Source organism: Malaya genurostris, chromosome 1 (assembly GCF_030247185.1).
Source record: "Malaya genurostris strain Urasoe2022 chromosome 1, Malgen_1.1, whole genome shotgun sequence".
NCBI classification, from domain to species: domain Eukaryota; kingdom Metazoa; phylum Arthropoda; class Insecta; order Diptera; family Culicidae; genus Malaya; species Malaya genurostris.
The window spans coordinates 36,697,666-36,768,144 of NC_080570.1; the positions used below are offsets into that span (position 1 = coordinate 36,697,666).

The 70,479-nt window shown below is 36.2% G+C and overlaps 3 protein-coding genes across 6 annotated transcripts; all 3 read right to left on the reverse strand.

Moving 5' to 3' along the window:
* Positions 1-31,636: 31,636 nt before the first annotated feature.
* On the reverse strand, positions 31,637-32,713 carry LOC131425704 (uncharacterized; the record flags this gene model as incomplete). Its single annotated transcript, XM_058587788.1, has 2 exons — positions 31,637-31,929; positions 31,995-32,713. Coding segments are annotated over 2 exons (837 nt in total), but the record flags the coding sequence as incomplete, so codon positions are not given.
* Positions 32,698-53,540, reverse strand: LOC131437196 (PDZ and LIM domain protein 4-like). Of its 2 annotated transcripts, XM_058606387.1 has the most exons (4): positions 53,145-53,540; positions 47,343-47,494; positions 33,572-33,711; positions 32,698-33,470 (listed from the first exon to the last, which is right to left on the reverse strand). In XM_058606387.1, exons 1-4 carry the CDS (start codon positions 53,307-53,309, stop codon positions 33,097-33,099), a joined length of 831 nt encoding a protein of 276 aa, XP_058462370.1. In that variant the 5' UTR covers positions 53,310-53,540; the 3' UTR covers positions 32,698-33,096. The 2 variants fall into 2 exon arrangements, with proteins under 2 accessions (XP_058462370.1, XP_058462361.1); XM_058606378.1 differs by lacking the exon at positions 53,145-53,540 and having other exon boundaries at positions 47,343-47,822.
* A 172-nt stretch (positions 53,541-53,712) lies between these two features.
* On the reverse strand, positions 53,713-55,757 carry LOC131437177 (uncharacterized). 3 transcript variants are annotated; one of them, XM_058606359.1, is made up of 7 exons: positions 55,599-55,757; positions 55,359-55,502; positions 54,835-55,268; positions 54,718-54,773; positions 54,391-54,467; positions 54,272-54,327; positions 53,713-54,208 (listed from the first exon to the last, which is right to left on the reverse strand). In XM_058606359.1, exons 3-7 carry the CDS (start codon positions 55,173-55,175, stop codon positions 53,836-53,838), a joined length of 903 nt encoding a protein of 300 aa, XP_058462342.1. In that variant the 5' UTR covers positions 55,176-55,268; positions 55,359-55,502; positions 55,599-55,757; the 3' UTR covers positions 53,713-53,835. The 3 variants fall into 3 exon arrangements, with proteins under 3 accessions (XP_058462342.1, XP_058462350.1, XP_058462335.1); XM_058606367.1 differs by having other exon boundaries at positions 54,391-54,449; positions 54,835-55,301; XM_058606352.1 differs by having other exon boundaries at positions 54,835-55,301; positions 55,599-55,756.
* Between the last annotated feature and the right edge of the window lie 14,722 nt (positions 55,758-70,479).

Genomic DNA, 70,479 nt, shown 5'->3' on the forward strand with positions numbered 1-70,479 from the left:
TTTTGGGTGCCTTCATACAAAAATTTTTAAAATGTAAAAATATCTCTCATATGAGAAACAAATTTACGTTTTCGACTATAACTTTTGAACGACCCGATAAATTTCGTTCAAAATTTCGTCAGAGTTAGCTAATAATATAACAAATCGAATGATCGCACATCTAGAAGTGCCTTTTTGGGTGCCTTCATACAAAAATTTTTAAAATGTAAAAATATCTCTCATATGAGAACAACATTTACGTTTTCGACTATAACTTTTGAACGACCCGATAAATTTCGTTCAAAATTTCGTCAGAGTTAGCTAATAATATAACAAATCGAATGATCAATCATCTAGAAGTGCCTTTTTGGGTGCCTTCATACAAAAATTTTTAAAATGTGAAAATATCTCTCATATGAGAACAACATTTACGTTTTCGACTATAACTTTTGAACGACCCGATAAATTTCGTTCAAAATTTCGTCAGAGTTAGCTAATAATATTACAAATCGAATGATCAATCATCTAGAAGTGCCTTTTTGGGTGCCTTCATACAAAAATTTTTAAAATGTAAAAATATCTCTCATATGAGAAACAAATTTACGTTTTCGACTATAACTTTTGAACGACCCGATAAATTTCGTTCAAAATTTCGTCGGAGTTAGCTAATAATATAACAAATCGAATGATCGCACATCTAGAAGTGCCTTTTTGGGTGCCTTCATACAAAAATTTTTAAAATGTAAAAATATCTCATATGAGAACAACATTTACGTTTTCGACTATAACTTTTGAACGACCCGATAAATTTCGTTCAAAATTTCGTCAGAGTTAGCTAATAATATAACAAATCGAATGATCGTACATCTAGAAGTGCCTTTTTGGGTGCCTTCATACAAAAATTTTTAAAATGTAAAAATATCTCTCATATGAGAACAACATTTACGTTTTCGACTATAACTTTTGAACGACCCGATAAATTTCGTTCAAAATTTCGTCAGAGTTAGCTAATAATATAACAAATCGAATGATCGCACATCTAGAAGTGCCTTTTTGGGTGCCTTCATACAAAAATTTTTAAAATGTAAAAATATCTCTCATATGAGAACAAAATTTACGTTTTCGACTATAACTTGTGAACGACCCGATAAATTTCGTTCAAAATTTCGTCAGAGTTAGCTAATAATATAACAAATCGAATGATCGCTGATCTAGAAGTGCCTTTTTGGGTGCCTTCATACAAAAATTTTTAAAATGTAAAAATATCTCTCATATGAGAACAAAATTTACGTTTTCGACTATAACTTGTGAACGACCCGATAAATTTCGTTCAAAATTTCGTCAGAGTTAGCTAATAATATAACAAATCGAATGATCGCTGATCTAGAAGTGCCTTTTTGGGTGCCTTCATCCAAAAATTTTTAAAATGTAAAAATATCTCTCATATGAGAACAACATTTACGTTTTCGACTATAACTTTTGAACGACCCGATAAATTTCGTTCAAAATTTCGTCAGAGTTAGCTAATAATATAACAAATCGAATGATCGCACATCTAGAAGTGCCTTTTTGGGTGCCTTCATACAAAAATTTTTAAAATGTAAAAATATCTCTCATATGAGAACAAAATTTACGTTTTCGACTATAACTTGTGAACGACCCGATAAATTTCGTTCAAAATTTCGTCAGAGTTAGCTAATAATATAACAAATCGAATGATCGCTGATCTAGAAGTGCCTTTTTGGGTGCCTTCATATAGAAATTTTTAAAATGTAAAAATATCTCTCATATGAGAACAAAATTTACGTTTTCGACTATAACTTTTGAACGACCCGATAAATTTCGTTCAAAATTTCGTCGGAGTTAGCTAATAATATAACAAATCGAATGATCGCACATCTAGAAGTGCCTTTTTGGGTGCCTTCATACAAAAATTTTTAAAATGTAAAAATATCTCATATGAGAACAACATTTACGTTTTCGACTATAACTTTTGAACGACCCGATAAATTTCGTTCAAAATTTCGTCAGAGTTAGCTAATAATATAACAAATCGAATGATCGTACATCTAGAAGTGCCTTTTTGGGTGCCTTCATACAAAAATTTTTAAAATGTAAAAATATCTCTCATATGAGAACAAAATTTACGTTTTCGACTATAACTTGTGAACGACCCGATAAATTTCGTTCAAAATTTCGTCAGAGTTAGCTAATAATATAACAAATCGAATGATCGCTGATCTAGAAGTGCCTTTTTGGGTGCCTTCATACAAAAATTTTTAAAATGTAAAAATATCTCTCATATGAGAACAAAATTTACGTTTTCGACTATAACTTGTGAACGACCCGATAAATTTCGTTCAAAATTTCGTCAGAGTTAGCTAATAATATAACAAATCGAATGATCGCTGATCTAGAAGTGCCTTTTTGGGTGCCTTCATACAAAAATTTTTAAAATGTAAAAATATCTCTCATATGAGAACAACATTTACGTTTTCGACTATAACTTTTGAACGACCCGATAAATTTCGTTCAAAATTTCGTCAGAGTTAGCTAATAATATAACAAATCGAATGATCGCACATCTAGAAGTGCCTTTTTGGGTGCCTTCATACAAAAATTTTTAAAATGTAAAAATATCTCTCATATGAGAACAAAATTTACGTTTTCGACTATAACTTGTGAACGACCCGATAAATTTCGTTCAAAATTTCGTCAGAGTTAGCTAATAATATAACAAATCGAATGATCGCTGATCTAGAAGTGCCTTTTTGGGTGCCTTCATACAAAAATTTTTAAAATGTAAAAATATCTCTCATATGAGAACAAAATTTACGTTTTCGACTATAACTTGTGAACGACCCAATAAATTTCGTTCAAAATTTCGTCAGAGTTAGCTAATAATATAACAAATCGAATGATCGCTGATCTAGAAGTGCCTTTTTGGGTGCCTTCATATAGAAATTTTTAAAATGTAAAAATATCTCTCATATGAGAACAAAATTTACGTTTTCGACTATAACTTGTGAACGACCCGATAAATTTCGTTCAAAATTTCGTCAGAGTTAGCTAATAATATAACAAATCGAATGATCGCTGATCTAGAAGTGCCTTTTTGGGTGCCTTCATACAAAAATTTTTAAAATGTAAAAATATCTCTCATATGAGAACAAAATTTACGTTTTCGACTATAACTTGTGAACGACCCGATAAATTTCGTTCAAAATTTCGTCAGAGTTAGCTAATAATATAACAAATCGAATGATCAATCATCTAGAAGTGCCTTTTTGGGTGCCTTCATACAAAAATTTTTAAAATATAAAACTATCTCTCATATGAGAACAAAATTTACGTTTTCGACTATAACTTGTGAACGACCCGATAAATTTCGTTCAAAATTTCGTCAGAGTTAGCTAATAATATAACAAATCGAATGATCAATCATCTAGAAGTGCCTTTTTGGGTGCCTTCATACAAAAATTTTTAAAATATAAAAATATCTCTCATATGAGAACAAAATTTACGTTTTCGACTATAACTTGTGAACGACTCGATAAATTTCGTTCAAAATTTCGTCAGAGTTAGCTAATAATATAACAAATCGAATGATCGCTGATCTAGAAGTGCCTTTTTGGGTGCCTTCATACAAAAATTTTTAAAATGTAAAAATATCTCATATGAGAACAACATTTACGTTTTCGACTATAACTTGTGAACGACCCGATAAATTTCGTTCAAAATTTCGTCGGAGTTAGCTAATAATATAACAAATCGAATGATCGCTGATCTAGAAGTGCCTTTTTGGGTGCCTTCATACAAAAATTTTTAAAATGTAAAAATATCTCATATGAGAACAACATTTACGTTTTCGACTATAACTTGTGAACGACCCGATAAATTTCGTTCAAAATTTCGTCAGAGTTAGCTAATAATATAACAAATCGAATGATCGCTGATCTAGAAGTGCCTTTTTAGGTGCCTTCATATAAAAATTTTTAAAATATAAAAATATCTCTCATATGAGAACAAAATTTACGTTTTCGACTATAACTTGTGAACGACCCGATAAATTTCGTTCAAAATTTCGTCAGAGTTAGCTAATAATATAACAAATCGAATGATCAATCATCTAGAAGTGCCTTTTTGGGTGCCTTCATACAAAAATTTTTAAAATATAAAAATATCTCTCATATGAGAACAAAATTTACGTTTTCGACTATAACTTGTGAACGACTCGATAAATTTCGTTCAAAATTTCGTCAGAGTTAGCTAATAATATAACAAATCGAATGATCGCTGATCTAGAAGTGCCTTTTTGGGTGCCTTCATACAAAAATTTTTAAAATGTAAAAATATCTCATATGAGAACAACATTTACGTTTTCGACTATAACTTGTGAACGACCCGATAAATTTCGTTCAAAATTTCGTCAGAGTTAGCTAATAATATAACAAATCGAATGATCGCTGATCTAGAAGTGCCTTTTTGGGTGCCTTCATATAAAAATTTTTAAAATGTAAAAATATCTCTCATATGAGAAACAAATTTACGTTTTCGACTATAACTTATGAACGACCCGATAAATTTCGTTCAAAATTTCGTCAGAGTTAGCTAATAATATAACAAATCGAATGATCGCACATCTAGAAGTGCCTTTTTGAGTGCCTTCATACAAAAATTTTGTCGTGAATACGACTTACTTTACTATGGGGCGCCTTTTCGAAATTAGCCATATGGAAGAATGGGCAGAACTTAATCGTGAATATCTCGACTTGTATTAATGGTAGCAACATAATTCTTTCACCATTTCATCAAAAATATGATCAGGAATTCAGGATAATATTTTGATCAGTGTGCGATAACCACAAACAACTCAAAAATTAAGTTTTCTTAAAATTTGAAAACAACGCGGAAAACACCTTACTTTCGCTTGGGTTTTTCGCGCAAGGACGACGATTTTGAGGTAGTCAGGCACATATCTTCAACTGAATGCGTATAAAAGGGGAACCGTGGTCAAAAATCGATCATTTCTTTTCGTGCGTTCGATGGAAGCAGACGTCGTGGGAGTGGAATCATCAACCAGCAGCGACGGACCAAATTGAGTTCCTCAATTTGGTCCTTGTGAATGCTAGAACAGAATCCCTACAGCATATTGATAATTTCTTTCAATAAATTATGCAAATCCGAAATGAAATAATCGACAATAAAATTCTGTATGCGGCTAATTTTATAGCCGTTAGGACCGCCCATTAGTGAAAAAGCTACAAACGAAATCACATAAAAGGAAATCTCTTAACAAAAATTCAATCAGTTTGGATTCAATCGCCACTGCGAGCAGAGGTGTTTTGTGTAGAGGCGTGCAAAACAGCTCATTTTAGTGAACAGCTCCGAACCGATCAGCTCACCAAAGTGAATCGATTCGATGTATCAGCTCATCAGCTCTTTTAGTTTGAACCTCAATTTCATTTTGTGCGCCGTTTTTCTTATGCACCGGTTTTCTTTCATATGCATGATCGAAATTGACTCTTTGATTCGCAATGATGCAATGAATGCAATGCGATATAATTTATCTTTAATTGATGTCGACTAAATTGAATCTCTTAAAGAGCCGAAGATCCGATCAGCTCGTAGCGTGTTCCTTTCGTCATAATGCAGTGAACTGGGTAGCAAATGAGTGAGCTGATGAGCTGCGGTTCTTTTGAAAAGAGCTGTGAGCTGTCAGCTCACTTCAATGATTCGATTCACTGGAACAGCTCAGGAGCGAATTGCCCATCTCTAGTTTTGTGTCGTCTGCACGCTTTCGACAAGAGCGATTACGTCACAGCTGCCAGTCATTAGCATTGGAAAAAAAAACAACGGTGGAGAGCATTGCACAATATCAGCCGTTCTAATGGCTCTAAAAGTTTTCTAAAGAACTATTAGGATTTGTTGTTCGCAAATCGTAGGGAAATATCCTCAGTTTACTGCAAATCAAGAACATTTTGCTTAGATTTGTGCACTTTCCGCTGTGTGAAATTCATAGTAATCGAGATCAAGTGAAGCCTTTTTTTGCGAAAAATGTTCCAGAGTTTAATGTCGTAGAGAATTACGCAATTTGACTCTTCTGAATGCTGGAAACGAATCCCTACAGCATATTGATAGTTTCTTTCAATAAAATATGCAAATCCGAAATGAAATAATCGACATTAAAATTCTGTATGCGGCTATTTTTATAGCCGTTAGGACCGCCCATTAATGAAAAAGCTACAAACGAAATCAGGTAGAAACAAGCCTCTCAACAAAACTTAAATCAGTTTGGATTGTATCGCCACTGCGAGCAGATGTGTTTTGTGTCGTCTGCACGCTTTCGACAAGAGCGATTACGTCACAGCTGCCAGTCATTAGCATTGGGAAAAAAACATCGGTGGAGAGCATTGCACAATATCAGCCGTTCTAATGGCTCTAAAAGTTTTCTAAAGAACTATTAGGATTTGTTGTTTGCAAATCGTAGGGAAATATCCTCAGTTTACTGCAAATCAAGAATAGTTTGCTTAGATTTGTGCACTTTTCGCTGTGTGAAATTCACAGTAATCGAGATCAAGTGAAGCTTTCTTTGTTTTTGCGAAAAATGTGAAAAAGGGGAATGCGTGCATAATTCATACAATTGATATTCGGAAGTGTTAAGGAGCATGTCAGTTGTTTTCGTATTCACGACATCCAGTTATGTCTCTGACATTACCCACCCGCCTTTTTAAAATGTAAAAATATCTCTCATATGAGAACAACATTTACGTTTTCGACTATAACTTTTGAACGACCCGATAAATTTCGTTCAAAATTTCGTCAGAGTTAGCTAATAATATAGCAAATCGAATGATCAATCATCTAGAAGTGCCTTTTTGGGTGCCTTCATACAAAAATTTTTAAAATGTAAAAATATCTCTCATATGAGAACAAAATGTACGTTTTCGACTATAACTTGTGAACGACCCGATAAATTTCGTTCAAAATTTCGTCAGAGTTAGCTAATAATATAACAAATCGAATGATCGCTGAACTAGAAGTGCCTTTTTGGGTGCCTTCATACAAAAATTTTTAAAATGTAAAAATATCTCTCATATGAGAACAAAATTTACGTTTTCGACTATAACTTGTGAACGACCCGATAAATTTCGTTCAAAATTTCGTCAGAGTTAGCTAATAATATAACAAATCGAATGATCGCTGATCTAGAAGTGCCTTTTTGGGTGCCTTCATACAAAAATTTTTAAAATGTAAAAATATCTCTCATATGAGAACAAAATTTACGTTTTCGACTATAACTTGTGAACGACCCGATAAATTTCGTTCAAAATTTCGTCAGAGTTAGCTAATAATATAACAAATCGAATGATCGCTGATCTAGAAGTGCCTTTTTGGGTGCCTTCATATAAAAATTTTTAAAATGTAAAAATATCTCTCATATGAGAACAAAATTTACGTTTTCGACTATAACTTGTGAACGACCCGATAAATTTCGTTCAAAATTTCGTCAGAGTTAGCTAATAATATAACAAATCGAATGATCGCTGATCTAGAAGTGCCTTTTTGGGTGCCTTCATATAAAAATTTTTAAAATGTAAAAATATCTCTCATATGAGAACAAAATTTACGTTTTCGACTATAACTTGTGAACGACCCGATAAATTTCGTTCAAAATTTCGTCAGAGTTAGCTAATAATATAACAAATCGAATGATCGCTGATATAGAAGTGCCTTTTTGGGTGCCTTCATACAAAAATTTTTAAAATGTAAAAATATCTCTCATATGAGATCAAATTTACGTTTTCGACTATAACTTTTGAACGACTCGATAAGTTTCGTTCAAAATTTCGTCAGAGTTAGCTAATAATATAACAAATCGAATGATCGCTGATCTAGAAATGCCTTTTTGGGTGCCTTCATATAAAAATTTTTAAAATGTAAAAATATCTCTCATATGAGAACAAAATTTACGTTTTCGACTATAACTTGTGAACGACCCGATAAATTTCATTCAAAAGTTCGTCAGAGTTAGCTAATAATATTACAAATCGAATGATCAATCATCTAGAAGTGCCTTTTTGGGTGCCTTCATACAAAAATTTTTAAAATGTAAAAATATCTCTCATATGGGAACAAAATTTACGTTTTCGACTATAACTTGTGAACGACCCGATAAATTTCGTTCAAAATTTCGTCATAGTTAGCTAATAATATAACAAATCGAATGATCAATCATCTAGAAGTGCCTTTTTGGGTGCCTTCATACAAAAATTTTTAAAATGTAAAAATATCTTTCATATGAGAACAAAATTTACGTTTTCGACTATAACTTGTGAACGACCCGATAAATTTCGTTCAAAATTTCGTCAGAGTTAGCTAATAATATAACAAATCGAATGATCGCTGATCTAGAAGAGCCTTTTTGGGTGCCTTCATACAAAAATTTTTAAAATGTAAAAATATCTCATATGAGAACAAAATTTACGTTTTCGACTATAACTTGTGAACGACCCGATAAATTTCGTTCAAAATTTCGTCAGAGTTAGCTAATAATATAACAAATCGAATGATCGCTGATCTAGAAGTGCCTTTTTAGGTGCCTTCATATAAAAATTTTTAAAATGTAAAAATATCTCTCATATGAGAACAAAATTTACGTTTTCGACTATAACTTGTGAACTACCCGATAAATTTCGTTCAAAATTTCGTCAGAGTTAGCTAATAATATAACAAATCGAATGATCGCTGATCTAGAAGTGCCTTTTTGGGTGCCTTCATATAAAAATTTTTAAAATGTAAAAATATCTCTCATATGAGAACAAAATTTACGTTTTCGACTATAACTTGTGAACGACCCGATAAATTTCGTTCAAAATTTCGTCAGAGTTAGCTAATAATATTACAAATCGAATGATCAATCATCTAGAAGTGCCTTTTTGGGTGCCTTCATACAAAAATTTTTAAAATGTAAAAATATCTCTCATATGAGAACAAAATTTACGTTTTCGACTATAACTTGTGAACGACCCGATAAATTTCATTCAAAAGTTCGTCAGAGTTAGCTAATAATATTACAATTCGAATGATCAATCATCTAGAAGTGCCTTTTTGGGTGCCTTCATACAAAAATTTTTAAAATGTTAAAATATCTCTCATATGAGAACAAAATTTACGTTTTCGACTATAACTTGTGAACGACCCGATAAATTTCGTTCAAAATTTCGTCATAGTTAGCTAATAATATAACAAATCGAATGATCAATCATCTAGAAGTGCCTTTTTGGGTGCCTTCATACAAAAATTTTTAAAATGTAAAAATATCTCTCATATGAGAACAAAATTTACGTTTTCGACTATAACTTGTGAACGACCCGATAAATTTCGTTCAAAATTTCGTCAGAGTTAGCTAATAATATAACAAATCGAATGATCGCTGATCTAGAAGTGCCTTTTTAGGTGCCTTCATATAAAAATTTTTAAAATGTAAAAATATCTCTCATATGAGAACAAAATTTACGTTTTCGACTATAACTTGTGAACGACCCGATAAATTTCGTTCAAAATTTCGTCAGTTAGCTAATAATATAACAAATCGAATGATCAATCATCTAGAAGTGCCTTTTTGGGTGCCTTCATACAAAAATTTTTAAAATGTAAAAATATCTCTCATATGAGAACAAAATTTACGTTTTCGACTATAACTTGTGAACGACTCGATAAATTTCGTTCAAAATTTCGTCAGAGTTAGCTAATAATATAACAAATCGAATGATCGCTGATCTAGAAGTGCCTTTTTGGGTGCCTTCATACAAAAATTTTTTAAATTTAAAAATATCTCATATGAGAACAACATTTACGTTTTCGACTATAACTTTTGAACGACCCGATAAATTTCGTTCAAAATTTCGTCAGAGTTAGCTAATAATATAACAAATCGAATGATCGTACATCTAGAAGTGCCTTTTTGGGTGCCTTCATACAAAAATTTTTAAAATGTAAAAATATCTCTCATATGAGAACAAAATTTACGTTTTCGACTATAACTTGTGAACGACGCGATAAATTTCGTTCAAAATTTCGTCAGAGTTAGCTAATAATATAACAAATCGAATGATCAATCATCTAGAAGTGCCTTTTTGGGTGCCTTCATACAAAAATTTTTAAAATGTAAAAATATCTCTCATATGAGAAACAAATTTACGTTTTCGACTATAACTTTTGAACGACCCGATAAATTTCGTTCAAAATTTCGTCAGAGTTAGCTAATAATATAACAAATCGAATGATCGCACATCTAGAAGTGCCTTTTTGGGTGCCTTCATACAAAAATTTTTAAAATGTAAAAATATCTCTCATATGAGAACAACATTTACGTTTTCGACTATAACTTTTGAACGACCCGATAAATTTCGTTCAAAATTTCGTCAGAGTTAGCTAATAATATTACAAATCGAATGATCAATCATCTAGAAATGCCTTTTTGGGTGCCTTCATACAAAAATTTTTAAAATGTAAAAATATCTCTCATATGAGAAACAAATTTACGTTTTCGACTATAACTTTTGAACGACCCGATAAATTTCGTTCAAAATTTCGTCAAAAATTTTTAAAATGTAAAAATATCTCATATGAGAACAACATTTACGTTTTCGACTATAACTTTTGAACGACCCGATAAATTTCGTTCAAAATTTCGTCAGAGTTAGCTAATAATATAACAAATCGAATGATCGTACATCTAGAAGTGCCTTTTTGGGTGCCTTCATACAAAAATTTTTAAAATGTAAAAATATCTCTCATATGAGAACAACATTTACGTTTTCGACTATAACTTTTGAACGACCCGATAAATTTCGTTCAAAATTTCGTCAGAGTTAGCTAATAATATAACAAATCGAATGATCGCACATCTAGAAGTGCCTTTTTGGGTGCCTTCATACAAAAATTTTTAAAATGTAAAAATATCTCTCATATGAGAACAAAATTTACGTTTTCGACTATAACTTGTGAACGACTCGATAAATTTCGTTCAAAATTTCGTCAGAGTTAGCTAATAATATAACAAATCGAATGATCGCTGATCTAGAAGTGCCTTTTTGGGTGCCTTCATACAAAAATTTTTAAAATGTAAAAATATCTCATATGAGAACAACATTTACGTTTTCGACTATAACTTGTGAACGACCCGATAAATTTCGTTCAAAATTTCGTCAGAGTTAGCTAATAATATAACAAATCGAATGATTTGACCCTCCGGGTTTCGGGTAAGATTTTTAACGGTGATTGAATAGCTTTTTCTAGATAAAAATGTAAAATAAAGTTACAACTTCTTACTGCGTCTCCGAAAGGTTCCATCAGTATCAGTAAATCCGAACTTCTGTTGGTACAATAAGTCAATAAATCTGATAATTTTTCATACAACAGATCTTCCTTGCTGGTACACATTTTCAGGAACACATTCAAAACACTACGTGTTTCCTTATTAATTAATCCGGAGACGACGAACAGAATGCAACTATCAGCTTCACGCGAGATCTGCGAAAAAAATGCGGTTTAAAATACCACAGTATTACAAAAAATTATATTTTACCTTTAGCGTATACAACATCCATTGCCGTAACAGATTTTCGTGTTGTTTGTTCAGGGTAAGTAACAGCATAACGAATAACATTGGGGTACTTTTAGGGATCAAAAAGTGTTATTCATTTTATCGTATTAACCTCCCCTCGACACCGGGAATTGAAGTTGTCTCTCGCCTAATTAATATTAATTAGGCGAGAGACAACTTCAATTCCCGGTGTCGAGGGGAGGTTAATACGATAAAATGAATATCTATGTAATTTATTCAACAAGTTTCTCGATGGTAATATTATCACCATTCAAAAACCTGGGAAAACTGCCTCCGATCACAATTCGTATCGACAGATTGCTATGCTTTCCTGTATTCGGAAAATGTTGGAGAAAATGATTCTCTTCCGTTTAGATAATTGGGTCAAGACAAATGGATTGCTTTCAGATACACAATTTGGGTTCCGCCTATCCGTGCGAACCCGTCGTCCCAGTTCTTGGTAGATTGGTTCCATCATTTGTAACGTAACGCGACCCGATGCGAAACGCATCAGCGGAACCGCCTTGAACGAGTTGGCTGGTTGGTACGTACGCGACCCGATGCGAAACGCATCAGCGGAACGTCTTAGACGATTTGGCTGGTCGTGCCGTAGCATGTAGGCATAAGTGCCTGCTTTACCAGCACTTCTGCTTTTTTTCTCTGTGTTCACTTTTATGTCCTTGTATTTTGACTACATGGCTCAGAATATAAATCCTTCTTCGTTTGTTCCCAATCGTGTTCATTTTGTGGATACTTCTAATCCTACTATGTTTTTCGACACATCCATGAAAGAAGAAATTCGTGGAATCTCGGATCCTGTGCCCTCAAGAGATCCCAAAAATTTCAAATAAACTTAATGAAGTCGACTCTAATAAAATGTTTTACACTGACGGATCATATCTCGACGGGTCCACTGGCTTCAGTATATTCAATGTAAAAATTTCACCACTTCCTATAAACTCAGTGATCCAGCTTCAGTTTACGTCACAGAACTAGCTGCAATTCAGTATACCCTTGAGATCATTGACACTCTGCCCACAGATCACTACTTCATTGTATCGGGCAGTCTCAGCTCCATTGAGGCTCTCCGTTCAGTGAAGCCTGGAAAGCACTCACCGTATTTCCTGGGGAAAATGCGGGAACAATTGAGTGCTTTATCTGCAATATCATACCAGATTACCTTGGCTTGGGTCCCCTCACATTGTTCCATACGGAACAATGAGAGGGCGGACTCGCTAGCCAAGGTGGGCGCACTAGAAGGTGATATCTATAAAAGACCAATCTGCTTCAATGAATTTTTCAGTTGCTGTCGTCAGAAAACTCTAGCCAGCTGGCAGAATACATGGAATAGTAGAACTCTGGGACGATGGTTACACTCAATAATTCCACAGGTATCGACGAAACCTTGGTTCCGGGGGTTAGACGTGAGCAGAGATTTTATTCGTGTAATGTCAAGGCTTATGTCTAATTTTTTTATGTTCAGCGCACATCTCCGTCGTGTGGGGCTCGCCGAGAGCGGTGTCTGCGTTTGCGGTGAAGGTTATCATGACATCGATCATGTTGTTTGGATGTGTGTCGAGTATTGTGATGCTAGGTCCCAACTTATAGGTTCCCTTCGGGCCCGAGGTATACTTAAAAGCTTCCTTATATGACTCTCATCTATAACTTCTTGAAAACTTTCAATGCCTAAATTTAGTGCTCTTCCTATCTCTCTCTCGTCTACAGCTCTATCGCACTCTTCTTTACGCTGCTGAAAGTATGACCTGTATAAACGATGCTTCGGAGCGTGCACCTGCCTTGTACTAACTGAGTTGCTGAAAACTACCCTAAAACGTCACATCAACGTCAGAGCACACCAACAAAGCATCCCAGCCAAGAATAATCTCTCTCGCTATATTTTGAAGAACGTGAAGATCCAGAAAACTAAAAAATTTGTGCCACAAACGAATGATGTATTGTAATTCAAAATCAATATTTTGTAAATCCCACCCTCCTCACATTCCTTTACTAACTCTAGGGGAGTATGCCGCTCCCTTAATACGGCGTCTCTTCTTCTCCTATAACAAAAAGACAATCGGCCACGTTAAGCTAAAGCAAATGATCCAAATAAAAATTAAATAACATTACCTGTATAGTCAAACGACTGTATGACGATTTCAATTCCTAACCTATACAAATATATATATATATATATATATATATATATATATATATATATATATATATATATATATATATATATATATATATATATATATATATATATATATATATATATATAAATGCAGAGATCATTCTTTGTAATCGCATCACGTAAGAACGGATGGACAGATTTACATGATTCTTTTTGCCTTTCTCATATAGAAAGGTTATGCAATCACTGTGCAAACCGACTTTTGAACCGAGGCCCGGAGGGCCGAGTGTCATATACCATTCGACTCAGTTCGTCGAGTACGCAAAATGTCTGTGTGTATGTATGTGTGTATGTAACGTTTTTTTGCACTAACTATTCTCGGAGATGGCTGAACCGATTTTCACAAACTTAGATTCAAATGAAAGGTCTTGTGGTCCCATACAAAATTCCTGAATATTATTTGGATCCGACTTCCGTTTCCGGAATTATGGGGTAAAATATGCAAAAAATTGAGAAAATAAGTGCACTAACTTTTCTCGGAGATGGCTGAGCCGATTTTCACAAACTTAGATTCAAATGAAAGGTCTTGAGGTCCCATAAAAAATTCCTGAATATTATTTGGATCCGAGTTCCGGTTCGGGAGTTATGGAGTAAAATGTGCAAAAAAAGAAAATATATGTTGTAACTTTTCTCATAGATGGCGTGACCGATTTTCACAAACTTAGCTTCAAATGGAAGGTCCTGTGGTCCCATACGTAATTCCTGAATTTCATGCGGATCCGACTTCCGGATCCGGAAATATTAGGTAAAGTGGGTTAAAAATTGTATACCATCACTGAAATTTTCTAAATCGACCTCAAATCTTTTCCAATTGATAGTTTTTATCAGTAGACGGTCAAACAAACCGATTTCGGTTATTCTTTTAAGAATCGGAGAAAATTATTTTGAAGAATACCACAGTATTATATATGATAGTATGATTGATATGAGAAAGGCATCATTACACCACTAGGTGGATTAAAACAGATGTGATCAGTTTTACCCCCACCGGGTTCGTACATCAAAAAAAGTACGGGTGTGTAATGTCAGAGACATAAGTGGATGTCGTGAATACGAATATGACACGCTTTATTTATGCTTCCGAATTCGAATTGGTAGTTCATCGATTGTTTGAATTGTGCAACTTTCCCCTCTTTCATTACTAGAAATTTAAACGATGCGCCAAGACTAAATTACAGATTAGTTACATTAAACATTCTGAAACGCACTTAAATACTATGAAATAAGCAGTATAGTTCTTTATAATAAAAAAAATGGTGACGATTTGAGTTAGTTCAGCACGCAGACTCTGAATTCTAAACACATATTCCAGAACTAAGCTCTAAAACATGAAGACGATTTTTCGCCATGACTACCAGAATGGGTTTTATAGAGTACAGTAAAGTAAATTTCCGCATAATTCTTTAGGAGTATTATTATGGTTCTAAAAAGAACCGAATAGAAGAAGTCTGGAATAAAGAACTGGATCCTGAGTTCAAGAACTAAATTTAGAACCAATAACAGACTCAGAATCCAGTTTCAATTCTAGTATTGCAATTTTGAAACTCAAATTAGTTCCGAAATACAGTTCCAGAATCCAGTTTCAGCACGCAGGCTCTGAATTCTAAACCTATATTGCGGAACTACAATCTGAAAATTGAACTTCTCGTTATGACTACCGAAAACCAAATGATGGCAGGTGCTCTCTCCGTCGCTGATGGTTTAACTCCCGCGATGGCAGTCTGCTTGCCTTGAAGCCCAGCAAGCGAATGAAAGTTGCTACCTGAGCGTTTGAGCTTTTAACCACGCAGAAGGCGCTCTCTCCGTCGCTGCTGGTTGATGGTTTAACTCTCGCGATGGCAGTCTGCTCGCCTTGAAGGCCAGCAAGCGAATGAAAGTTGCTACCTGAGCGTTTGAGGTTTTAACCACGCAAAAGGCGCCCTCTCCGTCGCTGCTGGTTGAAGGTTTAACTCCCACGACGTCTGCTCCCATCGAACGCACGAATAGAAATGATCGATTTTCACCACGGTTCCCCTTTTATACGCATTCAGTTGAAGATATGTGCCTGACTACCTCAAAATCGTCGTCCTTGCGCGAAAAACCCAAGCGAAACTAAAAAGTTTTCCGCATTATTTTGAAATTTTGAGAAAACTTAATTTTTGAGTTGTTTGTGGTTATCTCACACTGTTCAAAATATTATCCTAAATTCCTGATCATATTTTTGATGAAATGGTGAAAGAATTATGTTGCTACCATTAATACAAGTCGAGATATTCACGATTAAGTTCTGCCCATTCTTCCATATGGCTAATTTTGAAAAGGCACCCCATAGTAAAGTAAGTCGTATTCACGACAAAATGAGAAAAAATTGCCGGAAAAGTGGGAAAAATCCATAAAGTAGTTTTGTATGGAGAATGGAATTTTCTGTTAAAACAGTCGTCAATGATTGCTAGATCATCAATAGGTATTTGGCGCATAACGAGTTGCATAAGTGTTCGGCCGTTAAAGAAAAGAATACTAGATCGTTAATAAAATTATTTGGCGCACACGTATAACAGACATAATTGGTCAAATATGATTGAACCATTGTTACGAAAATTTTATAGTAATCTACTGTCGTGACAAATTTTCAGTTTCATCAAAATTTCTGTAAAAAATTGGGAACTTCTGAGAAAAGCAAGATGTGTATATTGCTTCGGGGTGGGTTTATTTCATCTTCCCCAACAAGAAAAGTTTGTTCTGTTGTGTCGGGTGAATATTCAAGTATGAGTATTTTTTTTAAAAACGAACTGTTCAGTATGCTTTGTATGCTGCTTAAGCATAATTTTTTTACGAACTTTCGATTAATTGGACTAAATACAAATTATAAATATATTCTACTCTACCGAACCCATTCTATAAGTGAAACTCTTCAACATTGTGTTAAGTTTATCAATGCAAAATTCTGGTTAGTGGTCGTTCAAAAGTTATAGTCGAAAACGTAAATTTTGTTCTCATATGAGAGATATTTTTCCATTTTAAAAATTTTTGTATGAAGGCACCCAAAAAGGCACTTCTAGATGATTATTTCAGGATTATTTTATGAGGAAACGCGCGGTGGTTTGATGATGCTCCTGGAAAATGTTATTCATGATGCTGTTACTTACCCTGAACAAGTAAAACGAAGATCTGTTAAGGTAATAGATGTTGTATACGCTAAAGGTAAAATCTAAATTTTTTAAAATACTGTAGTATGATTTTAAAACGCATTTTTTCGCAGATTTCGCATCAAGCTGATAGTTGCATTCTGTTCCTCGTCGTATTTCTGGATTAATTGAAAAGGAAACGCGCGATGTTTTGAAGATGATCCAGGAAAATGTTATTCGTTATGCTGTTACTTACCCTGAACAAACAACACGAAAATCTGTACGCTAAAGGTAAAATCTAAATTTTTTAAAATACTGTAGTATGATTTTAAAACGCATTTTTTTCGCAGATTTCGCGTGAAACTGATAGTTAGTTGCATTCTGTTCGTCGTCTCCGGATTAATAAATAAGAAAACGCCTGGTGTTTTGAATGTGATCCTGAAAATGTTTACCAAGAAGGAAGATCTGTTGTATAAAAATTATAACATTTATTGGCTTATTGTATCAACAGCAGTCTGGATTTACTGATATTGATGGGACCTTTCGGAGACGCAGTAAGAAGTTGTAATTTTGATTTTACATTTTTACCTTTCTCATATAGAAAGGCTATGCAATCACCGTGAAAACCTTATAACCGAGGTCCGCAGGGCCGAATGTGATCATTCGATTTCTAATATTACTTAATTTTACTAACTTAATTTTTTTAACTCTGACGAAATTTTGAACGAAATTTATCGGGTCGTTCAAAAGTTATAGTCGAAAACGTAAATTTGTTTCTCATATGAGAGATATTTTTACATTTTAAAAATTTTTGTATGAAGGCACCCAAAAAGGCACTTCTAGATGTGCGATCATTCGATTTGTTATATTATTAGCTAACTCTGACGAAATTTTGAACGAAATTTATCGGGTCGTTTAAAAGTTATAGTCGAAAACGTAAATTTGTTTCTCATATGAGAGATATTTTTACATTTTAAAAATTTTTGTATGAAGGCACCCAAAAAGGCACTTCTAGATGATTGATCATTCGATTTGTTATATTATTAGCTAACACTGACGAAATTTTGAACGAAATTTATCGGGTCGTTCAAAAGTTATAGTCGAAAAAGTAAATTTGTTTCTCATATGAGAGATATTTTTACATTTTAAAAATTTTTGTATGAAGGCACTTCTAGATGTGCGATCATTCGATTTGTTATATTATTAGCTAACTCTGACGAAATTTTGAACGAAATTTTTCGGGTCGTTCAAAAGTTATAGTCGAAAACGTAAATGTTGTTCTCATATGAGAGATATTTTTACATTTTAAAAATTTTTGTATGAAGGCACCCAAAAAGGCACTTCTAGATGTGCGATCATTCGATTTGTTATATTATTAGCTAACTCTGACGAAATTTTGAACGAAATTTATCGGGTCGTTCAAAAGTTATAGTCGAAAACGTAAATTTGTTTCTCATATGAGAGATATTTTTACATTTTAAAAATTTTTGTATGAAGGCACCCAAAAAGGCACTTCTAGATGATTGATCATTCGATTTGTTATATTATTAGCTAACACTGACGAAATTTTGAACGAAATTTATCGGGTCGTTCAAAAGTTATAGTCGAAAAAGTAAATTTGTTTCTCATATGAGAGATATTTTTACATTTTAAAAATTTTTGTATGAAGGCACCCAAAAAGGCACTTCTAGATGTGCGATCATTCGATTTGTTATATTATTAGCTAACTCTGACGAAATTTTGAACGAAATTTATCGGGTCGTTCAAAAGTTATAGTCGAAAACGTAAATGTTGTTCTCATATGAGAGATATTTTTACATTTTAAAAATTTTTGTATGAAGGCACTTCTAGATGTGCGATCATTCGATTTGTTATATTATTAGCTACTCTGACGAAATTTTGAACGAAATTTATCGGGTCGTTCAAAAGTTATAGTCGAAAACGTAAATGTTGTTCTCATATGAGAGATATTTTTACATTTTAAAAATTTTTGTATGAAGGCACCCAAAAAGGCACTTCTAGATGATTGATCATTCGATTTGTTATATTATTAGCTAACACTGACGAAATTTTGAACGAAATTTATCGGGTCGTTCAAAAGTTATAGTCGAAAACGTAAATTTGTTTCTCATATGAGAGATATTTTTACATTTTAAAAATTTTTGTATGAAGGCACCCAAAAAGGCACTTCTAGATGTGCGATCATTCGATTTGTTATATTATTAGCTAACTCTGACGAAATTTTGAACGAAATTTATCGGGTCGTTCAAAAGTTATAGTCGAAAACGTAAATGTTGTTCTCATATGAGAGATATTTTTACATTTTAAAAATTTTTGTATGAAGGCACCCAAAAAGGCACTTCTAGATGTACGATCATTCGATTTGTTATATTATTAGCTAACTCTGACGAAATTTTGAACGAAATTTATCGGGTCGTTCAAAAGTTATAGTCGAAAACGTAAATGTTGTTCTCATATGAGAGATATTTTTACATTTTAAAAATTTTTGTATGAAGGCACCCAAAAAGGCACTTCTAGATGTACGATCATTCGATTTGTTATATTATTAGCTAACTCTGACGAAATTTTGAACGAAATTTATCGGGTCGTTCAAAAGTTATAGTCGAAAACGTAAATGTTGTTCTCATATGAGAGATATTTTTACATTTTAAAAATTTTTGTATGAAGGCACTTCTAGATGTGCGATCATTCGATTTGTTATATTATTAGCTAACACTGACGAAATTTTGAACGAAATTTATCGGGTCGTTCAAAAGTTATAGTCGAAAAAGTAAATTTGTTTCTCATATGAGAGATATTTTTACATTTTAAAAATTTTTGTATGAAGGCACCCAAAAAGGCACTTCTAGATGTACGATCATTCGATTTGTTATATTATTAGCTAACTCTGACGAAATTTTGAACGAAATTTATCGGGTCGTTCAAAAGTTATAGTCGAAAACGTAAATGTTGTTCTCATATGAGAGATATTTTTACATTTTAAAAATTTTTGTATGAAGGCACCCAAAAAGGCACTTCTAGATGTACGATCATTCGATTTGTTATATTATTAGCTAACTCTGACGAAATTTTGAACGAAATTTATCGGGTCGTTCAAAAGTTATAGTCGAAAACGTAAATGTTGTTCTCATATGAGAGATATTTTTACATTTTAAAAATTTTTGTATGAAGGCACCCAAAAAGGCACTTCTAGATGATTGATCATTCGATTTGTTATATTATTAGCTAACACTGACGAAATTTTGAACGAAATTTATCGGGTCGTTCAAAAGTTATAGTCGAAAAAGTAAATTTGTTTCTCATATGAGAGATATTTTTACATTTTAAAAATTTTTGTATGAAGGCACTTCTAGATGTGCGATCATTCGATTTGTTATATTATTAGCTAACTCTGACGAAATTTTGAACGAAATTTTTCGGGTCGTTCAAAAGTTATAGTCGAAAACGTAAATGTTGTTCTCATATGAGAGATATTTTTACATTTTAAAAATTTTTGTATGAAGGCACCCAAAAAGGCACTTCTAGATGTGCGATCATTCGATTTGTTATATTATTAGCTAACTCTGACGAAATTTTGAACGAAATTTATCGGGTCGTTCAAAAGTTATAGTCGAAAACGTAAATTTGTTTCTCATATGAGAGATATTTTTACATTTTAAAAATTTTTGTATGAAGGCACCCAAAAAGGCACTTCTAGATGATTGATCATTCGATTTGTTATATTATTAGCTAACACTGACGAAATTTTGAACGAAATTTATCGGGTCGTTCAAAAGTTATAGTCGAAAAAGTAAATTTGTTTCTCATATGAGAGATATTTTTACATTTTAAAAATTTTTGTATGAAGGCACCCAAAAAGGCACTTCTAGATGTGCGATCATTCGATTTGTTATATTATTAGCTAACTCTGACGAAATTTTGAACGAAATTTATCGGGTCGTTCAAAAGTTATAGTCGAAAACGTAAATGTTGTTCTCATATGAGAGATATTTTTACATTTTAAAAATTTTTGTATGAAGGCACTTCTAGATGTGCGATCATTCGATTTGTTATATTATTAGCTACTCTGACGAAATTTTGAACGAAATTTATCGGGTCGTTCAAAAGTTATAGTCGAAAACGTAAATGTTGTTCTCATATGAGAGATATTTTTACATTTTAAAAATTTTTGTATGAAGGCACCCAAAAAGGCACTTCTAGATGATTGATCATTCGATTTGTTATATTATTAGCTAACACTGACGAAATTTTGAACGAAATTTATCGGGTCGTTCAAAAGTTATAGTCGAAAACGTAAATTTGTTTCTCATATGAGAGATATTTTTACATTTTAAAAATTTTTGTATGAAGGCACCCAAAAAGGCACTTCTAGATGTGCGATCATTCGATTTGTTATATTATTAGCTAACTCTGACGAAATTTTGAACGAAATTTATCGGGTCGTTCAAAAGTTATAGTCGAAAACGTAAATGTTGTTCTCATATGAGAGATATTTTTACATTTTAAAAATTTTTGTATGAAGGCACCCAAAAAGGCACTTCTAGATGTACGATCATTCGATTTGTTATATTATTAGCTAACTCTGACGAAATTTTGAACGAAATTTATCGGGTCGTTCAAAAGTTATAGTCGAAAACGTAAATTTGTTTCTCATATGAGAGATATTTTTACATTTTAAAAATTTTTGTATGAAGGCACCCAAAAAGGCACTTCTAGATGTGCGATCATTCGATTTGTTATATTATTAGCTAACTCTGACGAAATTTTGAACGAAATTTATCGGGTCGTTCAAAAGTTATAGTCGAAAACGTAAATGTTGTTCTCATATGAGAGATATTTTTACATTTTAAAAATTTTTGTATGAAGGCACCCAAAAGGCACTTCTAGATGTACGATCATTCGATTTGTTATATTATTAGCTAACTCTGACGAAATTTTGAACGAAATTTATCGGGTCGTTCAAAAGTTATAGTCGAAAACGTAAATTTGTTTCTCATATGAGAGATATTTTTACATTTTAAAAATTTTTGTATGAAGGCACCCAAAAAGGCACTTCTAGATGTGCGATCATTCGATTTGTTATATTATTAGCTAACTCTGACGAAATTTTGAACGAAATTTATCGGGTCGTTCAAAAGTTATAGTCGAAAACGTAAATTTGTTTCTCATATGAGAGATATTTTTACATTTTAAAAATTTTTGTATGAAGGCACCCAAAAAGGCACTTCTAGATGATTGATCATTCGATTTGTTATATTATTAGCTAACTCTGACGAAATTTTGAACGAAATTTATCGGGTCGTTCAAAAGTTATAGTCGAAAACGTAAATTTGTTCCTCATATGAGAGATATTTTCACATTTTAAAAATTTTTGTATGAAGGCAGCCAAAAAGGCACTTCTAGATGATTGATCATTCGATTTGTTATATTATTAGCTAACTCTGACGAAATTTTGAACGAAATTTATCGGGTCGTTCAAAAGTTATAGTCGAAAACGTAAATTTGTTTCTCATATGAGAAATATTTTCACATTTTAAAAATTTTTGTATGAAGGCAGCCAAAAAGGCACTTCTAGATGATTGATCATTCGATTTGTTATATTATTAGCTAACTCTGACGAAATTTTGAACGAAATTTATCGGGTCGTTCAAAAGTTATAGTCGAAAACGTAAATTTGTTTCTCATATGAGAGATATTTTTACATTTTAAAAATTTTTGTATGAAGGCACCCAAAAAGGCACTTCTAGATGTGCGATCATTCGATTTGTTATATTATTAGCTAACTCTGACGAAATTTTGAACGAAATTTATCGGGTCGTTCAAAAGTTATAGTCGAAAACGTAAATTTGTTTCTCATATGAGAGATATTTTTACATTTTAAAAATTTTTGTATGAAGGCACCCAAAAAGGCACTTCTAGATGTGCGATCATTCGATTTGTTATATTATTAGCTAACTCTGACGAAATTTTGAACGAAATTTATCGGGTCGTTCAAAAGTTATAGTCGAAAACGTAAATGTTGTTCTCATATGAGAGATATTTTTACATTTTAAAAATTTTTGTATGAAGGCACCCAAAAAGGCACTTCTAGATGATTGATCATTCGATTTGTTATATTATTAGCTAACTCTGACGAAATTTTGAACGAAATTTATCGGGTCGTTCAAAAGTTATAGTCGAAAACGTAAATTTGTTTCTCATATGAGAGATATTTTTACATTTTAAAAATTTTTGTATGAAGGCACCCAAAAAGGCACTTCTAGATGTGCGATCATTCGATTTGTTATATTATTAGCTAACTCTGACGAAATTTTGAACGAAATTTATCGGGTCGTTCAAAAGTTATAGTCGAAAACGTAAATTTGTTTCTCATATGAGAGATATTTTTACATTTTAAAAATTTTTGTATGAAGGCACCCAAAAAGGCACTTCTAGATGATTGATCATTCGATTTGTTATATTATTAGCTAACTCTGACGAAATTTTGAACGAAATTTATCGGGTCGTTCAAAAGTTATAGTCGAAAACGTAAATTTGTTTCTCATATGAGAGATATTTTCACATTTTAAAAATTTTTGTATGAAGGCAGCCAAAAAGGCACTTCTAGATGATTGATCATTCGATTTGTTATATTATTAGCTAACTCTGACGAAATTTTGAACGAAATTTATCGGGTCGTTCAAAAGTTATAGTCGAAAACGTAAATTTGTTTCTCATATGAGAGATATTTTTACATTTTAAAAATTTTTGTATGAAGGCACCCAAAAAGGCACTTCTAGATGTGCGATCATTCGATTTGTTATATTATTAGCTAACTCTGACGAAATTTTGAACGAAATTTATCGGGTCGTTCAAAAGTTATAGTCGAAAACGTAAATTTGTTTCTCATATGAGAGATATTTTTACATTTTAAAAATTTTTGTATGAAGGCACCCAAAAAGGCACTTCTAGATGTGCGATCATTCGATTTGTTATATTATTAGCTAACTCTGACGAAATTTTGAACGAAATTTATCGGGTCGTTCAAAAGTTATAGTCGAAAACGTAAATGTTGTTCTCATATGAGAGATATTTTTACATTTTAAAAATTTTTGTATGAAGGCACCCAAAAAGGCACTTCTAAATGTACGATCATTCGATTTGTTATATTATTAGCTAACTCTGACGAAATTTTGAACGAAATTTATCGGGTCGTTCAAAAGTTATAGTCGAAAACGTAAATTTGTTTCTCATATGAGAGATATTTTTACATTTTAAAAATTTTTGTATGAAGGCACCCAAAAAGGCACTTCTAGATGATTGATCATTCGATTTGTTATATTATTAGCTAACTCTGACGAAATTTTGAACGAAATTTATCGGGTCGTTCAAAAGTTATAGTCGAAAACGTAAATGTTGTTCTCATATGAGAGATATTTTTACATTTTAAAAATTTTTGTATGAAGGCACCCAAAAAGGCACTTCTAGATGTGCGATCATTCGATTTGTTATATTATTAGCTAACTCTGACGAAATTTTGAACGAAATTTATCGGGTCGTTCAAAAGTTATAGTCGAAAACGTAAATTTGTTTCTCATATGAGAGATATTTTTACATTTTAAAAATTTTTGTATGAAGGCACCCAAAAAGGCACTTCTAGATGATTGATCATTCGATTTGTTATATTATTAGCTAACTCTGACGAAATTTTGAACGAAATTTATCGGGTCGTTCAAAAGTTATAGTCGAAAACGTAAATTTGTTTCTCATATGAGAGATATTTTTACATTTTAAAAATTTTTGTATGAAGGCACCCAAAAAGGCACTTCTAGATGTGCGATCATTCGATTTGTTATATTATTAGCTAACTCTGACGAAATTTTGAACGAAATTTATCGGGTCGTTCAAAAGTTATAGTCGAAAACGTAAATGTTGTTCTCATATGAGAGATATTTTTACATTTTAAAAATTTTTGTATGAAGGCACCCAAAAAGGCACTTCTAGATGATTTATCATTCGATTTGTTATATTATTAGCTAACTCTGACGAAATTTTGAACGAAATTTATCGGGTCGTTCAAAAGTTATAGTCGAAAACGTAAATTTGTTTCTCATATGAGAGATATTTTTACATTTTAAAAATTTTTGTATGAAGGCACCCAAAAAGGCACTTCTAGATGTGCGATCATTCGATTTGTTATATTATTAGCTAACTCTGACGAAATTTTGAACGAAATTTATCGGGTCGTTCAAAAGTTATAGTCGAAAACGTAAATTTGTTTCTCATATGAGAGATATTTTTACATTTTAAAAATTTTTGTATGAAGGCACCCAAAAAGGCACTTCTAGATGTGCGATCATTCGATTTGTTATATTATTAGCTAACTCTGACGAAATTTTGAACGAAATTTATCGGGTCGTTCAAAAGTTATAGTCGAAAACGTAAATTTGTTTCTCATATGAGAGATATTTTTACATTTTAAAAATTTTTGTATGAAGGCACCCAAAAAGGCACTTCTAGATATGCGATCATTCGATTTGTTATATTATTAGCTAACTCTGACGAAATTTTGAACGAAAATTGTCGGGTCGTTCAAAAGTTATAGTCGAAAACGTAAATGTTGTTCTCATATGAGAGATATTTTTACATTTTAAAAATTTTTGTATGAAGGCACCCAAAAACGCACTTCTAGATGATTGATCATTCGATTTGTTATATTATTAGCTAACTCTGACGAAATTTTGAACGAAATTTATCGGGTCGTTCAAAAGTTATAGTCGAAAACGTAAATTTGTTTCTCATATGAGAGATATTTTTACATTTTAAAAATTTTTGTATGAAGGCACCCAAAAAGGCACTTCTAGATGTGCGATCATTCGATTTGTTATATTATTAGCTAACTCTGACGAAATTTTGAACGAAATTTATCGGGTCGTTCAAAAGTTATAGTCGAAAACGTAAATTTGTTTCTCATATGAGAGATATTTTTACATTTTAAAAATTTTTGTATGAAGGCACCCAAAAAGGCACTTCTAGATGTACGATCATTCGATTTGTTATATTATTAGCTAACTCTGACGAAATTTTGAACGAAATTTATCGGGTCGTTCAAAAGTTATAGTCGAAAACGTAAATTTGTTTCTCATATGAGAGATATTTTTACATTTTAAAAATTTTTGTATGAAGGCACCCAAAAAGGCACTTCTAGATGTGCGATCATTCGATTTGTTATATTATTAGCTAACTCTGACGAAAATTTGAACGAAATTTATCGGGTCGTTCAAAAGTTATAGTCGAAAACGTAAATGTTGTTCTCATATGAGAGATATTTTTACATTTTAAAAATTTTTGTATGAAGGCACCCAAAAAGGCACTTCTAGATGATTGATCATTCGATTTGTTATATTATTAGCTAACTCTGACGAAATTTTGAACGAAATTTATCGGGTCGTTCAAAAGTTATAGTCGAAAACGTAAATTTGTTTCTCATATGAGAGATATTTTCACATTTTAAAAATTTTTGTATGAAGGCAGCCAAAAAGGCACTTCTAGATGATTGATCATTCGATTTGTTATATTATTAGCTAACTCTGACGAAATTTTGAACGAAATTTATCGGGTCGTTCAAAAGTTATAGTCGAAAACGTAAATTTGTTTCTCATATGAGAGATATTTTTACATTTTAAAAATTTTTGTATGAAGGCACCCAAAAAGGCACTTCTAGATGTGCGATCATTCGATTTGTTATATTATTAGCTAACTCTGACGAAAATTTGAACGAAATTTATCGGGTCGTTCAAAAGTTATAGTCGAAAACGTAAATGTTGTTCTCATATGAGAGATATTTTTACATTTTAAAAATTTTTGTATGAAGGCACCCAAAAAGGCACTTCTAGATGATTGATCATTCGATTTGTTATATTATTAGCTAACTCTGACGAAATTTTGAACGAAATTTATCGGGTCGTTCAAAAGTTATAGTCGAAAACGTAAATGTTGTTCTCATATGAGAGATATTTTTACATTTTAAAAATTTTTGTATGAAGGCACCCAAAAAGGCACTTCTAGATGTGCGATCATTCGATTTGTTATATTATTAGCTAACTCTGACGAAATTTTGAACGAAATTTATCGGGTCGTTCAAAAGTTATAGTCGAAAACGTAAATTTGTTTATCATATGAGAGATATTTTTACATTTTAAAAATTTTTGTATGAAGGCACCCAAAAAGGCACTTCTAGATGATTGATCATTCGATTTGTTATATTATTAGCTAACTCTGACGAAATTTTGAACGAAATTTATCGGGTCGTTCAAAAGTTATAGTCGAAAACGTAAATTTGTTTCTCGAATGAGATATTTTTACATTTTAAAAATTTTTGTATGAAGGCACCCAAAAAGGCACTTCTAGATGTGCGATCATTCGATTTGTTATATTATTAGCTAACTCTGACGAAATTTTGGACGAAATTTATCGGGTCGTTCAAAAGTTATAGTCGAAAACGTATATGTTGTTCTCATATGAGAGATATTTTTACATTTTAAAAATTTTTGTATGAAGGCACCCAAAAAGGCACTTCTAGATGATTGATCATTCGATTTGTTATATTATTAGCTAACTCTGACGAAATTTTGAACGAAATTTATCGGGTCGTTCAAAAGTTATAGTCGAAAACGTAAATTTGTTTCTCATATGAGAGATATTTTTACATTTTAAAAATTTTTGTATGAAGGCACCCAAAAAGGCACTTCTAGATGTGCGATCATTCGATTTGTTATATTATTAGCTAACTCTGACGAAATTTTGAACGAAATTTATCGGGTCGTTCAAAAGTTATAGTCGAAAACGTAAATTTGTTTCTCATATGAGAGATATTTTTACATTTTAAAAATTTTTGTATGAAGGCACCCAAAAAGGCACTTCTAGATGTGCGATCATTCGATTTGTTATATTATTAGCTAACTCTGACGAAATTTTGAACGAAATTTATCGGGTCGTTCAAAAGTTATAGTCGAAAACGTAAATTTGTTTCTCATATGAGAGATATTTTTACATTTTAAAAATTTTTGTATGAAGGCACCCAAAAAGGCACTTCTAGATGTGCGATCATTCGATTTGTTATATTATTAGCTAACTCTGACGAAAATTTGAACGAAATTTATCGGGTCGTTCAAAAGTTATAGTCGAAAACGTAAATGTTGTTCTCATATGAGAGATATTTTTACATTTTAAAAATTTTTGTATGAAGGCACCCAAAAAGGCACTTCTAGATCAGCGATCATTCGATTTGTTATATTATTAGCTAACTCTGACGAAATTTTGAACGAAATTTATCGGGTCGTTCAAAAGTTATAGTCGAAAACGTAAATGTTGTTCTCATATGAGAGATATTTTTACATTTTAAAAATTTTTGTATGAAGGCACCCAAAAAGGCACTTCTAGATGTGCGATCATTCGATTTGTTATATTATTAGCTAACTCTGACGAAATTTTGAACGAAATTTATCGGGTCGTTCAAAAGTTATAGTCGAAAACGTAAATGTTGTTCTCATATGAGAGATATTTTTACATTTTAAAAAAGGCACTTCTAGATGTGCGATCATTCGATTTGTTATATTATTAGCTAACTCTGACGAAATTTTGAACGAAATTTATCGGGTCGTTCAAAAGTTATAGTCGAAAACGTAAATTTGTTTCTCATATGAGAGATATTTTTACATTTTAAAAATTTTTGTATGAAGGCACCCAAAAAGGCACTTCTAGATGAGTATTTCAGGATTATTTTATGAGGAAACGCGCGGTGGTTTGATGGTGCTCCTGTTACTTACCCTGAACAAGCAAGACGAAAATCTGGTACGGTAGTGGATGTTGTATACGCTAAAGGTAAAAACTAAAATTTTTCAAATACTGTGATACGATTTTAAAACCGTGTATTTTTTTTCGCAGATTTTGTGTCAAGCTGATAGTTGCGTTCTGTTCCACGTCGTATTGCCGGATTAACTTACAAGGAAACGCGCGGTATTTTGAAGGTGTTCCTGAAAATATTTGCCGACAAAGATAATCTGTAATCTAAATTTGAATAGAAATTATGTACTAATTCAAACAAACTCGAAATCGTTTATAAAATTATCAACAGAATGTACAAAAATAACAGCTCATTTTATAATTTATATCAGTTAACCATCTGGTTCAAATAACATTCTTGAATACACTTAATAGTAAACGATGAAATACAAAGAAAGGAATATGTTTTATTAAATTCAAATCGTTGTGACTGTACTAGAATTATATTAGTATAAGAGTTCTTTGTAAAAGTGATGCTACAACGAAAAAAAATCTTATGTATACTGCCTTAAGAAATAAACGTATTAATGGAAAAAGGGGGATTTGTGATATGAAAAATTATTTCATTTATTGGCTTATTGTACCAACAATCGTCCGAATGTGCTGGTACTGATGGGACCTTTCGGAGACGAAATAAGAAGCTGTAGTTTTTATTTAACATTTTTTTTTATTTTAGCATATATTTTCTGTTTGACAGTTTCAAATTTTGACACGCAGATGGCGCATCAATCGCTCAATTCCAGGCACCAAAATTTTTTTTGTGCCTGGGTTTTTGGTGCCTGACTTGATACAAACCAGAACGAGGTGTATTTTTGACATGATGCATACATTGGGAAGGTGATCACATTACTCATTATGGAGGTTGTCGGATTCAGAGTACACTGATGAAAAAAAGAGACAACGGAACTGTTTGCAATAAAACATAAATTTGGTATTATTTATCAAAAATATTCACTGATTGATTTGAATCAAAATTTTGTCCCGCGAATAAAATTTTTGCGCGTTTTTAAGTAAATTTGATTTCCATAGGGCGTTTTAAACAATCCTAGTGCATGTATTGATTATTTACAATCTTCTTGAAAATTGCATTACATTACTTAACATTTACATTAACTTCTTTACGAAACAATTATTTGATGCAGAGATCTCGACCAGACTGGTGAAACACAAAAACATTAGATACTAATTAAAATACCCAGGCTTCATTGTAGTAAGTCAATAATGTGGTTTTTAAGAATTTGAAAACGAGAATAAATAGAAATAATAGTAGTGTTCAAATTTACCTTTGAAAATTAATTTAAAAGAAATCATTTCATTCCTAAAAACAAAATTATGTGATTATAACAAACAAAAGTGTTATTTGAAATCGCCAAATTTAAGTTCACTTATTTTAACTAATCAGTTTGTAAATTTAAAACGCTACAAATAATTAACTTGAAATAATTTTTCAAATTGAACTTACTGTGAATTGTTTGTCAAGCAATTGACAGGAACGCACAAGTGAAATATATGTTATTTTTTATCAAAATATTGATTGAAACAAACTAATCCACTGAGAAAAATTAATGATCATGTTTTGTAATTTCAAGCAGCAATATTTGCAATATGAAACCAGATGTTCTTTTGTCACTATTTCAATAAAAAAGTTCGTTGTGTAAAACACCAATTTGGTTATTTTTACAATATTTTTCTCTGCGTGTTCAATTGAAGAATGACGAGGAATGTTAGACCCGATGGTTGCATCAATTAAGGGGCGGCTAGGGTCTAATGCTTTTTAAAAATCATTTATATTTTTCTTTGTATTTTTTTATGGTAAAACATTTCAAGAATATTCTGTGAAATTTTCAAGCCTATCGGAACAAAACTAAGCAAGTTATTGGCGTTTATTTTTGCTAATCTCATACTGCGAAGAAATAAGAGTTTGGCGCACAGGCCCGAGATTTCTGCTTCGATTGACTTAAACACTTGACAAAACATTCTTAAAATGTTTCTTTATAACAAAATCCAAAAGAAAAAATATGTTTTTTGAGAATGTTAGAGCCTACGGGTTCCCTAGAGTAATAAATTGTTTTCTTGGATTTTATAGACAAAAATCTTTAAACGCATTTTCTCGAAAGTAGGTTTTGAAAGTCCGTGTCCATCGTCATTCAAAACCTACTGCACCATTTTTTTTTCAAATTTTGCACATACTCTCTACATGTAAAATACCAGACCCCAACGTTTTCCTTGTTTGTTACTTTAGGGAGGGTACAACATGGCTATTTTTTTCATGAAAAATCGACTTCAAACAATCACAAAAAATTAAAAATAAATCAAACGAAAACGTTGGGGCACAAATCTCCAAATATCAAGGGGAACGTGCCCCCAATTTGTTCTGTTTCCTGACCTATACTGCTTCGTTTTGCTGACTTCTGATTAGTCTGTGCTGAGATACAGTGGATACCGCAAATCATGATTTAAGGAAGCATTCTCAAAAACACCTCTTCACTGACTTATTCCTCAATATTTTTCCACGAAAAAATTACAAAATGTTGTTTGAATGATGCTTTGTATTATGCAAAACATTAGAGTTTATTTTGTTGAATGATAATGTTTTTCTAATCATTTAGAGCCTACCTCTCTCCTGCACCGCAATTCTGCCAGCACTAGGTAGACAGCTACCGGAATTCAGCCAAATTTCTGCTAGAATTCCCCACAAGCGAGATACTGTTTGATTATGACATTTACTCTTTAATTGTAAAAATTACATCGTAACAAGATGAACGCGTTAAAATTATACTTGCGCATCGTGAAAATCCGAGCTACTCTCACGCCACGTTGGCGAAATTGCTGAATGTGACCAAACCATCTGTCATCAACGTAATAAAAGTGTTCGACGAACGTTTATCAAAATCATTACGTCATTAGCTTAAAAGCATTTTATTTCATACAAAATCAGTTATCTAGGGGCATTCTTTTTGTCATGAGTCATTGTGAAATGAAATAAAGTTCAACCCGCTGTTCGTACAGTGAATATCATGAGGTGCAACGATTCCGCCATTGAGTTGATAAGTCTCTGAGTTCCATTCCAAAATGGGACTCAGTTCCCAATTCGCTGACGGTAGCCACGATTGAAAGAATGCAAATCGCCTTCTGTTAGCTGCTTAATTTTAGATTTTTCCAATGCCACACTCGGTACCAAATGACAGTTTGATCGCCTACGAAAAAAAAACGTTAATTTAAGTTGTTGAACTTTGGAAGCATGATAATGGTATTTCAATACTTATGAATTGGTTTAGCCGACTGGCTCCAGGGCCAAGATAGTTCCATTTTGGTTACACGATCAAGTTTCTCTTGCTTCAGCCGTTCCTCTTCGGTCACGGTTTCCTCGTCCTTACTGTCATACTCGGGTTCATCATCCGAGTAATACTCGTACTCATACTCCCTAGGAGGAACTACGTCCAGTACTTGCGATTCGTCAAACAACAGCTCTAAACAGCTGGTCAAATCTTCATCTTCGTCGTGATCGAGATGTTCCTCGACTTCTTCCTGAATTGTTTCTCGCACCGAACTGCTTCGCAGCGATGATGGCAGCTCTTGTTGCAACTCCGGCGGTGCAAACTTGGCCAGTACTTTTGTGAGGTAGCTTAGCGTTGCCTGAATTTGCATCGGGATGATACTGATTTCGTTCAGCTGCTTCTGCATCTGTCGAAGCTGTTCTTCGACTACGGCTGCATTGGTGTACTCACAAGATTCACACGAAGGAGAACGTAACGGTTCCGGTGAACGCTTTGGACTTGCGGTTATCGAACGGTGGAAGAATTCTGGAAATGATCGATAGGTTATCGGATGAAGGAGAATCAGGTTGTTATGTATGTTAGAATACGTTATACCAACTGTAAGTTGTTGAGACCGCTGTCGAACTGATTTCACTTTTACTGGGATTGATAACTTTCGGATACTGACTATGAAACTAAGACTAGATATAAAAACAAACACGTTTTATTCAGTAAGGAAAATTATCAACATTTCCTAAAGAATTCCTGTTAGCCACCATGCTTTCAAACAAAGATTCACAAACAACATCTGATTAAATTTATGCTTTTTTACGAAAACTCATTGAAAGCGACATGTGTCCGCTGAAGTATCCACCAGAATCGTTGTCCGCCCAACAGAAAAAAATCGTGTCCGCACGTTTTCGTTTTCCTATACCTAGTTGTGAAAGTTTTTTTTATTGTGTACGCTCGTGTAAAATATGTCTTGTTTTCAAATGTTGTAAGTGTTAATATAACATGTATAAATAACAATTTAATGTACAAACTATCGACGGTTTCCGCATATAGTAAGCAGAGAACACTTTCGCAAATAATAAGGAAAGTCGCTGCCTAAACCGGTATTGACTCCGACAAATCATGCGACATCGTATCCTCCTCGGAAGTGGTGCTCTCGGTATGCTTTCGAACAACCGGCTTCCGGGCTTTCTTGCCCTTCTTTCGTTTCGGTTTCGGAGCTGGTACCGGCGGTGCCTCTTCCTCCTCTCCCTTCTTCGAACCTGTCGGTAGCGAAAGCATCATGTTCTCTATGTGTTTCTTGCGTTCCTCCGGTTTGTTGACTGTTTCCACCAACAGCCGGCGGATGTTGGCGATTAATCTTTGATGGGGAGCATCTTTTCCGTACACATCCGGTGGAATCGGCGGTGGTGGTTGCTGCCACACAATCGGATGCCACACCTTACGTTCCGGTGGCTGAATCCAGTTCGCTGGACATCATCAACAGAACCGGCCAGCGTACACATATAAACAAACGGAGAAATGCTTCCGGTTAGTCCGGGTTATAGGAGCATATTAGCATACAACATACCACGTTCTTCATCTGGCTTCAGTTTGGGAGCAGGGGTATTGTTAGTAACATCGGCTTTCGTGTCGTCATCTATACCTGCAAACTTCACCACACGGGTCTCTTTCGGTTTTTCCGGGGTCTTGGCTGATTCCTCATCGTCTCTGGAAGCAGGTTTAACAAATTAAAACAAAAGCGGTTTTATTAATTATTCGATATCCGTTGTATTTGTTCTTTTGCACAATCAATTTCAATCACATTAGAACTTTGTTGTTTATAAATTGGGTTCATTAATAAGTTTTGAGGGATTCAAACTAGATGGCGGTGTGAACATATAAATGCGTCACTTGTTTCGCATCCAACATCAGGTCAGGGGGAAATCATTCTAAAATCTGAACCACTTCAGCCAAATAAACTGGTCAATACCAGACCCTGTCAGCTTGGAGCGAAATCAATCTTCAGTTCAGCAACGCCATCGCACGGCATCACATTCAACATATCATGTCAATTGTATGGGTGCTCAGCCCTGCTATTTTGGCGCGCACGAATTTGACATTCCTCTCCCCTACTTATATGTATGAGATTCGATGCGGACTCACCTGAGGGCGACATGCTCGCAAAAAAGGATGTTGCCAATGATTTGTTCGGGAAATGTGAGAGCTGGATATCTTGTTAATATGATGTCTTTGTCAATACCGAATAGGTTCACGACGTAAAATACACTGGTGGCATGATAAGACAGTTTTGGTTGTGTTGGTAATTTTCTCACGAAATTAAGTATGGCGCGCCGGGATTCAAGCATGTAAACATAAACAAACGACCAGTTCAGATCGGGATTTCACTTCTAAGTTACTCCAGTTGTCGCGCAGCCTGGCGAATCTTTGGCACTAATTGAAAATCTGGACATTTTTTCTTCAAGGGACTTGCAAGGTAACGTCGAAATATAGAAAATTTTACACACATCCGATTCTGTTCATTTCGTTGGAGGAAGGATTTGGCGGATCGCACTGTGGTATCTATTACAGTTATTATGGATAATGGATAATGTGATTGTGCTGTGGGTGGCATTTCAAATGCAGGTAATGAAAACGATTGAAACATCCCGGAACAAAACACCGCATTTCACTGTCAATATTTTCGCAAACAGAATCAACTCTACATATTTTCATAAAAGCAACTCCCGAAACGTCATTTGTTTATGATTTTTTTCTTCACTTCTCTCTGTTATTCCAAAATAAAATGACAACCGCACTAACACATAGAAAAACGTGATCACCAGGTATTTTACATCGTGGAATAGGTTGACTACTTCCGAATAATCTCAAAAATCTACTGACACTGAACCGAATCGGAAAGGTGTGAATAGTTCTTTAGTAGCACCCAAGATCAACTTCATGAAACTTTATTGTCAGACTAAGAGTTGTATGGCCGTTGCATATTGGGCGTTGGAATTTCATGTCAATATTTTCAAACTAGATAAGTTTTTAAAATTACAATTTATTTGTTGCTCAAATAAACTATTCGATTGCGTCGTTAAATATTCTTGTGAGCCCGGTAATGGCTTCACGAATATATGAATAATAAATGCTTATTGAATCTATTATTCTATTACCATAATCTATTGGAATACCACTTTTTTAACATCTTTTTAATGTAGAAACTTCATTTTATTAGTGAATACAGATAAATACAGCTTTTTTATACAAACCAATACAGACTTGTTTTGAAAATATCTGGCATCTCTGCTACTCAGCGGCACAAAATGGTGTTTTACCCAAAATTGAGTAGAACCATATCAAATTGACTGAGACGATTCCTGATGAAGGTGTCACTGACTTTAAGGAGCAGGACTCATTGCAAGCGTATGAGTAATTCCGGCGCTTCATTTCCTGATTTTACTCAATAATCCACACGGTTGAAAAATAAATAAATCGGCTCATACTGATTAAAATTGCAATTCAAGAAAAGCGAAAATCTTACTCTAAAACTCTTCCGTTTTCCTTAAAACAGGTCGAGAAAAATTATTTCAGATTCAGCTTACTTCCACCAGACCCTGTCAGATTGGAGTGAAATCAATCTTCAGTTCAGCAACGCCATCGCACCGCATCACATTGAACATATCATGTCAATTGTATGGATGCGCAGTGCTGCTATTTTGGCACGCACGTATTTATTGTATGATTTGATATATCAAAAATTGAAATAATCAACTCTTACTGTAAACTTTGTTTGGCAACATATACGACAGGTAGGTTTAACACAGACAGCACGGCGCGTCACCTTTCAGTCGAATCGACTAGCTAGACAGATCCAATGCAACCAGATGTCGCCGGTGCAACACCTGTCCATTGGATTGGGCGGCATCACGTCACGGAACGGACAGGTGTCTTCATTCATACAACGTTTGAATTATGGCTCTTCAGACGCCTGACTCGTAAAGTCATTCATACATGACCTAGAGTTGTGAGAATTCCTAGAAAAGTCATATTTTTTATACTACTTTTGAACTACATGGCACAAACACAAATTTTAACGCCAGATCGTCCGAAAATAGATCTACTCTCACGTTTGCTTTTCGTTACTGTGTCCCACGAGCAATATGATAGCAAAATTCAGATAATATTCAACTGATGTCAGAGAGCGTACATGCATAAAACAATTGGGTAAAACCCGTCGGCAAAGACACACTCTATAGAACAGTTATTTTGAAATACCCCACGAGATCTGCATTTCGAAATTGTTACGTTTGAAAGTTGTTCACTTTGCGGTAGGATGTAAATTCAACTGTATTTATCACTCAACTGCAACCAATACGGCCATATTTTATCAGATGTAAATATTTATCTTGAAAAATGAGGTTCATTTAAATGAGCTTGCGTTGAAGATGCACGTGACATTTAATAGCATGATATGGGCAAAAACATAGCAAGCCACGCTGAGTGTAAAAATTATGTCGTTTTCGCTTGATGTCAAACCGAACTCAGTTTCCACCCTAACTGCTGGTAAACCGTGTGTTTGTCGCCAGTTTCGAACCTATTTGCAACATCATTGAGGTGAAAATCAAGTAACAATTCGAATGCCTCATGGTTTTGACTATAATTCATAGGAGTTTTGTTATTGATTTTTCAATCACTACCTGTTTTATGACAACTATAATAAGTGTCTCTTTTGACAAGTAATATCATAGTTTTTAAAGCTTCTATAAAACTCTTTACCTAGACTAACAACTGGACTTAAAATAAAACAATTTGTACTAGAAATTAAACAAGCAAACGCTCCTAATATTGCTTTCAAACATTTTCTTTAAAACATTATTGTCAGTTAAATTCTTTCATAAATCTAGTTTTATGTGTGTGCGTGTTTATTGGATGACAGTTACACTCAGAGCAAATTTGAGGCTACTAAAGTACATTTATGACACTCTTGTTGATTTATTGGGTTAAGTGCAATTTGACACTATTTGATTTATTGGGTTAAGTGCAATTTGCATTAAAGAAAATTTCATGGCCGCCATTATGATGTTCCTTGCCGTAGCCCTTATCGACATCAAATAAAAAAAATGCAAGAACGAGGAAATATGATGGACTTTTATTATTCATTTTCAGAACGTATGCACAAGTTTTAACGCCACGAAATGGAAATATAACGATGAATCACAAAAAATAGTTTTCATAAGTCATGGAGACTTTCGCAAAAACTGCATTATTTTTCAAGGCGATTAGTTGTAATTCTTATTTTCATCCATACATTCACGGTAAAAATAAAAGCGCCTGAACTTTCTACGTTCGGAAAAAAACCTCAAACTCGTAAATAAAATCTAATATATTCTTACTGACTGTATTCAAAGCAAACATGGCACACACATAATCAAGAAAAATATTGTCAAACGACAGTTTATTCATAGCGGAGTTAATTCCATCCGAATAAATTTAGTGTTGATCGTAAAGCTGGTTTCAAAATTTTCTTGAATTTGGAGTTTTAACGCAGGTTTATGCTGATTCTTCACTTTGCTTTATAAACCATATGAAGAATGGCCTACTTGGCAGGAACATGCTCTTATAGAGGTTTTCAGTCGGCTTCCGTGGAGTTTAAAGTTTAAATGCAAGATTTATTATGTAGCATTGAAGACAGCTACAAGTATTTATTAGTATTAAAAATGTTACTTGGGAAAAGATCTGGTTAGTTAAGAGAGTCTGGCGATACAGGAAAAAATCTGAAATTTGCCAGATAAATCCTGGCAACCTGGCAACGCTGGATGTATCCCACATTTTTTTTTTTTTTTTATAATAAAATTTTTATTGGGCTCATTTGCGTTAGCTTAACGTGGCCGATTATCTTGTTGTTAGGTGGATATGAGTGGAAGCCGTATTATGGGGCGACCTGCTCCCCTAAAGTTAGTAAAGGAGTGTCAGGAGGGTGGGACCTATACTGTATTGATTTTGAACATATTTTGGTATTACAAATCATTCATTAATAGCTTGCATCTTCTTAACACACTTTTCATTTCCGAGTTCTTGACGTTCTCCAGATTGTAACGAGGAAGAGACTGTACTAGACTCGGATGCTTTGTTGGTGTACTTTGATGTCGGTGTGTCATTTATGGATGGTTTCCAGCAATTCAGCTTGACCAGTGTTTAGTTCATTTGGGGTAGGACCACTGTAGAAGAAAGAAAGAGAAAGAGAGGGCACTAGATTTGCACGTTTATAGCTTTGAGGAAGTTATAGAGGTAGGTCATGTAAAGGAGATCTCGGGTTGCCAAAACGTCACGGACTGGAACATAAGGTGGTCTACCTCGGGCCCGAAGGGAATCAATTAGCTGGAGTCTGACGTCGCAATACTCGGAGCACACCCAAACAACATGCTCGATGTCATGATAACCGTCTCCGCAAACGCAATGATTACTCTCACTAAGGCCAACACGATGAAGATGCGCTTTGAGCAAAGAGTGGTTGGACATAAGTCTTGACATTGTGCGAATAAAGTCCCGGTTCACGTCCAACCCTCGGAACCAAGCTTTCGTCGATACCTGCGGTATAATGGAATGTAACCACCGTCCTAGATATCCATCATTCCAGGAGGTTTGCCAGCTGACGAGTGCCTCTTGACGAGAACGACTGAAAAATTCATTGAAGCAGATTGGTCTTTCATAGGTTTCACCTTGTAATGCGCCCACCTTGGCCAGTGAGTCCGCCATCTCATTGCCCCTTACGGAACAATGTGATGGGACCCAAACCAAGGTAATCCGATATGATTTTTCAGATAAAGCACTCAGTTGTTCCCGTATTTTCCCCAGGAAATACGGCGAGTACTTTCCAGGCTTCACTGAGCGAAGAGCCTCGATAGAGCTGAGACTGTCCGATACAATGAAGTAGTGGTCTGTGGGCAAAGTTTCAATGATCTCAAGGGTATACTGAATTGCAGCTAGTTCTGCGACGTAAACTGAAGCCGGATCACTGAGTTTATAGGAGGCGGTGAAATTTTCATTAAAAATACCGAAGCCAGTGGACCCGTCGAGATGTGATCCGTCAGTGTAAAACATTTTATTACAGTCGACTTCTCTAAATTTGTCATTAAAAATATTTGGGATCACTTGAGGGCATACGTGATCCGGGATTCCATAAATATCTTCTTTCATGGATGTGTCGAAAAACACCGTAGAATTAGAAGTATCATAGAAACGAACACTGTGAGGATTATATGAAGAAGAATAATTGTTACGTGACATGAAATCAAAGTACAATGTCATAAATCGGGTCTGAGAATTAAGCTCGACTAGCCGTTCAAAGTTATCGATAACCAACGGGTTTAAGACGCTACATCGAATGAGTTGTCGATATGAGAGATCCCACAAACGGTTTTTCAGCGGTAGAATTCCCGCTAGTACCTCGAGACTCCCCGTATGAGTCGACTGCATACAACCCAAGGCAATACGCAAGCAACGATACTGGACTCTCTCCAGCTTGATAAAGTGTATCTTCGCGGCTGAACGGAAACAGAAACATCCATACTCCATCACTGACAATATCGTTGTTTGGTACAGCCTTATAAGATCTGTTGGGTGAGCTCCCCACCAAGTCCCGGTCACTGTACGGAGAAAGTTGATTCTTTTTTGGCATTTTCGTTTCAGATACCTAATGTGACATCCCCAGGTACCTTTGGAATCGAACCAGACTCCGAGGTATTTGAATGTGAAGGCCTGAGCTATGGTTTGACCCATTAGTTGAAGCTGTAGTTGTGCAGGTTCACGCTTCCTGGAAAATACTACCAACTCAGTTTTCTCCGTGGAGAATTCGATACCTAGCTGTAGAGCCCATGTAGACAAAGCGTCTAAGGTAGTTTGTAATGGTCCTTGCAGGTCGGTAGACTTGGATCCTGTAATAGACACCACGCCATCATCTGCAAGTTGCCTTAACGTGCAAGAATTTTCAAGACATTCATCGATGTCATTGACGTAAAAGTTATAAAGAAGGGGGCTGAGGCATGAGCCCTGGGGAAGGCCCATGTAACTAATTCGTGAGGTCGTCAAGTCTTCATGTGTAAAAAACATGTGCTTTTCCGATAATAAGTTGTGCAAAAAATTGTTCAAATGTGGGGAAAGACCATGCTTGTGCAGCTTCTCCGAGAGAATTTTTATGGAAACTGAATCAAAAGCCCCCTTTATGTCCAAGAATACTGATGCCATTTGCTTCTTGTGAGCGAATGCCATTTGAATTTCTGTAGAAAGCAGCGCAAGGCAATCGTTCGTTCCTTTGCCTTTACGGAAGCCAAATTGTGTATCTGAAAGCAAGCCACTTGTTTCCATCCATTCATCGAGACGAAACAGAATCATTTTTTCCAGCAGTTTCCGAATACAGGAAAGCATTGAAATCGGCCGATACGAGTTGTGGTTGGAGGCTGGTTTGTCCGGTTTCTGAATAGCGATAACCCTCACTTGTCTCCAGTCTTGAGGAACAAAGTTCTGTTCGACGAACTTGTTGAACAAGTTTAACAGACGTTTTTTCGCGATATCGGGAAGATTTTTAAGCAAATTGAATTTAATTTTATCACACCCTGGGGCATTGTTGTTGCACGATAAGAGGGCTAGAGAAAACTCCGTCATCGTAAAGGGGGAATCGTTTTCACTGTATCGAGAGGACGCGACGCGATAGACATTCGATTCGCGAACAAAATCCGGGCAAACTTTCTTGGCGAAGTCAAATATCCAGCGATTTGAATATTCTACGGATTCGTTATTAGTGGTTGCATTTCTCATACGACGGGCTGTATTCCACAGAGTGGTCATCGATGTTTCCCTAGATAGGCCATTGACGAACCGACGCCAGTAACCTTTTTTTTTTGCTTTAATCAGATTTTTCAGGGTCTTTTCTAGTGATGCATATTTCTCGTAGTCTTCGCGCTTGCCACTGTTCCCGAATGTTTTATACGCGGATGATTTTGTTTTATATATTTCCGAGCACTCTTTATCCCACCATGGGGTTGAGGGTCGCGTAGTGATTGTAGTTTTGGGTACTCGTTTGGTCTGGGCTTGAATCGCGGCGTTGAGGATCAAGTCAGCTAGGTATTTGTATTCTTCTTCTAGCGAATCTGGTTGTTTCGTTTCGAGAGCTTGGGATATCGCGGTCGAGTAGGAACTCCAGTCGATGTTTTTCGTGAGATCATATGTCATATCGACTGATGTCGGTGTTTGTGCACCAGTGGATATTGAAACCAAAATCGGCAAGTGATCACTACCGTGGGGATCAGGGATTACCTTCCACTTGCAATCTAGCTGTAGTGATGTCGAGCAAAGGGATAAGTCCAGCGCACTAGAGCGGCCTGGCGGTCTTGGATTGCGTGTCATTTCACCCGTATTTAAAATTGTCATATTGAAGTTGTCGCACAGATCATAAATTAACGAAGAACGGTTATCATCATATAGGCAGCCCCACCCCGTACCATGCGAGTTAAAGTCTCCTAAAACTAACCGCGGGGTGGGAAGAAGCTCAATGATGTCTGCCAGTCGTCGATGCCCTATCGAGACTCTGGGAGGTATGTAGATAGAAGCTATACAAAGATCTTTGCCTCTAATTCTGATTTGGCAAGCAACAACTTCAATGCCCGGGATCGAGGGGAGGTTAATTCTATAAAACGAATAGCACTTTTTGATCCCTAAAAGAACCCCTCCATAGGAGTCTCCTCGATCCAGGCGTATAATGTTGAAATTGTGGAAGTCAAAGTTTATATTTGAAGTGAGCCATGTTTCACACAATGAAAATACGTCGCAGTTGCGCGAATTTATCAAAAATTTGAAAGAATCTAATTTTGGGATGATACTTCTGCAATTCCACTGCAGTATAGTGATCATATTCTCGATTTCTGTAGGTATTTCAGCCATCGATAGATACGATCGCTGCAAGGAGGGGCCATTGTTCTGTCAACTGTTTTAAAAATGTTCTTACTGTTGGTAATAAAGCCGTTAGAATACTTTTAAGAGGATCAGTTATATTGAAGGCTGTTAATATCCAGTCCACGATATCAGAGAATTTTAGTAATCCAGAGTTTGTCGGATTTTCTGGTTGTGTTTTGGGATCACCTGGGTTTTTCGGTGTCCCTGGAAGCGCAGGAAATTCCTGGTTGTATTTTAGAAATCCAGGCGGTATTGGCTTGGGTTCAACGGAATTTTTCTGGTTGAACTTGAATGTTTTATTTTCATTTTGATGTAGTACTTTTAGACCTTTGCGAGGAAGGTTAGGAGAGGACATAATTGGTCTTTTCCTATTTGTTCCTAGCTGAAGAGAAGAAGGTCCTACGCCGGGGTCATAAGAAGCATCAGCGTCAGTCGACAAAAGAGCAAACGGATTGTTAGGGGTAGGGGGAGTGGCTCGTTTGAGGATTTCCGCGTAAGATCGTTTAGAATGCTCCCTTACGGTTCGCTTAAGCTTTTCCTCGCGTTGTTTGTACTTGGAGCATTCAAAAAGATCATGCGGATTCTCGCCACAGTAAATACACTTTTCGGTCGTTTTCCTGCATGAGTCATCCCCGTGTCCCTCGCCACATTTACCACACCGTGGTTTGTTACAACAGTATGGTGCCGTATGTCCCATCTTTTTGCAGTTCGAACAGTGCATTACCCTCGGTACATACAACCGGACAGGTAGACGAACCCCTCCCACTAAAACGTAATTCGGAAGTGCAGAACCGGCGAAGGTCACACGAAAAGAGTCTGATGGGTAGTACTTCCCATCTTGTGCCGATTTAGAGTGCAATTGCTTGCACTCCAATATCTTCACTGGTTGAAGATCGACATTCTTGAAGCGGCCAATCCCATCCTTCATAAGATCTTCAACCGTTAAACTCTCCTCGCGAACCACACCGTCGATCTCCACCATCCGAGAAGGTACGTAGACGCGATACTCCCTCGTGAAGATCTCATTGCTAGCAATATCGTTTGCTTGTTTCAGATCAGTCACGACGACGCGCAGTCTATTTGGTGACACCTTGTCAATGTGTTTCACTGCCGAGTAGTACTTATACAGATCTCGAGCTATATTAAGGACTCTAAGAGATTTAGCTATGGGCCGGAAGTATACCACCCACGGGCCAACCGATCCGTCATCCTGATAGGCCTTCCGACGGAGGGGTGGTTTTTCCAAAGGGGTTGCGGGGATATCCATGTAAGATGTGTCACCATAAGAGTATTCATCTAAATGTTCCACCTCTTCAGGTACATCATCATCTTCCCCGGGGTTCCCCCCATCGGAAGACATATCTCCCACAACAACAAGATAAATAGAGCAAATAGATAGGGTAGTAAGAAATAGAAAGATAAAAATAAGGAAAAAACTACTTCACCGGTATGGTTTGTTGAGCCGATAGATGAGTTCGCTTCGATTGTTTCCCTCGCGTGACCTTGATGAATCAACCACTGCTGGTGCCGATGCTATTCAAGCGACAGGTAGAAACGCTGAAGCACACAACTGTCTGCTGCCGGTGTGTATCACTGCCGGTGTGTATCACTGCCGATCACTTATTAGATCTAAGAAAGATCTCACAACAGAAATGTTTCCGCTAGCCCTTGCTAGGGAAACACCTTCGCACTCGAGATTTTGTAATTAATACCGTCCTGATACGGAGCAGAAAAAAAACAAGTGTATCGCGGACGACTGCTCGGATACGAATGTATCCCACATTGTATCAAAGACGGACTGAGTAATGGATTCTTATTCGATTGACAGTGACATTATAAATCCTGACTAAGGTTGGCCTTTTTGTTGGTATCCAGAAAATTTCGAATGTTCATGCTAGAATTCTAGAAGCTCCTAAAATCATTTACTAGGTTTCGAAAAACTTTAAAAGATTTGAATTTATATAACACATGGATCAATAAGTCCCAAGACTAAAGCAGAGATGGCGCTCGTAGTAAACCAGTAACCACGTCTTTCTAGAGTACTAACCTTTGCTTAAAACGGGTCAAAATTTTAAGTCGATCCGACCAGAAACAGCTGAGTTATCGAGGTTGGAGTAAAGTCGTTTTGTAGTTTGTTCAAAAAATGAAAAAAACCGAGTTTCGTGTTTTGATAAAACATTGTTTTTTAATGGATAAAAACACCGTGCAAGCGAAACAATGGATTGAAAAATGTTATCCGGACTCTTGTCCATCAAAAGCAATGATTTGTCGGTGGTTCGCCGAGTTTAAACGTGGTCGTACCGACACAAATGACGCGAAACGCTCGGGTAGACCTGTGGAAGCCGTTACACCGGAAAATGTGAGTGAAGTGACAAAAATTATAATGAAAGATCGTAAAGTGAAGCTCCGTGAGATTACTGAGATGACACAGATATCATATGGAAGTGTATTTACTATCCTTCATGAAAAATTGAGCATGAAAAAGGTTTTTTCCAAGTGGGTGCCGCGATTGCTGCAATGCACCCTGCCACAAGTCGATGAAAACAATGGCGAAATTGAACGAATTGTACTTTGATCTGCTTCCCCACCCCCCATACTCGCCAGATTTAGCCCCCAGTGACTACTGGCTCTTTGTTGATCTTAAAAAAATGCAAAAAAGATTTGGCTCAAATGAGGAGGTCATCGCTGAAACTGAAGCTTATTTTGAAGCGAAAGATAATTTTTTTTAATAAACATGGTATTAAAAAATTGGAAAAACGTTGGAACCATTGTATCACTTTAAAAGGTGATTATGTTGATGAATAAAAAAAAATTTGCAAAAAAAATGTTGTTTCCATTGTTAGTCTCGGGACTTATTGATCCATGTGTTATTGTTATAAAAAAAAATTATTTTGAATTTAACTACAAATCAGCTTTGACTGAATTAACAATTTAGTTCACTTTATCTCACATAATTCCGACAGATTTCTAAATCAATCGGTAATAAGCGAACTTCATTCGGAATCGTTAGTTGCATTGGAGTCTGCGTTGAATCGGATTTCATACTGAATTCTACATGGAATTCTGAATGAAAATTTATTGGCCGACTGTGACTGTGAGACTGTGCAAAACTTGATGGAAGGTGTTATACGAAAGGCCGGACAATCTGTATTCGGTTAAGAGGAGTGAAGCAAAGCCTTGGCATTATATCCCTTCGGTGAAATTTGACCTTCTGTTTCAACCGACTCCTCTGCCGATTCATAGCATACAGAACCATTCCCAAGTAACAATTCGAATGCCTTGTGATTTTGATTATAATTTATAGGAGTTTTGTAATTGATTTTTCAATCACTTCCTGTTTTATGACAACTATAATAAGTGTCTCTTTTAATCAGTTATATCATAGTTTTCAAAGCTTTTATAAAACCCTTTACCTACACTAAAAATAAAATCAAAATAAAACAATTTGCACTAGAATAAAACCATGCAAACACTCTTAATATTGCTTTCAAACATTTACTTTAAAACATTATTGTCAGTTAAATTCTTTCATAAATCTAGTTTTGTGTGTGTGCGTGTTCATTCTATGACAATTTCACTCATAGTAAATTTGAGGGTTCTAAAGTACATTTATGACACATTAGTTGTAGGCTATTTGATTTATTGCTTCTTAGGTTAAGTGTAATTTGCATTAAAAGGAATTTCATGGCCGCCATTATGATGTTCTATACCGTAGCATTTATTGACATTAAATAAACTTCGAAATGCAAAAACGAGGAAATATGTTGGACTTTCATGATTCATTTTCACATCGTATGCACAAGTTTTATCGCCACAGAATAATTTTTTACAAAAATGACGATGAATCACAAAAAATAATTTTCATAAATCATGGAGACTTTCGCAAAAACCGCATTTATTTCAAGGCGATTAGTTATAATTCTTATTTTTATCCTTACATTCACGATAAAAAAAAGCGCATGAAGTTTTCACGTTCGGAAATGGTCTCAAACTCGTAATTAAAATATAATATATTCTTACTGATTGCATTCAAAGTAGACATGACACACATAGTCAAAAAAAATATCATAAACGACAGTTTATTCATAGCGGAATTCATTCCATCCAAAGAAATTTAATGTTGATCGTAAAGCTGGTTTCAAAATTTTCTTGAATTTGGAGTTTTAAAGCAGGTTTATGCTGATTCTTCATTTTGATTTATAAACCTTATGAAGAATGGTCCACTTTGCAGGAACATGCTCTTATAGAGGTTTTCAGTAGGCTTTCGTGGAGTTTAAAGTTTTATTGCAAGATTTATTATGTAGCATTGAAGACAGCTACAAGTATTTAATAATATTAAAAATGTTACTTGGGATTGCATGGCTAGTGCTACGATCGTACTGACACTACGAATCCTTCCAGGTCGGGGTTCGAGCATACGACAACTGGCGTGTAAGACCAATGCTCTATGTGTTGAACTGGCAATCCGGGCAAAAGGAGGCTTGAGTGAATATTGTTTTCTTCGTCCGAAAGTGTCTTCTACACTTATTTTGATCAAAACGGAGGCGAGCCGCTTTTTTGGATGGGATTGGCATCCTGCCTCTAAGCGTCACTGATGTGAAACTAGCACAGAGGCAACAGAATTTTTTTTGTTCATTCCGAAAGCCGTTGAATTTACCCAGCGAATTTACCGAATCGTTATACGATTTGAAATGTTTTGGGTCATAATGAAAGAAAAGTTTTATGAAACATTTGAAGAGATACCAAACAGGTAGTCGATTCTCCTTGAAGAAGAAACTTAACCTAAATTGAATAACGAATTCCCTGAAAGTTTAAAGAAATCCTACTTGAAATGTTTTCGGTGATTGTCTCATAATTATAGTTTAGTACAGAGTTCAAAATATTTCCGTTAAATCGGCGAATTGAAGGTAAACTCACACCATGTTGCGTTTTCTTTTAATATCGCAAAACATGAATCAGCTGTGAAATGTTATGCGTATTCGTGATTTTTTTTTGACGCTTACTATTGTTAGTAATGAGGATTCTAGAATAATGCAGACTATTTACAACATGAAAATAACTTTGAATACATCAAACTATACACACATGAATAAACAACATAATAAAACACAGTATCGTATAGTCATTTAAGAAATGAGGCAAACGAAAACAAAATGTTGAAACAATTTTGTTCGTACACAAACACTTGTTCCTTCGAATTATTTTTTTCAAGATTGTCACGACACTTGATATGAAACATTTTAAAAATAAACTGAGCAGCACAATCCTGTGAGATAAAAATTCACTTTCATTAATCACACACATTAACATACGATTTGTGCCAAATCGTACCACGTTTCAGTTTTCAACGATAAAATCACAAAATAAAAAAAAAACGAACAACTCCAGACAGAATTCTACTTGCTTACTTGGCCACTACCAGCTGCAGCTGCTCGCCAGCCTGTTTGATGACGGATTCGGCCGTTGCCAGTCGCATAGCCGATGCATCCGCCCCGTTAATCGTGACGATCTGATCACCCAGTGCCAGACCTGCCTTGGCCGCCGGGCTGTTCTCCTTGACCTGGTCCGGAATGAGAAACCGTTCGCGGATGACCCGCACCGATAAATCTTCCGTTCCGAACGGTATGATGTTCCGTTTGAACCGGGGCCGCTTGTAGTAGTCGGGAGCATCGTCGCGCTTTGTCGAAACGGGGCGCTCGTCGACGGAGTTGCCTTCCTCCGCCGGGGCCAGTTTCGGTTCTTCCAGTGCCATAGAGAAATTTCGCGAAAATAAAAAAATTCGGACCGTTCGAATGGGGTTTTGGTGTTCTTCGGTGAACAATAGACGGCAGACTGAACCGAAATCCGAACTAGCCCACCGTCCCACTCAGAGGACTGCATCGGTCGAGCCTGGGTCATCTTCATTTTTTTTTATTTTTCGAATATTCTCTCATCTGTCGGGTTATTGATATTTTTAAAATTTATTCTCAGATCAGTCGGCTCGTGCTATCACAGCAGAGAAAGCGATTTGTTCTCTCTTGATTTGAAACGTAACGCACGGTTTTATCTGCACATCGTCAAATGATTTGCGTAATTATAAATTTCTATATCGTCAGAAGCAGTGACAGCAAACTCGAGCATCACCAAAGATATGTTTCAATGCCGCAACTATTAACTACAGTGCCCCTACTATTATGAAGCGACCAGTTTGAAACTATACTGTTCCTGATCAGCTCATCATAACAGAATTCTATATAGATTTTATCTCAAAAAATTTTGTTATGTTGAAAGTAGTGTTAAAAGTTTTCTATTGAAATCGCTCAGGAATTTTGATAAACTGAACTAAATATCTAAATAAAAGCTAAGAAATTCCAAATACTACCCAAGATCCTTCCATTCTCCCCGCTTGTGAGAAATTCTGGCAGCCGGCAGAAGCCTGGCAAGATTCCGGCAACTGTCAAAATTTTGCAGGCGAAATTGCGTTATTCTCTGGCCACGTCACCGCAAGATCGCTCTTTTTTTCCTTTTTTCTGTTCGACTTCATTACATATTCGTCAATACTGCATGTATGTGTATCCAAAAATGAAAACGATTCTTGAGACCAAATAAATGAAATGAAAACACTGGTATATTGAGCTAAAGAGATTTGATTATCATGTTTAGTTGTGCAAGAGCTATGTTATAGCACTTCATTTGAATTTCTAATGAAAAAAAGAAAACCAAAGGCGCTAAAATGAAGAACCGATTCAAAACGGTCCTGCCAGTCTTGTCTGATCGAAAAGGTTCAAGCCGGGTATAAATAAACGACATTAATAATAATAAGAATAATAACTGAAAAATTGACTATTCAGTCCGCATCTCACTCAATTCCGATTGATTTCTAACCAATCGGTTGGAGACGAAATTCATTCGGAATCGGTTGTTGCACTGGATTCCGCATTGATTCGGATTTCATACTGAATTCCACATGGAATTCTGAATAAAATTTTTTCGTCCATTCGGATTTGATTCGGTATTTATTCCGAACCGATAATGTGAGATAATTTTAAAGGAAAAGAGTTTTGAATTATATCTCGCGCGGAAACCTTATTCGTCTTTTTTTTTTGTCTAGATTGGTATGACTGTCAGTGACATATGTTCCAAGTGTCACGTCAAAATATTCATTAGTGTTTAGTATACGTATGTCTGAAGTATTAAAAGTGCAATCGGCCATCCGACCATTTTGAAAGATCATTTGGGCCTACACACTTAAAACCATTTCTTGAGCTCGGCATAATAAAATGCCGAAACTGATCAGCAACACCTAAATTTGCTGATTGCTCAGTAATCAATACGCATGTTTCTGAACTTCGTTAAATGCATTCACTGATATTTCGGTAAAATGCTTCACTTTGCCGAAATTTGGCATAATTGCTTGCTGAATTTATCAGTAAACAACAGATATGCCGACATCAGCAGAGACGTTTGCCGAGATTTCGGAATATGCGCTAGCTGTTGCCGAGATTCAGCACGACAGCTGTCATTTATTGCTGCGTTACATTTTCGCTTCGCATTGTGCGATTATTTTCTGATGAAATTCTCGAGTGAAAAAATGGATAATCTTCGAAGAAGCGTGGAACCACTTACAAGTAAAAATATTGAATAAATATAGTGACATGTTTCGTTTTATAAAAAGCGACTTTATCAGAGCACTCGCGATTATAAGGGAAAAACACCCAACACGGGGCTCAAAGAGTCCTCGAGACAAAACTTTGGGGGATATGCGAAAAAATGACCCAATGCATGGACAAATTCAACAGATCAAAGTAAGTTTATTTTTTTAACAATACCGTATATGCATCATTAAATATTGAAAATTTTTGTATATTTATTTTTATTTTCATATTTCCAGCTCGACTCAAGGTGGCCGCATCCGGAAACGCCGCTTTTTATTATGCTACATGTTTTAAGGTAGAGGCTTTAAGCACTACTGGCAACAAATTTGTAAGCCTCCTTTAAGTGTTAATAAAATGAATTTTTGATCCTGAATGGTGTGTTTATAATGTTTAGAAATTACAAACAAAATTAATTGACTAGATTTTGAATTACTGATGGTTCGGTAATTTGTTTTTTTCATTTTTTCGTTTTATTGGATTGCCGAATATTCAGCGAACGTTTCACTGAGCAAACAGTAAATCTTATGCTGGCGATTTCGGCAATATTTGACGTTTGTCAAATTTGAGGGTGCCGAGACGCTTAGTTATTTTATTTTTGCCGAGATGATTGCTGATTACTCGGCTGTGCGAATCTCGGCATTTTTTTGCCGAGACTCAGCTAAAAAATTTAAGTGTGTAAGAAAAGTGAAAGCACGATTGGTTCCAAAATCACTTAATTTTTTGCATTGATTCTTCGTGATTTTTTCGCCAAACATTCAACCAATATCGTTCCGCAAACACCGTATTCGCCTGATTTGTCTCTGTGTGATTTCTGGCTATTCATCAAACTAAAACGATGGCTTCGGGGAAACCGTTTTGAATCAATTGAAGACATCAAACGTGAATCGCTACGCGCTTTGAAGGCTATTCTGGAAATTGACTTTTTCAACTGTTTCTAGGATTGAAAAAAAACGTGCACAAGTTTATTGGTGCCCTGGGGGGATTACTTTAAGGGAGACGAAATAGATTTGGAAAAATAAATAAAGAATTTTGAAATTATGAACAAAGTCTTAGGGTGAAGCCAGAGAGAAAGCGACAAGCGACGCGAAGCGATGCGATGCGATCATTAAAGTTCTGTATTACATTCGTTTGTTTACAGCAAAAAATTAACATGTATTTCAGAGTAAACACGAGGCGTTGCGTAGTGACAAGCGATTTTCGGTGCGAAAAACAACGAAGCAGTACGTGAACAGTTTTTCATGCGATTAACGAGCGACCAAAGGTTCCCTAAATTTTTTTTCGTTATGGCGAGAGAAGATCATTTCATTTATATCAAAGCACTAATCGGAGCAGTTTTAACGGGATGCGCAAGTGTTGGAGATTTGAAAACATTAGAAATTACTGGCATATACAGTCAAGGAAAGTGCATTAAATGAGTTTTGAGAATATTTCCAGTTATGTCGATGGAAAAAGTTTATACATTTTACATAAATTTTTAGTTGAAAATGTTAAGAAGCTGGCTTCCAATCGGCACTACTTCTGGAAATAGAATTTCGAAAGTTGAAACTACTGCAGAAAAAAAAACATTTGCATTCAGCAAAAAAAAGCTACAACTTCGGATACAGCTACAGGCGATTAACACTACAGCATGTAGATGGCTTAAATAAGAGCGGATTCAGTCAAGATGAGTTCGATCAATTTTGATCAGAATTTTCTTTCCATTAAATAGGAATATAACTAAATTATATTGTTTTGTTACTACTATCACTTTGACACTCGCTATCATTGGAAAACTTTCGCGTTACGCATCGCGCCCACTCTGGCTTCACCGTTACTGTTTTTTGCCCACAGTTGTAAGCAAGACACGTACGGTGATTGAATGACGCAATTTCGCCTGGACAAATTTGACAGCAGCCGGAATGCAGCCAGGCTTCTGCCGATTGCCGAAATTACTCTCAAGCGGGTGACGGTGAATCGGATAAATATGTGAGAGTATTTCCACATTATCAGATCCGAATGGATTCCGAATCGGCGAAAAATATTCATTCGAAAGTCCATGTGGAAATCATGTGGAATTCCGAATCGATTCCAACTCCAGTGCAACAACCGATTCCGAATGAATTTCACCTACAACCGGTTGATTCGGAAATCTGTCGGAATTGAGTGAGAAGATGCGGACTGAATTGTCAATTCGTCTTCTTCTTCTTCTTCTTCTTTTCCGATTTTGCACGATTTCGTGCTGATTTTCAGTTGATTTTTAAATGAAAACGTTACATGACTGAATATACAAATTCCAATCTTCATGTTTTTCGGATATACAGAACTAGTAAATAACCAGTTCTTCTTAGAATTCCAACATAAACTGTTGAAATTTGCTGGGAATTAACAAAACGGCCTACCTTAGTCAGCATTATCCATTCCTCTAGCTGGAGTGTAGTGAAACGGCTCAAGGTGCCTAAATTTGACCCTAACACATTCATAAAATGAGCGAATATTCAATGACATTCATAATGTCACTGTCAATCGAGCAGCCAACTCAGGCGAAAATTCTAGCACTGAACCGATCGAGCACTGAAAAATCATGCATTCGAGTAAGAATTCATTACGCATTCCGTCATTTCGGCCCCCTAACACGAGAATTATTTTTGTCATTTTTAATGATGACTAAGTAATGATATTCCAAATTTGTGTCCAATCACTGAACCCCAAAAGACGAATTTGGTGGGTAATTTAGTTCTTAAAATTTAATCATTCTGTAAGACTTTGAAAGGTAATGTTCGAATCATTTCGACTTGGATTTCCAATTGAAAATAAGTAAAGTACACAAGATTATGAACTGACGCATTGGCATACAATTTGCGCCATTTATTATCGCTTCAGAAACTGCTACGTTCTTACCGTTTTGTCTTTTCTATCCTTCCGTCAGTCCCACAAAAAACTAATTTTTAACGACACAAACATTGTCACTTCCAATTATAAATAATATCCACGATAAGCAACTGGTCACACGCGCGAAAATGTCTGATTTTGCGTTACGGCATCATATTTTTCCCCAAAACATACCATTCTCTTCAATGAGTTATTTCCCCAAAATGAATGACGAAAGGTTGATGGAAACAACGGTAATTTCGGTTTTCTGTTTATGATTTCTGTCATCGACTTTCGTGACGTCAAAGCAAGCTCGTCGACATTCCCAACTATCGCACTGCTTGTCACCTACAGCGACTGTGCGATCTTTCATTCAAATAAAGTTGCACGCAAGTTCCGCCTCAACCGAAACGGTTGCATCGTAGGTTATGCGATCCGCTTGCGTTGCGCTCATCGATCAAGATCGCAAAACATGTCACGGTGCGTGGTTAACGCAATTTTCCGGCACCTAGGCCTCTCGGCAATGTGCTCGGAACTACACGGCATAGTCTGACGATCATCTATTTTTATCGTCATCAGCGATTTTTGGCCGTTTATTTTCACCCGAAGGCCGTCGCCGCTGCCGACTATCATCAGCTGACGAAGTTTCCCGTTTCAACTGCAGCAACATAAAAAAAACGATGCTCTCGACTACGACTTTTCTGCACTTCTGCCACTCTGGTAGCTCACCTGAAATATCGTGATCGGCATTTCGAAATCCACCCCGCCGGTAATGCGGAAACCGAGCGGATTTTCACCGGTTCCTTGACCATCTCCACCTGCGCCGCTATTTCTGCGGTTGGACGCAATCGTCAGCACTGGAATATTGCGTTTTTCAAGCACAAACTCCGGCATTATGATCGATTAGGGGTTTATTTTTTCTATTTCCACTTCACACGTAGATGAATTTGGTACGTATTCGTCGTATTTATCGTCACCTCAAAAGCCCCACTGTAAGAGATCACCGACCCGATTGGTCTGGAGGGAATTTTCCGAGTAAAAACACCAAGTCACTACGACGACAAGCACGTGTCAACGGGTCCGCGAGTCAAGATAATCTGAACTACTACTGTGAGTGCAGTTCGGGAGTCTGTGCATTGCACCCAGTGGACAAAAAAAAACAAACGAGGACAACCCGTCTCGAGTCGTGTTCGATCGATCGATAAATTTAGAACTGCACTACTCTCTCTCTGTTTCTTCGACTAGGCTCTAGAGGAGTTAAGATCACAGAAAAGGATCGGATGAATGAATACTACGATGCAGTGACAAGTTTTTTGTTGGAAATAATGTAAAGTATAAAATATAAATTATTTGTATGTACACTTTGAATAGAGTTCGAATGTAGTCCGCCTAAATCTAAGTTTTCCGCTTCATTTTCCCGCTAAACATCCACGCCATGTTCCGTCGGAAAGTCAGTGCTCACCTCTTCCACGTCACCACCACCGCCCGTTATTAACTCTTCCTGTTGCATTAGTTCTTCAATATACTGATCGGTTTCGGCGATTTGTTGTGGATTCTGTTGCTCCAGCCGCTTCTGTTCAGCCTCAATTCGGGCGAAAAATGCTTCCTCCTCGGCTCGTCGCTCTTCCTCGGCCTGTCTGGCCTTCTCCTGTTGCAGCTCTTGTGCTTTCCGTTCCGCTTCCTCCTTCTCGCGTGCCAGGTGTTTCTTGTAGTCTGCTTCGGAAACGCGCAGTTTCATTTCCCGTTCCCGTTTGTCTTCGGCCACACTCGGTACCATGTAGCAGTTCGATTCCCTTGGAATTTCGAAAAAATGACCTTCAGTTTACTTCCGCTTGCTAACAGCCTTGATTACTTACTTGTAGATTACCTTCCGGCGATCATTCCACGGCCAAAGTCCGTTCCACTTGTCCGGCTATAGGATAAGGTTTCGGGTAAGTATTTCCGGAACAGTTTCATTCTACTGCTAGGTACTTACGTTTCGGTTTGCCCGTAGTCGTGCTTCCCAGTCTAGCATGGCTCGATCGGCTTCATTTACTGAAGAGAAGAAACCATCTTTCGATCAACAAGTGTGGAACACTGTTCCAAAATGTGCTACATGGAGGTGGGATGGGATAGGACGTAGAAAGGATGAGATTGTCTCGTGGGGTCGGATGAAAGATAGAGAGAAACAACAGAGAGTGCACCTGATCCCGAATCACAATGGTTTCAGTTTCGTAGTTAGCATGTTTGATAATGATCGTCCATATGATACGTTATCTGAAACACGTAAATGAATGTTGTCTTTTCTATCACTATCACTTACCAGGTTTGAACCAGAAATCTACGGTCATTTCATCTTCGCTTTCTTCCTCAACATCACTGAAATACATATTAAAAAGTTGATTGATTGCACCATATTAGAATCAACCGAACTGTTTACCCGCTAACGAAGATTTTCACCGTTCTTCCGGATTCCGCAATTAATTCCTGTGCCTGCGCTAGCGTCAACTTGTCCGCATAGGTGTCGTTAATTTTGGTTATAACATCATTGACTCGAATACCGGCTCGTCTGGCCAAACCTTCCCGTTTGACCGTGATCACCGTCAGCGGTTCGAACTGGTCAGTTCCGCCCGTTACCTCGAAGCCCCACAAATTGTCCACGAAGGACATAACCCTCTTGTCCAGGAACGTTGTTCCACTAACTCGAACATGGTACTGACAGTTTTTGAATGATTCGATCGGTGGCAACGCAAGCTCCTGCGCATCCAATGGAACGTCCATCTTGGCCCCGCAGCAATTATCCTACTGAACTACTTTCGAAAGCGCACACTAGATCGGATGTCTACGAGGATGCACTTCTTCCGCGGGTTGTCACTTGAATAAAATTTATCAAACAATCGAAGATAGCTTTAAAATACCGATTACTCAATGTCACCCGGTACGAAATCGAAAGGGAATACGAACCAACGTTGAGGTTGTCAAGCATCTTCGGCATATCCGGCCGGATACCCGAACGTCGCCTTCGCATTGCATAGATGAGTATGCTTCCCAATCGGATGGTTGCAGTCATCGTTTTTGAATACCGTGCGAGCACGATGATGCAGGACTCTAAACCGTGTCGATTCGAAAAATTAGCTGACTGACTGAGACTTTGAGCATCAGGAATCAGAACAAATTGGCTCAAATGGCACGAACACTACAAACCTCTTCAAAAATCATAGCATGCTGTAGAAGAAAAGGCTTCATACGTCCAACATGACATGTGACGTTCAATACACGCATGCTACGATTCTAAAAATTTGAAATCCGTTCTTCACCGGGAATTGATGGTTTGAGCAACATTCTGATGATTTCGGTTCGAAACACTGATCGATTAAGATTACCGCCAATCAGTTCTGTTTCTATCGTATCTACCCAGGTTTGTAGTCAATAACAATCTACAATAGTTGCCAATGAGTGGATTGAAAGCGAAGAGAAAGGTTAAGACAATTTCTCCTTCCTTCGATAGCGCATTTGTCATCGTCTTCTAAAATAGATAGATACTATCTATACTGGTGATGCTTTGTTCTTATTTCGATTCACGTCTACCAGTTCATGATTGTTCGATAAAAACAAATTGTCAAATCATTTTTTTTTCTCTAAAGCGTAAACAACGTGATATCGTTGTGATTGCTTTCGTCATCCTCGCCCATCATCAGACACAATGCACTTGCATTGCTAAGCAATGCTAATTTGTGATTACGACGCTAATCGATGCTTGTATCGAAAGTTCGAGGTTAACTTCGGCGCCAAAGCCATGCCGCCATAAATAGAATAGGGCCAATTTGCAAGTGGCTTGAACAAATGAAGGTTCATCTCTAGTGTTTCCTTGCCTTTCAAGCTCATCTAATTTGAAGGGTAGAATAATTTATTGAAAGCTTTGATCAGAACCGACTGAATTATTTGTTGTACTTGACTATCCATATCTAAACTTTAGCAAAACAAGTTAGCATATTAGGGGCCAATTTACAAGCTTACACACTAAGATTCAATTCCTTTGTTCGGTAATATTTTTGACGAGAAATTTCGGTAATCTATAGAAATGACCGATATTTCGGTACATGAGTTTTCTTTTACAATAATTATGCAAATTTTTACTGGACGATCAGTCTTACGTAAATTTTCATTACAGAATTTTGTAAATAGATATACAATTCATACGGTAAATCTGAATAGTTGCCGAGTACGGTAAAAACCATACTGTCCGTATGGTAAAGTTATCTTCCAATAACCGAACTTCTGTGAAAACTGATTGTCATGAAACTAACTGTCGAACAGTTTTTAGTAAGTGTCTTTTTATTAACCAAACAAAAAAATCTTGAAGAGTTCGAATCGAATGGATTGAGGTACAGGTGCAAAAGTTTTTAAAACATTTGAACCACTAAAAGCTTTTTGTTTACTTATAGGCAGAAAATAATTTTGTATCACTTGTTAACTTGCTGCCTACACAAATTTGAGGGTAATTGCTGGTGAAGTCGACGGATTGTGCAGTGTTTTGGAAAGCGCTCATAATTCCAGAATTTTAACCAAAGGAAAACAAACAAACAATAAATTACCGAACAATCAGTTAGATCCAATTGGTTTACAGTGTACGGTAGTTGTTTGACAGTTCAGCAATTACCGAACGATTGGTAATCAATTTAATTACCGAACTGATTACCGAAGGTTCAGCTGTTGAAAATTCGGTAAAAAATTACCGAATTCTGCGAAATTTTCTAAGTGTGTACACACCAAATCATATTTACTGACGTCGGTAAAATTTTACAGGCTTTCAAGCAACTGAACATTCAGTAATAAGTTCAATAAAAGTTTCATAATTATACTGACTTGCTCGTCATTCATTACCGACGTTCGATGAAACTTACAAATAATCCGTAAATGAACATCGTGAATTTTTAACGTTTTTCGGTAAATTTTTCAGGAACCCGCGGAATAAATTAAAAATAACTCGAATTTTCGTCCAATAAGTCAAATTATTTATTATTACTGTATTATGTACTTACTATTCAATAATGATTTATACTAATATTATAATTACGATCCATATCATTGATAATTGTGGACGGTAGCGTAAAGTATGTCATCACCAGCCATTTTAGTAGAGAGCTGAAATATAAACTTTTGGCAAAAATAAACTCAAAACTACAATGTCCCATACGATTCATTGAAAAATGTTGGGTCAGTAATCTTGAACCAGTTGGTTCCGTAATAAAGTAATTTTATTGACAAAATGCCATGGAAACAATACAAGTTAGGAAGGAATCAAACATTTGTTTACATGCAGCTCATAATGATTTCTTGCCACAACTGACTTTAATGCTTCATGGAATGAGGCAATAACAAACTAAATAATATCTAGGCAATGGTTCTAAGTAGTTTTTTCTTTCTTTTTGTAATAATCACTAGATATAAGGCAAAATTGTGCAATATCGTTCATACTGCAATGTATTATTTTTCCAAACATAAACAATCATTGTCATAGCTACGACGCATCTAGCGTTAAGACGCTTGTTGTTTCGCTTCAAAAGACTGAAACTGACAGTGAACCGAGCTCATCGAGGGGTCCTATTCAAATTTTACATAAGAAATCGCAGACTACTCCATCTTGAGTTTATCTTTGCTTTAGGCTGCATCAACAGTTTATATGCTGAATACCTTACTTACCATCAGGAAATTACAGCAATTATAACGACTTGAGCGTTTCACGTACAGTTTACTCGATGCTACACTAAGTTTTAACTTTTTCACTTCTGAAAATAAATTAATTTGACAGATATAATTCTAACCGAAGTAGTCAGTAATGTTTACTGAAGTTATTCATTATTATTAATTGATTCACTGCAATTCGATTAATCTTTTACTGAATTAGGAAACAGGAATGACATTTAAAGGTATCAGATTCTGTCAGTAAAATAAATTCTACAGTTCATCCGGTGAAAATAATGTTCTACAATTGAACGACTGAATGCAAAAGTCGGATAAGTGCAACTTAGTTTGAAAACCCCGTTTAAGTGTTTTTGAATGCAAAAACCGGATAAAAACATTGAGAGCAAAAACCGGACATGGACTATGCAATGCAAGAATCGTTTAAAGACATCTTTTTTGCAAAAAAACCGGACAAAAATTTAACCGTTTCTTCCAAAACAAATGTATTTATCTGGTTTTTACTTCCAAAGTTTTAACCGACTATCGTAGTGGACGAAGCATGGTTTGTTTGTAAAAACTTTGAATGCAAAAACCGGATAAATACATTTGTTTTGGAAGAACCTGTTAAGTTTTTGTCTGGTTTTTGCATTTAAAGTTTTTCTGTCCGGTTCATGCAAAAAAAAATGTCTTTAAACAATCTTGCATTGCAAAAACCATGTCCGGTTTGTGCTCTCAATATTTTTATCCGCTTTTTGCATTCAAAAATACTTAACTGGGGTTTCCAAACCAAATTGCGCTTATCCGATTTTCGCTTTCAGCCGTTGAATTCATTACAGTAAAAATAATTACTGAACATCGAAAGATAAATTTAGTGTGTAGAAAAACGGCCATTATTGCAAAACGCAAAAGCAGTTTTCTTTGCAGTCATTGAGCGAAAATTCAAAAGAGAAATATCAATTCGCTTAAAACATTTTTCTAAACAAAATGTTGTTTTTCTCTTGAAGATTCATCAAGCAGTAACGGAGGAAACTGCTTTAGCGTTTTTCAACAATTGCTGTTTTCCAGAGATTGTGAGTAGAATCTTAAATGGCAGGACAAAATTGAGCTTGAGCTTGAGCGACCACCCCTGCTTGCTACTCCGTTAATGATCGGGATTAGCTGAAATTGTACAGGGAATTTCTAGATGATCCAACCTGGGACTAGTAAATCATCCTTCAATGTACATCTTCTGGTAACCCCAGAATTCATTGATCAGTACCGGCGCCGGCCAGGCCCGAACGTAGATCGTCTAAGGAATGGGAAGGGATGTTAGTCCAACACTTGTTGTTGCTGGAGGCCGTATATACTACTGCGCACTCCACAAGTGGCGCGGGAGAAAGATATTTGTTAGTAAAAATTTCAGTAATGGTATTATTCTCGCGCGACTCAGTATGTTCCGGTTTCAAGATGCTCGGATGCACCACTAAACTCACTGACTTCCCGAGTGAACGTTTCAACAATATCATATATTGAAGACCCGGGAAGTCTTGTTTCACAGCTCTTATTCGAGGAAACTGAAGAAAAATTGGCAATACTATCGCGTAAAGAAAAAAAACTTCCCTAATTTTTATAAATGAAATTACGTGATACAAAATAAACGAGTGAATAGGATTAAGACAAAATAGTTGATTCATTGCATTGACATATTCTAAACAGTTGTTATAAAATCTTTTAAATCACAAAATAATCAACGGATTTGCGCAATAGTTGATTTTTATCATTCAATTCAAAATCCTGAAAGACAATCAAAAACATGGAAGAAGAAAACATTCAAAAAAAAACTTTTCTCCGAATCTAGACGGAAATTGATAGGTTGAATGAAGAGATAATTTAGTAAAATAGAGTAATCAGAAGTGAAACATCTGATAACAAAAGGAAAAAGAAACTCCAGCAATTGTCGCCTTTTACGACATGGAAGCAGAAACCCAGTGGATCTATTCTTGGCTCATTTTTTTCCGCCGGATTCCACACGGCACCCCAGCACAATTCGTCCGCGCCCCCCTTATTACCTTTTCTCATGTGGCAATTCGTCAGTAATACTGTCATGAAAAGGGTTTCGTAAAGTTATTTCTAGTAGTTTTCCTTATTTCATATATTTCTTTTGTCAATTGAGGACAGATTTTTAATTCATTTTTCTATTATAAGCCGTCAGTAACAAAGTTCGATGATGACAGAGACGTAAATTGAGCGCATTTAAATTCGTACCGAACTAACTGTATTTATACTTTGTTTGATATTTATAAGATCAACTAGGGACAGGCCCAATAAGGATTGCAAACTGCGGGAAAATACAAACGTTTGAATATTATTACAGAATCTTGGCAAAAAGTGCGGGGATTTGCACAGCCAAGTTGCCACGGCAAAATGTATAATAGAATATCGGTAATCCTTTGTTCACTGTCAATTATTGATAAACTTGCCGACAGGAAGTTGACTGTTTGTTCGGTAGAAGCGATCAGGATTGAATCATAAATTGCCGAGTTATCAGTAATCGAGCCTTGAAAGAATTTGGCTTTAACACTGTATGACATAATTATCACAGATTCTAGTGCTCCTCAACGGCTCTACTTGGAAATAAGCAGACATTAAAAATTATAGGGTAATGGTTTCTCCATTCATTTTAACTCCAGTAGTCATCTCATATACGAAAACCATTAGCTAGAAGAAAATCTGCTGTCTCTGTTCGAAAGATTGACTTTAAGGGTGAGATGAAATTAGGTGTATTCGCTTCGAGTTTTTGCGACGCTATAACAGCAGTATTGTACAATTGTCAAACTATTTTTTCTGCGGTATTGCTTCTTACATAGCAAATTTTCGTATTTTGTTTAGCAAAATGATTTGCTGTAACTAATTCAGTAAAACATCGTTTGCGGTAAATGCAGTAATAAGCAATGAACACCAAAGCGATCGTTGAATACATTGTAATTACTGAAATTTTAGTAAAATGCGGAAATCAATTTCTGCATTGGTCATCAAAAATTTACTCATTTTCCAATGAAATTTTGACAGTTATGAATTGCTGAAACTTTAGCCAACAAATTTTGCTGGAAATATTTACTGAAATTTCAGCTCGCAAACTCCAGCAAAATTTCGCTGAAACCCTTTTATAATAATTTAGTGTGTACACACTTAAAACCAATTCTCATGCTCGGTAGAGTAAAATGTCAAGGCAGATCGGCAGCACACAGTTTTGCTCAGTGATCAATATTATGTTTTTCGAGATTCGTTCAGTAGATTTACTGATTTTTCGACATAGTGCATCTTTTTTGCCGAGATTTGGAAAGATCTTGTACTCGGTGATTCGGTGATCGGTGATTACCAATTATCCCAACATCAGTAAATGCGTTTAGCATTAGCATTAGCATTAGCATTAGAGACCGCCCGTGTGTTGCTACTCCGTTATTGATCTGGACCAATTGAGATTGCAAAATGATTTTTTGAAGTAACATGTTTGGGAATAACACATTGTTTCACACTGTGCAAACTGTATTGAACCATGCATGCTGATCAATACCGACGCCGGCCACGTCCGAATGCAGATCTACTTGGGAGGGAAAGGATTGTTAGTTCGATGCATGTTGCTACTAAGAACCGAGGAATCCTCTGCATTCCCACATGCATCACAGGAAAGGATACTTTGTTAGTAAATGTTTTAATAATGTTATCATGTGTTTATTGCTCTGGGTAGCCGGCTACCAAGAATGTTTTAAAGTATTATCATTTTATGTGTTACTTTGTGCTGGCAATATAATGCACGAAACAGTCAATCTCCGAAATTGACAAAACTCCGGACAGCCGGCTGTCGAGTATGCAGTCACTCGTTTATGCATCTACCTTTCGCGTTTTTTTTAGTCATGCAAAAAAACACATGCGGATTGATAAAAAAAAAAGGTATCATTTCACTGCTAGGTGGATTAAGCACGTTTTTATAAATGAAACTACGTGATACAAAATAAACGAGCGAATAGGATTTAGACAAAAAAGTTGATTCATTGCATTGAAATATTCCAAACAGTTATTATAAAATCATTTTAAATCACCAAACAAAGGTCAACAGATTTCACGCGCGTCTTGATTCTTTATTATTTCCGCTTTATTATTTTAATTATTTATTGAAATTATTCATTGGTTATATTAGTTGATCTGGGCAGCCGGCTACCGAGAAAAATATTAATTTACTGTTTGAAATATTAATATCAAGTGTTTTTTACTATGTATTCAATATACCGATATATGTTATCTCTGTTATTAACTTTGTAATATAAACGGATTTGCGCAATGGTTTATTTTTATCATTCATTTTATAATCCTGAAAGACAATCAATAACATGGAAGAAGAAATCATTCCTAATGAAACTTTTCTCCGAAGCTAGACGGAAATTGATAGATTGAATAAAGAGATGATTTAGTAAAATAGAGTAATCAGAAGTAAAACATTGAAAATATCTGATAATTGAAAGGAAAAAGAAACTCCTGCAATTGTCGCCTTTTACGACATGGAAGCAGGAACCCAGTGGATCTATTCTTGGTTCATTTTTTTCTGCCGGATTCCACACGGCATCTAGGCTGGTACAGTCCGGAGAGAGCTAATAGGTACTATCAATCTCCTAGTGGACCCCAGCCCCTTATCCCAACATCAGTAAATGCGTTTGCCGAAATTTCGAAATATGTCATTTGTGCTGATATATCGGTAGAACGAGAATGTTCGGTAGTTTGGTAGTTCAAAACTCCTCAAAAGAAGCAATAATTACCGATCGAAGTTAATATGTATCTAGTAAGTAAAATAACTACAAATCATTGTTGATTATTTATAGAATACTCCTTCCAGATCCTGCTTTAACTGTCGGGAAGTCGTTATAGGAGATGGAACTTCAACGGAATGTCAATCAACGTATTCAACAATCGGCGTTTAGTCCGAATTGCAGTTTACTTTTAATTGCTGAGGGATCATTAATTCATAAATTTCACTTCGTTGCTTTTGCCGAACATTCAGCTAGGGTTACGATGAACAAACAGTAAACTTTTTACTGACAATTTCGGTAATAACTGACGTTTGTCAAGTTTAAGATTGCATCTTTATTTTTTGCTGAGATGATTACCGAGCATTCGGCGGTGCAAATCTCGGCAATTATTTTGCCGAGATTCAGCGAAAATAAATAAGTATGTAGAGCCGAAGTAAAGATATTGTATCCGAGCCACTTGAGCCAATTAGTTCTGAGTTGACAATTTTATATATATTTGTTGATTACTAAGAGGCTCAGCACTATACATATTATGTCAAATTTCGGCAAACAAATGCGTTTTACCGAGCTGTCGGAGTGTTACTTTAACGAATTTCCAAAAAGATCATGAGGATTACTAAACAATTCCTTATGCCGGATTCGAGAATCGGTTTTAAGTGTGGATATTATTCAGTCTGAGTATATCCGAACATAACACATTAGAATTGGAATTCTCTTTGATTCAGAAGTAATGATGGCTTACTTTCAATAAATCATTATAATCCAGTTTTTTAGTTCGTTTATTTATTTAAAACCGCCCGAGATAATCCTTAAAGCTACACAGAACCGATTAATCTTATATGCGACCTTATATGCATATTCGGAAAGTAAAGGCTACTAAGGTACTTAAACCACTCTTGCAGCTAGTTCAAGTATAGCATAGGTTTAGCGGCTGTTTGCCTACTTGTGCGTACAGTAAACTACATCCGTGATACTCGTTACTCCCACTAGTTGTAAAACTCGCACTGTAATAAAGCTTATTCTGCGCAAAAAGACTTTCAGCTGCATCAATTCGTCGACAGTTATGCCAAGTTTATGGACCAACTGTAATCAGTAATGGAAAGGTGAACAAAACTAGTGTGGTGTACTCAAAAATCTGTCGTTTAATATATAGATTGGAAATGCATTACAAAGATTCCTTTTCTTCTTGACTTTGCGGACAATATCGATATTATTCGTGTTGATCTTCTAGGTGTGAAAGAGGGGGACGCGTCATTAAAACGAAAGCAATTTCTTCGAAGGCCATTTCACCAAAGGCCAAATTTCGCCGGAGGCCTTTTCGCAGAATATTGTTTCGTCGAAGACTTTTCCGCCGAATACTGTTTCATCAAATAAGTCATTCCTCCGAAAGAATCCTTTAACTGAAGACATCGTACAGAGTTCAAATGTCTGTTAGTGTTTTTTTTATATAAATATGATAAAACGAACATAAATTCATGGCAATCACCGAAGCCATGGTGACTCGGCGGCTAAATATGAATTCAAAATTTAGATTTACATTTTTTTAATTGAACTATTCAAAATAAAACAAGAATATTCTGTCTTTTGGTTCGTCGAAATTTTGACCGGCATATTAGTGATAACACTATAGAGATGCTGAATTTGAACTGAATCTACCGTCCAGTTCCGGAATTAAAGGATGATGAGTGTTTGCAGTTTTTAGCCGTCGTATAGAGCGATGATAAAAAAATAAACAGGAAAAAATTCCTCTAAATTTGGCTCAAAACTATTCCAACTATTAGGTTCAACCGATTTTCACAAACGAAAGACCCAAATAAAAGGTAACCCGGAACTACAGGAAGAAGGGGGTTTAAAATTCCAAGCCGTTATTTAGACCGATACTGCAAAAAACCTGAAAACAATCTTCAAATGTTGGTTCGAAACTTACCCGTTTTTATCCTATGAGCAGTTTTTTTTTTCAAAAATACCACAGTAATATTGTTTACACATGTGAAAGGCATCATCACACTAAAAAAAATCAATTTAAACAGGCTTGCAATCAATTGTAATGCGATATTTCGGTGAAATAGCTTTCGGATAAATTACCTTTTCGGCAAAATGTCTTTCGGATAAATGTCTTTTAGAGAAATGCCCTGCTTCGTGAAAAAGGTCATTGTTCTGTTCGAAAGATATACTGTGATAATATGATTTACTTTGAACTCTGACCGCGATGGCCAAAGAAACCCAGATCGGTAAATTGTCGGAAAATTTGCCGATTCGTCATGAGGAATGCAGAAGATTTGGCAGATAGTCTGAGGGGGTAATTAGGTTAGGTAATTTTAACTAACTCCGTAGAATGTTCTTGGGCATGTTTGGATTGAGGTAAATAATCGATCGGTTTCATTTGTTGTATGATTTTAATTCTAACCGATTATAAGTACAATGCATTAATAAGCTAGGTATATCGTTTATCATCTATCGAACAAGTCATAAAATGAAATTCTATAACAATAACTAATTCCGAAATGATATTGTGAAATTGAAAAGCTTACTGAAATAAAATTCTTACACTCTACAAACAATATGCTGTTGGGAACTGGGGAAGGATTCGGCAGAAAAAATAGATCCTCAGACCATAGCTTGGTTTAAAAATAAGTTCGCAAAGTTTTGGCAAACTTTGCAAAAACATTCGTCGCCAGTACAATATGTACAAACTATGACACTTTGTTTCAGCAGGGTGACACACACTGTCCGTGGTGTTTTTTTTTGTTGTTCGAATCGATCCGTTTATTTTTACCCCAGCCATGGTAAAATCGATGCGGTCATCGGGGACGAATTCGTGCACGTGTGCGGTCCAAACGAAGTTACGGGTCAGGATCGCGGTGGTCCGGAGGAGATGTGCAGGGTTGTTGTTGTTGTTTTTTTTTTTTCGTTTTGTTTCGAATAATCACAGAATAATCGTCGATGACAATGGGCAAAGTTCGGATGATGGATGAAACAGATGAGGAGGTCAATTTTGGAACAAGAACACCCGAGATTTACGGGGTTGGAAAATGGTTTCGTCATGCATTACCTTTCGCACATCTTCCTCGGCCAGCACCATCTCCGGACGAAGCTCGATGCCCGACTTCGGTGGAGTTTTGTCGTGGACTAGTTTGTAAACGTCGCTGTTCTTGATAAAGCTAAGGTCTTTCTCTGGCTTCTGGTACTTGAGGAAGTTAACCCTGGCGATAGAAAGGAAAACACAACCACTGGGATTAGTAATCGGTGGAGTATGGAACCGGTTTTTGGGAAGGAAACATTGATCTAGCAAAACAAAATCTGAAGAGTGCGTGGATGAATATAACCTCAACGTTTACCTTCTTGAACAGCTCGTGTTCGAACTTTTCAACCAGAACTTCACAATTCGAGAACTTTTTCGAAGTTGTTCTTGAAAATACAGAAACAGATTACATTTGTGGATGTGGATGACACGGAAGCTGCATACGTACCGATAGACCTTGGGTTTATTTGCCTTGTTTTCAGCCCAGTAGTAGTTCCAAAATTTTACCTAAAACACAGAATGATGGTTATATGACTTTGATTTATTAGTTAAACGTGATATGATGAGTTGGCGAGAGTGGATGTGGCGTGGAGTGCAGAGTTGAAACGTTAGCCACAGAGTTGTCTTGTTAGGCACCGAACCGAGCCCTGATCATCCAAGGGAATACGGTTCTAGGGACAGAAACACAAACCAAAGCTATGAAATTACCTATCGTCATATCCCAGATGAGGACTTTCGTAGAAGTTCCTATGAAAATAAAATGAGCGAAAGTCATGTCAGATGAGGAAGATTGAAAACTGAGACTAACTGTGATGGAAGATGATGACCCATGGTACCTGGAAAGAACAACGTTTAACCAAATCAAACTTCTAATTACCCCAATGTAGTTCCCTGGATCAGTTCGGCCTGCGAGCTGATCACCTCGGCGATGAACTGCTCGTTGAAGGCGTCCTTGGCGTTACGCCATTTGCGGCCTCCGGGCAAAAAGATGGGCCGTTCCTGGGGCGTCAGCGGACCGAACGCACTCACGGCCTTTTTCTTCTTTTTCACAACCTGTATTTTGAGTTCATCCTGAACGACCGTGTGGGTGTCTCCTTCCACACCGGCTGCCGAAGATGATTCTTCCGAACTCTGCGTAGGTGGTGGGTGTGGATTAGTAATGGAGGACGGGGATTGGAAACAATTAAACTGAGGATTTGTTGGTTAAGCTTAATACTAGATATTAGAGAATACAAGCCACCCATACTCCGGAATAGGGTTCTGTCAGTAGTTAAAATCATTGTGTTTCGCTTAGTTTTCGAGCTGTTATCTGAATGTTGTGTTGTGAATATTTCAAGCTATTTGGTAGAAGGTTGTTCCTTGTGCTTCGATGGTCTGTGGTTTGGGTGCTGGAGGTTCGGATTCCAGCGTCGATTCTGTTATCGATTCTGTCGTAGGCTGTATTTCCGATTGTTGTTGAAGTGTACAAAGATATTTGCGTATAATCTGTCTCTGTTCTTCGGTCACTTCAGCTTTGACCAGTGGTTTTGGTTTGGGTTTCAGTGGTAGTGTAATGTATTCTACATCCTCTTCGTTGTATCCCTTCATGAAAAATCTACGTGATAGGATTGCCCAGTCCACTGTTTGGAAACGCGGTTTCTGTGTTAAATGACGCAAGTGTAGTGCATTTCCAGACAAGCAGAATTGTAACATCATCTAAGTTCACGGTTCGAGAAGGAACTTCCAAAGTCCCCCAACTTACCTTATCGTTTCGGTCGGTCCACTCGATGTCGTGGTCCCTCATTTTCTCTTGCAGTTTTTCCAACTGTTCGTCAGTGTAGACGACATGTTCTTCCTCGTCAGTGCTAGAGGACTGATCGCGCTCAGCACGTTCGGTTTCTGTTTTACTATACTCGGTAACCTCAAAAGTTTCCGATACTTCCGCAGTACATTCGGACGATGCTTCGGTGGTGCTTTGTACAACGTTCGTCAATGTCACTTCTGTAAATGAAATAGTTACACAATGTCTCACGCTGGCCTTTCTCCCAAAAATTGGTAGCCCCTGTCTTCGTTCTGTGAAAGCTGTGACTGTGTGTGATTGTGATGCTGTGTAGTGGTTCGTGTTCTTATGAAAATGACACAAAAGGCAACCCGAGACACGTGATCTCAACATATTCTAATACCTCCTGGGCCCGGAGTAACTGATTTGGATTTTCGTTTCGGTTGTGCCAGAGTAGATAACTGTTCGGTAAGTGCCGCGATTGTAGCTTGGATCGTGTTCGGTAGACTTGATAGGGCTTCCAGCTGCTTCTGGACGTTCTCCAATTGAGCCCGGAATTCTTCCGATGTTTCTGGTTCCTCTTCCACCTCGACCGTAGGAATTCCAGCATCACCTTCTGTCGTAGGGTCTAAATTATCATCATTGTAGCTAATGGAAGGACTAGAATGGGATTTTTCGGCTGGATCGTAGAAGGGGTCTTCGGAGCTGGGTTCGGGGTTTCCTGTGTTACCTGGGGTGCTCGGCATGGCTGGTTGTTCCGCTTCTAGAGTCTTGATGGTTTCCACTTCAGCTTCCGCTCGCTCAGTCAGATAATCGTCGTACAGTGGTATTGGTTCTGGTTCGGGAACTGGCTCCTAGAGCAAATCGTACACAATCAACTTTGAACACTCCGCGACAACAATTGGAAAGACTTGTCCGCAGTGACTGAAACGTTCGTCGCCAGCAGAAGACTGCCAATACGCGATACTCTCTAGGCAAAACTTACCGGTGATTTGGGTGGCTTGTAGTCGGGTGCGATCTTCGGTTTCGGCTGTTTCACGATCCGTACCTGATAGCGTTCCGTCGGGGGATTCAACTCGCGCAGGCGCTCTTCGCGCGTCTTCGGTGGAGGTCGGGACGGCCTTTGCATGAACGTCGTTCGTTTCTTCTCCTCTCCCTGTAGCATCTCGTTGTTCAGCGTTTTGAATACTTCGCTCTGCTTGAACACTCCGGATGACGGAATCATCTTATTGAAGTTAACGCTAACCGCGGGAATAGATATCTACTAATCGAATCGACTTATCTACACTGCAAAAACTACTCACCCAATGACATTATGCTGTTTGAGCACTTCAGCTTCTCCGGAAAGGATCTCGGCAATCTGCTCGTCCGTGATTGGAACATCGGAGATTTTTTCCTCTATTTCTCTCTCCTCCTTGGTCTGCGTGTCACCGGTGTTGGTTCCCCAGTACGGTTTCGGTGAAGTGTTGATGTACTCTCCGGTTGGTGATTTCCTGACAGCGCGCTGGTTAGGCGGTACTTCGTAAGCTCTAAAATTTGACTCATCCAAAACAAATCCGATCGCAAGAACATCTCACTGTTCAACTAACCTTAAAATACCGAGCACAAATCGATTCCCAGCGCAAGCCAACAGCTGATAGGCATCGTAGTACGAGAGGTTGCTGGTCGGTATGTCGTTGATACGCACCACGGCGTCACCGATGTGCAAGCCGACCTCCTCGGCGATGCTTCCTGGTATGATCTACGATCGAAGAGAAATGTGAATTGCATCTATTTTTACTTTACGCACTACGATCAATCGAAACGATCTTATTTGCAGGCGGTCGCCGGTTGATGGCAAGGAATTTTTCTACAATCGAAAGCTGTCTCAGATGGGATCCATCAGCTGACGGTTTTTTTCCAATATGGCGACCATTTTTGTGAAAATATCATTTCAAATCATTCATTCAATCGTTACGTGCGATTAATGCAAACAAACGCTTTTTCGAAGCGTTCACCTAAACATAAGCGTATTTTTTTAAAGATTCGTTGAATATTTTAAGGTTTAAGGATCATCACCGTTACGTAACTCATAAATGTTTCAGTTTATTTTTTTTTGTAGATTTTGAGAATCGATTTTTTTTCCTAGGTTAGGTTTCTTTCCTTCTTATCAACTATTCAAAATTTACTATTTTCTTGTCTTTTCCAATCATTTTCAAAACTCACTTTAACGACCTGCAGGGGAACATCGAAGTCCGCTCCACCAATTAGTTTGAACCCAAACGGAGTGGTATTGTCGAGTCTTGAAATGGTGATATCATGCACCATTTTGAATCCGTTCTCAACGAAACAGGAAAATTTATTCACCAAATATCAATGAACTTTTTTTTTGAAATTCCACAAAACTCTTCAACTGTGATACCAAAATGCTCACTTCAATGCACAACTATCCTGACGAGCGTACGGTGTCTTAATGAGCATTTCGAAATTCCGAAACAGTAAAATCCCATTCGTTGCATTTCGGTTCGGAGAAACCGATTAACCGGATTACGATCAGTACCCCGAACGAGTGATTTATTTACTCACGCACTTGATCGAGCACGTGGTTTCCGTTTGGTAAACAATCGAAATAGCTCTTGGAAGCGTCCCATAGGTCATCGTCGCCACGATCGTTGAAAATATCAACAAGTAGCTCGGGTTTTGTTCTGGCGTGCGGAGCAAGGCAAATTAGAAAATCAAACAGTTCATCAAATCTTGAAATGTTCCTACAGGTATGAAAAGTTTTATTTTTTGCATTTCCAAGCGTGCACTTTTTTTGCTTTTCTCATTGAGATGAAACCAGTATTTAGTAAATGCTCG

Bases quoted from the DNA above. Each gene is read 5' to 3' on its own strand.
- LOC131437196 (XM_058606378.1), bottom strand. From the start codon at position 47,686: ATGGCACTGGAAGAACCGAAACTGGCCCCGGCGGAGGAAGGCAACTCC. The intron at 33,712-47,342 runs GTAAGCAAGTAG...ACCTGCTTCCAG, and splicing joins CTGCAGCTGGTAGTGGCCAA to AGACGATGAGGAATCAGCCA. The intron at 33,471-33,571 runs GTATGTTGTATG...GATGATGTCCAG, and splicing joins GAAGCCAGATGAAGAACGTG to CGAACTGGATTCAGCCACCG.
- LOC131437177 (XM_058606359.1), bottom strand. From the start codon at position 55,175: ATGGACGTTCCATTGGATGCGCAGGAGCTTGCGTTGCCACCGATCGAA. The intron at 54,468-54,717 runs GTAAGTGATAGT...GTTGATCGAAAG, and splicing joins AGATTTCTGGTTCAAACCTG to ATGGTTTCTTCTCTTCAGTA. The intron at 54,209-54,271 runs GTAAGTAATCAA...CGAAATTCCAAG, and splicing joins CGCCGGAAGGTAATCTACAA to GGAATCGAACTGCTACATGG.